General features: G+C 45.8%; 1 protein-coding gene across 1 annotated transcript; it reads right to left on the reverse strand.

Annotated features, from left to right (window-relative positions):
- Positions 1 to 10,157: 10,157 nt before the first annotated feature.
- On the reverse strand, positions 10,158 to 30,014 carry Cd83 (CD83 molecule). The gene is made up of 5 exons (XM_052728937.1): positions 29,558 to 30,014; positions 29,346 to 29,467; positions 15,307 to 15,499; positions 13,355 to 13,461; positions 10,158 to 11,725 (listed from the first exon to the last, which is right to left on the reverse strand). Exons 1-5 carry the CDS (start codon positions 29,592 to 29,594, stop codon positions 11,597 to 11,599), a joined length of 588 nt encoding a protein of 195 aa, XP_052584897.1. The 5' UTR covers positions 29,595 to 30,014; the 3' UTR covers positions 10,158 to 11,596.
- Between the last annotated feature and the right edge of the window lie 42,075 nt (positions 30,015 to 72,089).

Below are 72,089 nucleotides of genomic sequence, written 5' to 3' on the forward strand. Positions count from 1 at the left end.
ACCAGTGGTTCTCAACCTTCCTAATGCTGCGACCCTTTCATACAGTTCATCATGTTGTGATGACCCCAACCATAACATTGCTGTTTCTACTTCATAACTGTAATTTTGCTACTGTTATGAATCTTAATGTAAATATCTGATATGCAGGATATCTGATAGGTGCCCCCCGTGAAAGAGTCATTCCACCCCCAAAGAGGTCACGACCCACAGGTTGAGAATGGTTGCTCTGGGAAAGCTGAGAGAGAAAAGTCCTTCTGCCTTTGAAGTCTGCATGAGCATGGAAGCTTCCTGGAGCAGCAGGAACCTGGCTGGCCACCTCCATGGATTTTAGCTCATTGTTGAGGAACAAAGGGGTTTCTGAAAGCAGCACTGGGGTGGCAGAAAGGGGTTCCGTTCTCAAAATTCTCCAGAAATTAACTTATCACCAGGAGTTTCCATTGGCAAGATCCTCAGACTCAGTAGCAGCCAGAGCAGTGGTAGTCAGGCCTGGGTGGCCCAGGCAGAGACTGGGGAGCCACTCAAGGCAGCTCTTCTGAGGCTGGCATGAGGAGGATGTTCAGGGGCAGCCAGGGGCAGGAGAGAACCCACTAAGCATTAGGCAGATGTCTGGGATAAGGGAGGGGTGAGGAGAATGTAGTATAAAGAGTGTTTTTAACCAAGGTGGCTGCCCATATGCTCTGGCCCATGGAGAGTCTGGAGAAATAAAGTCACTCTAAAGACTTGTTGGTATCTGTTCAGGTTCTGAAAAGTTGACCAGAAGGTTCATAAAGATTCTTTGGGTCGGGTGGTGGTGGCGCACGCCTTTAATCCCAGCACTCGGGAGGCAGAGCCAGGCAGATCTCTGTGAGTTCCAGGCCAGCCTGGGCTGCAGAGTGAGTTCCAGGAAAAGCGCAAAGCTACACAGAGAAACCCTGTCTCAAAAAAAACAAAAAAACAACAAAAAAAAGATTCTTTGGATTTGGGTAAGCCAGAGTTAATGAATTTGACTGGGTTTTAGTGACTGGGTTCGAAGGTAAGATCCTCCCTCTAGTTCAGTTTAGGTCTAAAATGGGTGTAGATGGAAGTTTTCTTGTTTCCTACCTGGTCCTGGAGCTGCTCGGGTCCCACGTAAAGACACAAAGGCTTGTATTAATTACAAACTGTGTGGCCTATGGCTCAGGCTTCTTGCTCACTAGCTCTTTCACCTTAAATTAACCCATTTCTGTTCATCTATATGTTGCCATGTGCCGTGGAGTTACTGGTCTGCTGGCACCTTGTTGCTCTTTCCCAGGCAGGTTGGTGTCTCTCCTGACTCCAACCTTCTTCCTCTCTGTCTTCAGTTTGAATGTACTGCCTAACTTTATTCTGCCTCTCAGTTGACCAAACTGCTTTCTTTATCAACCAATGAGAGCAACACATATTCACAGCATACAGAAAGACATCCCACAGCAGATGGGCATATATATCTCAGTGGCAGCACATTTACCTGGTGTGTGAGAGACCCGCCATTCAAATGCAGACAGACAAACAAACAAATAAAATGGACCTGTGATGACTAGAAAGATGAACTGCCTCGTCTGATGCATGGGAGCAACGTCTGCTTCCTTTCTGTGTACTAATCAGCTCCCAGCCTGCCGAGAGGGCTCCACTGGCAAGCTGGGCTGCTGCTCCTCACAGTGGATTCCTCTGTTCTCTATAATGTGACCCTCCACGTTAGAAAGGAGAGGTAGAGAAAGATTCCCCTCCATGGCCCACTGCTGGTCAGCTACTAGGGAGCTGCGACTCTCTGTCCCAGTAGCTCTGGGGACTCAGGGAGGAAAGTAGGGAAGCTCCCAGGAGTGGGGCTCACTGAAGCCACATGGAGGAGGAAGTACCTTCTCTGTACTCTGTAGCTTGATAACAGACCCATCATGAAACTGCTTCCATTGGACGGCCTCCGGGCATCACTCCACTGCCACTCCAGAGGGCTTGTCCCCCCATCACGCATCTTCCATCCTCTAAGAGAAAGGACTACATGCAGAAGAAAGTGAGGCTGATAATTTAATGTAATTTTTGTACCAGCCTTTTACTTAAAATTCAAGCGTTGCTACTAACACCCATTTAACAAATGAGTCAATTGAGACACCAAGAGAATGACTATTGGTTTAATATGGTTGAGCTGAGTGAGTGATGGAGCCTAGATTCCAGTTCACGTCTGTCTGACTCCACCGCAATTTCTTTTTCAGACAGTGATGTATCCTGCCCATGTTGTATTGATTTATGTGTTACCCCTGCTGGGATTGCTTGTACTTTTAAAAGAAAGAGTCTGAAGAGAGGACGATGAAAGATGAATACAACAGATGACTTCCTGTCCTGAATGTCCACAACCTCACCCATGACAGAATAATGGCATTTCCAGAGTTTGGGTCTTCCTTGCAACAGATTATTTTTTTTTTCCCTTTGCTATCCTTGATCCAGCAGCAATGACTTCTGGGTACATATTTTGAGTTGTTTTTTTTTTTTTTTAAACGATGTCAACTTTTGGGATGAAGAAATGGAATGTATTGAAGGTGTTTACACAACTTCAAGTCAGCATACCAAAATAAGATTTTTAAAAACTGGGGCTGGAGAGATGTCCCAGTGGTTAGAATACTTGCTGCTCTTTTAAAGAATATTAGTTCTCTCTCCTAAACCCCACTTCTGATGGCTCACAGTCTCCTGTGATTCCAGCTCCAGGTAATTCCATTGCCTTCTTCTGGCCTCCCCAGACATCTACATACACATGCACACAGGGCATACACACACATAAATACAAATAAATCTTAAAGAGCGAAAAAAACTTCTGTGCAAGAACCAAGACCTGCCAAGCCAGAGGACTACTGTGATGTCGCTGTCACCGTTATGCATTATTACATTATAGTGCATTCCACCCACCCGTCCTCATCATCAGCTGGAGCATTATGATTAAAACAACCATTCATTTAAAAACACATTCCAGCCCAGTCCCTCCAGGGAACCTTTCCCTGGCTACTGGATAGTGAGATATGTTCTCACATGCTTGATGTTTTAATCACCTTAGATTTGAAAGCCTTATTTTGCTCATTCACTCCTTTCTGGAGCTTTCATAACAAAGTACCATGTGCTGGAGCCAGAAGTCTGATACGAGGTGCTGCAGAGCCGTGCTCCCTCTGTAGGCACTTGGGGAGGACTACCTCCAGGTTTCTCTCCTGCTTCCGGTGTCGCCAGCAATCTTCGGCATTTCCTGGCTTTGTGGGTGCATCACTTCCAATGCTACCTCTGACTTCACCAGGCCGTCTTTTGTCTGTGTGTCTATCTGTGCCTGTGTCCAAATTCCCCTCTTCTTATGTGGACATCAACCCAAGCCCCAGCACCTCATTGTACCTACATTTCCTTTCTCTTTCTTTCTTTCTTTCTTTCTTTCTTTCTTTCTTTCTTTCTTTCTTTCTTTCTTTCTTTCTTTCTTTCTTTCTCTCTCTCTCTCTCTCTCTCTCTCTCTCTCTCTCTCTCTCACTCTCTTTCTCTTCTTCTTCTCCTTCAACTTCTTTCAAAGATTTAATTTATTTATTATGTATACAGTTTTCTGCCAGCATGTATGCCTGCAGACCAGAAGAGGGTGCCAGATCTCATTATATATGGTTGTGAGCCACCATGTGGTTGCCGGGAATTAAACTCAGGACCTCTGGAAGAGCAGCTCAGATGCTCTTAACCAACTAAGCCATCTCTCCAGACCCCTAGTAAATACATTTTTAAAAACTTTGCTTCCAGAGTAGATCACAATCATAGGTACCAAAGGTTAAGACTTCAATAGATCTGTTTGGAGAATATAGTTAAATGCAACAACATACAAGACTAAGTACCAGTGTTCCACGTGGCAGTTATGACTGTATCTACAAGCCAATCAAAGCCAGCTGTTTGTTGTACAGCTGTTTTCTCTGAATTTGTACATTATTTCCTGGGATTGGGGGGAGGGAGGATTCATAAGATTCAGGAAACAAATTGACAAGATTCTGGAAGTTTGTGAAAATTACAAAAATCCATAAGTCCCTCCCCAAAATTATAACAGCAGGAAACAGTTGCTGGGAGACAGGACTCTCCAGTGAAGCTGACTGCAAATTGTGAGTCATCAGCCACAATGTAGTGGGCTTCTCTGTAATGGAGGTGCCTGGGAGTGAGACGTGCTACCAAGAGTAACCAAAATCAACTCATTGGGTGGACAAGCTAGACTTGTGTGGAATCATGTCTTTGGTCCTGTGGTGGGTGCCTGTCTAGGGCAAATAGATAACTGGTCACATCTTCCTAGGAGATTGCCACAAGACAGTCACTGTGTTTGCCGTCATGCCACTACAAAAAGCAGTTTGTAGTGACTGTCACCTTGGTATGTGGTAATAAGCCTCAGGAGAGACCATGCCACCATCCTTCAAGCCCTGGTGCTGGTGGCTCCCTCACATATGCATAAGCTGGCTCCTGCTGGGAAGTCACCAGCTCATTCCTTTGACTCAATGGGGCTGTACACCTGACCACACACACTCTTGGGCTCACAAGGAAATGTTCCCACTTCTTCTTCTGAGTCCACAATCCACAGGCATGTAACATGGCCTGTTTCCAGCTTCACTCCATGCCTACACGTCTCCTCCCACTACCCCCTGCCAATTGGAAATAGTGATACACAGCCATCTCACAGGGCTGCTGGGCAACTTAATTAATGTTTGTAAAGCACTCTGAGGTCTTCAGATAAAAACTGCTGTGTAAGTGCAAAATTATTATTAGTTCTCAGCCTCCTGTCCCTTGACTTCTGACATGGCCTTTGTTGTTCCTGATGGGCGTCGTTGACAGGCTGTCCAGCTGACTTTGGGGGAGACCTGGCAAGTACATACATACTTACAGATTGTTTTCTCCCCCTTTGAAAAAAAAAAAAAAACCTTCCAACTCTGTGGGGCGTCTCAAAGCTCTTCAGTGTGTGAATTTCTCCCTACTTGCCTCTGCTAAGTACTATAATCTGCGTCAATTGGAAGAAGCAGTCCCTCTTATAATGAAGCAAAAACAATATCCCTTTCAAATGCAGAATTCAAATGAACCACTAAGTGAAGTCCAGTTCCTCTGCCCAGAGGGATGCTGAACGTGATTACGCATGAAGAAGAGAAGAGAATGGAAGACTTGCTTTAGTACCCAAGTCCCACCTCCTTCCCTCACCCTGACTTCTCAGGAGCCATGGAAACAGACACACCCAGCCTAGATGATGTTTTCCTGGTAGTCCCCCGGGACCTAACTGTGCTCTGCCTGGAATCTCATGGGGAGAATGAAATCAAGAAGTGGAAAGGAGAAGAGAGATGTGCAAGTGAAATGCGTTGGCTCTGAAGGACAGGGGCTGGGTGTGATTTATGAAGGTCTGAAATGAGCGAGGCTGTACACTGTTTGCCTTTCTCCATCACACATTCATACTCATTCCCCAGAACAACCCATCACGCAGCCAAGAAGGTGTCACTGGGCTTATCATCCTACTAGTGTGTTTATTCTGATTTAGCTACTTTTAAAAATTAAGGAGTAATTGCATAACACAACGTCAGTTGGGCAGAAGTGAAAAGGTAGAGAACCAAGGAAGGAATCTGGTATCAGTTATGCGGTTGAAAACACACCAAAAAAAAAAAAAATGAACCAAAAGAACTCAGATGATGCATGCTGTGTTCTACAGGACAGCTGGTCAAGCATAGTAAATACCATGTTATATAAGGAGAGTGGACAGTAGGCATATCCTTCTAGGACAGAAAAGTGGAAGTGGAAGTAAAGAGGACTAAGGCCAGCTTGCAGCATGTCACCGATGGCAGGCTGGGAAACATGACATGTTCTGTGCCCTCACATGATTCAGCTGTGTACAGGTGAGAGGGGAGGGATGGAGTGCTTTCCCAGTCTGTCATGTTTTAAAAGAGAAAGGAGACTTTAATTTAAAAACACACAGAGACAGACAGACAGACACAATGCACATGTGTGCACGGGTACACACACACACACACACACACACACACACACACACACACACACACACACACATGTGCATACACACACACAGTTGCAATACCTAGGTCTCATATTGACACTCAAAACCGGAGAGACGGCTCAGTGGATAAAGGCACTTGTCACCAAGCCTTATGACATGAGCTCAAACCCCAGAATCCATTTGGTAGGAGGAGAGAACTAGTTCCTGCAACTGACCTCTGATCTCTGATCTCCACATGCATGCCAAGGCCTGTGCACGCAAACATACATACACAATGAATACATGATTTTTTTAAAAAAGGTCTCCATCTTTGCTCTGGACTTCCAGCCTGTGCTGTGGGATGTTCTGTATGGCAAATGTGTTACTGATTGGTCAATAAATAAAACACTGATTGGCCATTGGCTAGGCAGGAAGTATAGGCGGGACAAGGAGGAGAATAAAGCTGGGAAGTGGAAGGCTGAGTCAGAGAGACACTGCCAGCCGCCACCATGACAAGCAGCATGTGAAGATGCCGGTAAGCCACGAGCCATGTGGCAAGGTATAGATTAATGGAAATGGATTAATTTAAGCTGTAAGAACAGTTTGCAAGAAGCCTGCCACGGCCATACAGTTTGTAATCACTATAAGTCTCTGTGTTTACTTGGTCGGGTCTGACGGCTGTGGGACTGGCGGGTGAGAGAGATTTGTCCTGACTGTGGGCCAGGCAGGAAAACTCTAGCTACAAGCCTGCTTGGTGGTTTTGATGCCATACATCTCTCCCAGCTCCTTCGTTTACTCCTTCACCTTGTTTTTCTGGCTATTGTCCCCAAATGATTTGACAATGTGGTCCCACAGCTCTGGATCCATCAATACTGTACCACAGCTTTAAATGTCTGAGATAACGTGTGTGTCACTCACCTCTGCTTTCTCCTCGCTCCATCTGGAATGGGGATCCAGCCCTTAGCTTCCATAATTCTCAAGCCACCCTCAGCTCAAGCCTACTTTGTTAGACAGGTTCCTTTGTGTTCTCTCTTTTCCCACCATTCCTCAAAATCGTGCTTAGCTTTGAAGTTCTAGTTTAAATGGAGTCCGTCTGCATAGCTTCCCAAGATGGTCAGTCTTCATCGCTCCTGAGACTAGGTTTGGAATCATCTAGAATATGTCCTTCTTTCCCTCTGTGGCTTTACTAGTGAGGTCTGAGAAGAAGAAAGACCCCCCCACCCCCGAAGGAAGGCTGCACTGTACCATGGGCAGGGCTTCTCCTCTGAACAAAAAAGAAAAAGGAAAGCCAGCATTCCTCTGTTCCAGATCCATCCAAGCAGCCCCTGCTACCTTGCTCCCGTCCCCACCGCCCTGTGATGGACCATGTCTCGTCTTAAGCTGTGAGCCGAAATGAGGCCTTTTCCCCTAAGTTGCTTCTCTTGGGTCCCAGCAGTGAGAAAAGTAACCAGTACACCTTCCCCTTCCCAGGTGTTTCCCAGAAGAACTCGGACATCCCCACTCTTCCTGCTATGTTCATGTTTCTCCACAATGCTAAGTGAAACGAGTAACAGGTTCATGCACCGAGCTCATGTCTCCTCCCACCAGAAGGGACGCTCTTTGAAAGAAAAGATTGAGTCTGGCTTCAGTTCTTTCAAAAGTGTCTGTCTAGGGCTAACCCTCAGCCAATATACTTATGTTTAACTTTACCATCATTACACACACACTCATACACGCACATACGCGTGCACGCACGCGCGCGCACGCACACACACACATAGATATACACGCACACAGACACACACACTCACACACACACATACAGACACACACATATACACAGACACACACACATACACAAACACCAGCACAGAAAGGCAGAAGTTGAATTTTAATTTTTTATATGGTTCAAATGTGAAAATTCAAAGCCAAGTAAATCTAGGAAGGGGACAGTAAATATCAGTGACAGATTCTGGACAAAAAACTGACAGCTGCATCTCATCAACCAATCAGAATCAAGACTGGCTCTGCAGATTCAACGCTACCAGGGAAACTGGGGAAATGAAGCACACAGCTCTTGTCTCAGCCTCTGTAATATTTTTTAAAGACTTATGTTGTTTGCCTGCACGTATGTATGCACACCACATGCATGCAGTGCCCATGGAGGACAGGAGAGGGCAACTGATTTCCTGGAAGTGGAGTGGAGTCTGAGAGCAGAACTTGGGTCCTCTGCAAGAACACATGATCTCAACCACTGAGTCACTTCTCCAACCCCTCCTTGTGTGCTATTTTTACAAAGGAAACACGAACTGTTATTAATGGCCCCATCAACACAACCAATCAAAGCTACGGATGAAAGGACGGCTCAGTGTTCTGAGACTGTGCTGTGGGGCAAATATGGCCTCACTTGGCTGCCTGTGTGTGTGAGAGGCCACAACCCTGGCACACACGCAGGCACTGGTTGGGTTCCAGGACTGTAAGACAGGCTCATCTAGGCTGAGACCTGCTACGTAGTACTAGGAATACAAAAATCTGCAGACTGTCTTTTAGAACATGCAGCTGATGTGTTTATATTTGTGTCCTGGGACATCCCAAGGCAACATCAGTACGAGTGTAGATCTAATTCCATGGAAAAAGGAAAGTGTGAGAACAAAGCTCTCCCAAGCGGTGATGACAAAGTAAATGCAGTTGAAATAGGGGGTAGGATTCAACAGAGGCAGCAGAAAGCCAGTAAGTTCTCCATTCTCTCTCTCTCTCCTCTCTCTTTTCCTCCTCCCTTCCCTCCTTCTCCTGCCCCCTACCCTTTCTTGTTCCCTCTGTTTTTGCCATCTCCATCTTCTCTCTCTTCCTGTTCCCCTCTCTCCCTCTTTCCATCCCTTATCTCCCTCTCATTTTCTCTCCCTCTCTCCCTGTTTCTCCCGTGACCTCTCCCTCTTCCCTTTTCTACTTTCTTGCTCTTTCACTCTCCTCCCTCTCCACCTCCATCCCTCTTTCCTTCCTCCTCTCCCTCTCTTTATCTCTGACTGTATATCTGTGTGTGTGTATGACTCTCTGTATATATCTCTCTATGACTGTCTCTCAATGACTTTGTCTCTCTTTCTCCCCATCTGTCTGTCTGTCTGTCTGTCTGTTTCTCTCTCTCTCTCTCTCTCTCTCTCTCTCTCTCTCTCTCTCTCTCTCTCTCACATACACACACACACACACACACACACACACACACACACACACACACACACATACATACATGCATTTTTTAACACTAAGTATTAGGTGTGAAACATGCAGTCAACCTGCTATCAAATTTTAATAATGTTTCCAGTTAAGTCTATGTAAAGCAACAAGGACAACCCTCCTCCCTGGACTCCACACAATTGCTCTCATGCCTACAGAGTATTTCACTGTGTGTTAATTCTCAGAAGGTAACATGCAACACCCAACAAGCCTATTTATTCCTTTTAATAAAACAAGCTTGTCAAAACTTTGTGGGCACCGGCATGTTTTCTACTCCCCTTTCTCCTTTCTTGTTCTCCTAGCATCTAACACTGCGAGACACCTAGCTCTACCGTGGACTCCCTCAATTAATCGTCGGAACACATCTAGTAAACGAATAACAGTTCTTACTCTAAATCTCCTGACTGAGGCGGCACAACTTCACATGGATAAGAGGTCTGAGTTCCTCAACGTGACACTAAGTTATCTGGTGCATTTGTAAAGCATTTGACAATGGACTTGAATCCATTCAAAGTGATTCTGCAGCTTTGACAGGCACTCTGTAGGTATTCATCTTCACAAAGAGCCTCTCGTCCATGATGCTTTTTACAGCCACCACAAGCACTTTGTGTAGATCTTAGGGGTTAGGTATCTATTTGAAAACCTCAAATAAAACACTACGAATCCCAAGATCAGTGCCCCCAACTTCTCATATCATTTAGAAGCAGAGCCTCTCTTTCGGTGTGTCCCCACCCACCTCTGCCATGGTCACATAGGTGGGCAAGCTGACCATGTACTAGCTGCTAGGGATGCAGCTCCAGGATTTGGTAGACTTTGCAAGAAGGAATGCTATGTCACAGAAGTCTGTCAGCCATATGTGTCTGTCCCCCACCCCTGTCCCAGACTTAGGAAATCAGCCAGTCCTCTACTACTACCATTTCTACATTCTTATTCCCCAATCAGCATTCAAGCACTCATCCCAAAGTGTGAATTATTTTAAAGACATAGAAGAGAAACATTCTTCTTCACATGCACACCTTTAATAGCATGAAAGTGGTGACTAAGAGGTAAACACTGGGTCAGCTCAACATTGCTTTTACTCTCATGCTAGTGTGGGTGATGCACACACCATTAAAGAGACAAAATCTCTTTGGGAAGCAAATGAGGAAGGGGACAGGTTCATTAAAGAAATGCAACAATGTCACGTCAGTGCAACATCTGAGAACTCCCTCCTGCCATGGCCCAGTGGCTCCCATGGGTTCGTATCTTCAAGAACTAAACACTGAGCCAGTCTCCACATTTCTCAGAAGAGTTCACATGGAAGACCATGGTAAAGTCCTCTTTATAGCCTTCTTTGTTTGGATTGATGGGAAATGTGAGACATGACAGGCATTCTTTCAGGTCCAGAACTCTAGGATATCAACAAGAAAAACAACCCAGGGGGAGGTTGCCACTGTGAACAGTATCTTCAGCTTTTCCAAAGCATTTTCACATCCATTGTAGTCAACTCAAACCAAAACTCTCTGGTTTACAAGCCAGAAAGTGAAAGCCACAAGTGACTCATCCAGGACCATACAGACAGGTTTGGACAATGTGGCCAGACTTCAGGTGGCACAGTCCATGGTCTGCCCTCCCCAGCAGGACATTGTACAGTGCTTCTAGTTTGTTGTCCCTATTCTGAGGGACACTGTCCATATCCACTGGGGCTGATTGTCAGCTAGCACTGCTATCTAACTCGGCAATCAGTTTTTAAAAAGAAAAGAAGCACACTTCTTTGAAAAACATGAAAATTCTTCTTTGACAAGTACATGTAGATTAAAAAAATAAACGTGGCATCCCTCTGTACTGCCGCTTTATGGATGTCTTTTCCAGATGAAAAGGCCCTGCTGAGGAACAGTTCATTGACCTCTCATTTCTATGTACACATAATACCCCTTACTAATAGCAGGACCTTCACACTGGGAAATTATTTGCTAAATATTTCCCACTGGCTCACAGCTTGGCCTGTCAATTTCTGCCAGATGTGAGACATCTGGACTGGTGCAACAAAACAGGACAAATTCAAAGAGATGTATCCCAGATGTAGAAGAGGACAGCTGTCCTCAGGAGTCTGTCACAGGGCCAGCTCAGAGTGTTCAAATTTCCCGTGACGCTGCTCCACCTGCATCTCGCCATAGCTTTTACATGACTGAAATGCATTCAAGAGGTTGACCAGATAGCCGCATGAAACACTAAGCTGACAGCCACAGAGAAGTAGTGATGGCCCCATGCTTCATGATCGTGTGATGGTGCTCAAGACCCTGTGGCAGGGAGTAGTGTGGAACCCACTGTCAGGTGAAGGACTTCAAAGGAAGGTTGCCATCTGAGGGTGGGGCTCTTTCTTCTCCTGTCCAGGCAGCATTCAGGTACACCGATCTGATGTGCCCTTGGCTTTGTAAGAACCAGCAGAGACCCTACTCATACTGCTTCTGTCTTGGGAAGGGTCACTGGCCCCGAATGCTTGCTTGGGGAGGTGACTGGAAGAAAAGCTTGTTCCGTACCAGGTTTAGAGATATCTGGAAAAATACTCTGTAGTCGTGCAAATTTCTATAAAAAGCAAAATGAGAAGATTTCAGAAATGAGTTATTGGGGAAACTTGACGGTTGCCACAACCCCCCCACCTCGAGTTGTCTGGACACCTCATTTTGGAAGCACTTCTTATACACACCACCCCTCATTCTTTATAAGCTATAAGTACCACTTCCCTGATGTTTCCAAATCTCATCAGGAGACTCACTGATTCCCAACTGCAGTGCTCCCTAGCCCCCACTGTCACAAACCCCGGAAAGCCAGTACCTGTGGAAGCAGATATCTGCCGATAAGAAACCAAAGGCGGCCATCTTACATGTACTGTCTGATCATCCTAGCTGCCTTCTTATAAACAAACAACCCTGCTGACCCAACTGTGAGCTCCAGGACGCTGGGGACACAACAACCCTTTATTGCTGTCCCGTGCAGTGGCTGGCTTTGTATGCAGCAGATTCTCACAGAAGTCTTTTGCTTTATATTTGTATATATTTGCTTTTTATTTAAAAACTATTTTAAATAAAACCTTTATTTTATTTAAAGCCCATCTAGGAAAGGCTCTATATTTAATGAATAGCACCATCAAAAATACATTCACCTGAAGAGCCCTTTTCAGATCAATGGGTGTAATCATTCTTTGAGAAATTGATAACATCCAGAAAAATCTTAGTATATTACTCAACAATTCATTTCAAAGTTATGAGTATTGCAAAAATACACTTTTTCACCTTTGCCTGATTTTGAAACACCAATATTTCATTTTGTTCTGCTTTTTTTTTCTTTAACTAAACTAGCGACTTAAATTTTTATTCACATATAATAATTGTATATGGTTATGGGTTATGATGTGATGTCTGTTGATTTTTTAAAATAGAAATCAGCAACATGATTTAGACAGTAAGAGGGACAGACAGCTGAATATAAGGACATGGTAAGTGTTAAGAGCCAGCCCTGGGATGGCTCCAGGATGAGTCTATCCTGGTCCCTGGGTAGCCAGCCCTTCTGATGGCTTTGAGACATATGGAGAGGATTGCTTCCCAGTTTGTCGGAGGCTCAGATGGCCCTGCTCCCTGAGGGCCATGGTCAGTCCAGGTGAATAGCCAAAAATGGGCTTAAGGGCTTCCAGCTGAAGCCTATGACTAATAGCTGAAGGGTGTGTCAAGAATGCCCCAAGTACTGCCAGTCACCCTCTACTCTAGAGGACCTTTTGGGTGCCCCAGTGTTCTGACTTCTTAGGATCAAATCTTAAAAAGGATGGGAAATGCAGAAATATCGGTCGATCCGCTAAGAGAAAACAGGCCCAGGGCAGTGTGTTCAAAGGGGATGACAAAGCACTGCAAGCGTAAGGCCCCTGCAGGTGGTGGATGGTGACATTGTGACCACGAGTCCTTCAAGTCATCGTGGGATTCTTCAGACCTTCCTACACAACCCCACCTGTCTAACCCATAGGCGTTACATAATGCTCCAGGTGACTCACTAAACCAAAAGCGAGCTGGAGGAATCCCAGTGTGCTTCCTAGTGTGGAGGCCTCAAATGCCCAGCCTTCAGAGGGTAAGCTTTCAATGATCCACACTGTCTACAAAACCTACAGGAACCAGTGGGGCCCCGGGGACCACATCACAGCAGCAGATGTTCTGAGCAGATACTTACGCAGGTGAAAATGATTAGTGTCAGGTAGAAAACGACCAGAGAGAAGAGAAGCACGGCTTCAGCCCTGTACTTCCTGAAAGGTGACTCTGCAGCTTCCTTAGGGCATCCTGAAGAAAGGAAAGGAACCTATGAAGACATGTAAGGACTGTTCTACCCCACTCCACTCCTGCTTCCTCTGGTCCTAAGGTGCCCATCCCCACCCTAGTTCTGTCAGTCAGGAAAGACAGTCGTGGTGGCAGTGACAACAGTCCTAAGTGGTTGTTGTCACACTGCTCTGGCTATATGCCATGGGATGTGAGGGATGTTTGCTGAACTTCCAGGGCCGGAAACCACCTTAACTTCTTGTGACTAGGTGAACTCTTAGGTGAGTGATCTCAACTTAAGGACACTCAGACTAGAAACTGAGGCTGGGGATCTGCCTGTTCTTGTCCAAGAAATCTAGAGCTTTGTCTTCTTGAGACAGGGACTTATGTAGCCCTAGTTGGCCTTGAGTTCACCATGCAACAGAGATGACTCGGAACTTCTTGACCCCCCCCCCATGCCTCTACCTTCTGAGTGCCCAGATGATAGGCATGTGCTACCTTCCCTAGTTCCCTAAACCCAGGGTTTCCTGCACACTAGCTGAGCATTGTACCACCCCGTCCCCTCAACTACAGTTCTTAGAGAAGGCCAGCAGCACAGGATGGGAGGACCAGCTCCCCAGGGTGTTTGAGGCTGTGCCTGGGGCACTAGAGGATGGCAGAAGGGAGAACCCAGCCAGGAACAGCTTGGGAGAAGGATTGTGTCCCGTTCAGTTCAGACACGAGCTGATGTTTGGCTTGTACTGCAGTGAGATTGCCAATGGGCTTGGCTCACTGCCTGGGCAGGGGCAGGCAGCAGGCAGATGATTCCAAGAAATTGTTCCCTGGAGTCTTATGGATTTGAGATTGGATTCAAAACTGCAGTGCAGTGGTCTAGAAATAGATTCTCTCAAGGGTCTATAACTCAATGGAAAGGGTTGAGAGACATTGTCTTAGGGATCCCTAACAATGCCCGAGTGTTCCGTCTACCTCAGGCACCGTACATAGCATCCTAGTGTAATATCTCATTAAATTTAGCAACAAACAGCATACAGATGTGACTGGCCCCATTTGAAAGGTGAGGCTTAGCCTAAAATAGTGACATCATCAGCTACACACCAGTGTGTGTCAGTGTTTGAGACACATCTAAACAGTCATTCCAATCTGACCCTTGACTTGGAGGCAATACTGTGTTGGAGGAGAGATGGAAGGCAATCAGCTGTGCTCTTCACTTCCTCTCTGTCCTTCATAACTCTCCCTGGTCAGGCTATTCTCATTTCTTATCCATTTAGATATTTGTTGAGGGCCTACTGTGTGCTGAGAAAAGCCCAGAACAGAGAATTGCTTGAACCTGGGGAAGATTTGGATTTAGCTAATCATACATTGCATGGCAAGTGTACAATGTGTCACAAAGACAAACCAGAGCAGAGGGCTGGATATTGAAAGGGGTGTTAGGTTGTGTGTGTTCATGTGTGTGTGTGGGTGTGTGGGTGGGTGTGTGTGTGTGCGCGCGCGCGTGTGCGCGTGAGCAAAGTGCAGACACTGACTGGCCCTTTAAAAGGCAGTCATATTCTTGTGATCTGAAGATTATTATCTTAGTTCTAATAGCTTTCAGATATGTGACATGAGAAGAGTGTAACTGTTGTGTAAAACCAGGGCTTTATGGACAATATGTTTGCCATTTCTGGCCTTAGTCCCTGCAAATGTTGGGCAAAAGTCAACACATAGATTAAGCCACATAGAGAAAAAATCATGACGTTCTTCAGAGGAATTCACTTCCAGCCACAGATGTCTTCCTAAGCTGCAGAGTCAGGTTCCGGAAGAGGAGAGACCTTGGGGCCCACAGAAAGCACACCCCGGGCTGTGAGGAGAAAAGGAGCAAGGTGAGCTCACCTGTCACTTTCAAAATCACGGTGCCACTGTAGTTACGTCTCCCTCCAAGCTCCTGCAGAGCGCATCTGTAGGTGCCAGAGCTGCAGACTGTAGTGTTTTGGATTGTCAAGGAATACCTTGTCCTGGGCGCCTCGAAGGAGTTGTTTTGCCTGCTCTGGGGGAGTTCCAGCTTTTCATTGCCACCCTCTGAGAGCTGTGAAGAAGCAACAATGAGTCACACTTACTGACAGACTCACGGGAAGGTCTCACAACCTGTTTTCACAAATCCATCCGAAGTGCATGTTTTTAAAGCAAGATAGGGCGACTTTTTTTTTCATACCTGTGAATTCCAGGGGAGAAGAGGATCTACAAAAATCTCTCTTCTTGCTTTGAAACAAGATCAGAATATGCTTTCTGATGGGAGCACTAGTAACTCAACCTCTTACCCTGCAGGGGTGAGTAAGTCAGCTGGGGACAAGGGCCCAGTGTTCTTTTGGTTTTTGTTTTGTTTTGTTTCTGACACTAACTCATCCCCTAGCTGGTTCTTAATTTTGGATGCCAGTCTGTTTCTTGGAAACAGTCTGTTTCTTGGAAAACTTTCTAAATCTGTTTAAAAAAAAAAAAAAAACACTGCTAGACAATTCAACTAAACCCAAGGTGTAGATGAGCGATGGGCCCTTGTTCGCAAGCACCTTTGATGTTCAAGGTCACAAATGAGTAGTAACTGACCATGTTTCTCTCTCTTCTCAGGCAGGAAGATGCTGAGCAGAATGGTATGAGGTTTTATGAGTCATCTCAAACTATGTATGGAAGGACAATTACAGGCCGTCCTGATGGACTAGATGCCCAAGCTAGCCAAGCAATTTAATTTTTAAAAATTTATTAATAAATTATATATTTTTAATTTCTCTTGAGCTATCTTGGAGATGCAGTTGTGGGTTGTTCTCAGCATCTTCTACTTAAAAATGTGACATACACCACATTCATTATCTACTCTCTTTCCCATACATCTCTTAGTGTGTATGTGTTTGGGCATATGTACATGTACATGTTCGTGTGTGTGTGTGTGTGTGTGTGTGTGTGTGTGTGTGTGTGTAAGTCTGATGACAACCTCAGCTGTATTCTTCAAGTGAGATCCACTTTGTTTTTTGAGACAAGGTCTCTCACTGACCTGAAGCTTTCCATGTAGGCCAGCCTGGCTGGCCAGTGAGTCCCAGACCTGGCTACAGCACTGAGACCACAAGCATGCACCTCTGCATCTGGCTTTTTTTTTTTTTTTTTTTTTTTTTTTTTTTACTGTGGATTTCTGTGGACTGAACTCAGGTCCTCATTCCTGCAAGGCCTGAACATGTTTCTAATCTGCACTCACCAGATGGTTCCTCCACTTAAATGGCTTTAGGCACATCCAACCTTTTGACACCACAGCACACTGTTTACAAGGTTCACACTTAGAGAAATGTGCAATTAAAAAAAACACCAAAATTGTTTCATGATATTTTTAAAAAGTTTACATTTTTGTGTCGGGCCACGTTTATAGCTATTCTGAGGCGCGTGTGTCCTTCAGGCAACAGGTTGGACACACCTTAATTAAAAAGCTTGTAAAACAGATTTTCAGTAACAGTAAAGCAGAACATCGCTTTCAGAGCTAGCAGGAAGTCAGCATCCCCAACCAGCCTGGAACTGCCCTTTGCTGCTTGCCTGGGGACCAGTAGGAAGCCTTGAGACAAGTGACATCCCTCACCTATCCCTACTATCATAACAGCACCCAAGAGTCCCCTCAGAAAAAGGGACAAATTACCAGACTCTCCATGCCAGCAGCTGCAAATAGTGAATGGTGAGCACGCTGCAATTCTTCAACATGCAGGGGGACTCTGGGACGGAAATAGATAACTAAGGGGTTGGGGGGGGGGGTCACTCTGTGAAATAAAAGTGTACAAGCTCACTTATGTGTGTGTGCATGAACACACATACATACACACACACACACACACACACACACACACACACACACACACCTGGGACCAGTGGAAGCTGAGCAATGCACAGCAAGGCCACCCAGCTTCGGGCCCAACTTTCAGTGTGCTGACATTCCTGTGCCGTGGGCTAGAGAGACATCTGCTGGCAGATGGATGCTCACTCCCAGAACCAAGCTGAAAAGAGTGTTCTCCTCAGGCTGTCTTCGAACATAAATCCCATTTCTTGCTAGTCCTTCCCATTTTATAAAGTTTCTTATTAAGTAATCAAGAATCTCCAGGTGAAAGCTAAAATCTGGGGCCTCTGGAGGTTCAAAAATACAGCAACACTGGGACTGAGTGAGGACTTGGCTTGTTGCCCAAGCATGAGGACCCGAGTTCAATGCTCAGCCCTGATATAAAACAACTTGGTGTGGTGGGCACATGCCCATAATCCCAGTGCTGAACCAGTAGAGTCAGGAGCATCCCTGAGGCTTGAGCCAGGCACTGTAGTCAAACTGGGGAGCTCCAGGTTCAATGGAAGACCCTGTCTCAAAAACTAAGGCAGGGAGTGATTGAGTGACACCTAACACTGACTTCTGGTCTACACACACACACACACACACACACACACACACACACACACACACACGAGCATGCTCACACACGAAGCAGTGGAAGGAGATGGCTGAAGAGCTGTCGGAGAAACGGAGAGCCTCCAACTTGCTCTAGAGCCAGGTCCTTGTGGCCCCTGACTGTCCAGCGGCGCCTACCTGTGTCAGCTGCCACGTAAGACCTGTCTGAGATGATTAGGCCTCCTCAGTCTTGCACAGCCCTGCCCGATGTTCCAGTCATCTCTTTTCTTTTTTCTAAACCAACCCTCAATGGCAAATACGGCTGCAACAGGCAGTTAGCCATGACCCGCCTCTGCTTTCCTCCCGGGGAGCTCTTTTCCATCAAGAGGGCGCTCTCTGAGCTCAGAAAAGCCCATGAGAGTGTCAAGATCAAAATCCACAGCACTCCAGTACAGGAGCTGCCGTATAATGGACAATGCCTGTTTTGATAAAGCAGGCTGATGGTGGTGATCAGAGCTGCTTGGCAGGTGACCTTCTAGCTCCCTGCAAAGGAATTCATTTTGTAACAAGGCAGCTCCAACAGCAAGGAGTACACTTTGTGGTCAGATTTCTATGGGCTTCCCGAACAATTTTAGCTACTCCATTCCAGTCGTTAGTAGCAACGCAAAAGCCAGGCGAGACGGTGAGGGCAGAAGGGAGAAATGAAGGGAGAAAGGAAGAAATGAAGGGAGGTGCAGAACAAGGTTGTCGGCGCCATCGCTTGCCAAATCTTGCCTTGCTGAGCCATCACAACCATCGGTGGAATTACAGCCAAATACCTCCACTCTCACAGGTCTCCTCCAAAGACCCTTTCTTCCCAGTGCCAGAGAGCTAGCGTAACCCAAGAACTCTTGCCAAATGAGTGACAGCCCTCTGGTTGATAAGTAACCACAGTGGTGTTGTGTCTTATCCATGGGAATCTGCCCAAGACCTTTAGCGGGTGAAATCACAGGCGGAACTGAGCCTGACTATGGAAAGGCGCAATGCTTTTTTTTTCTGTACATACCTACTCAGGACAGTTCAGTTTCTAAACAGGTGCAGGGTTTCTGTGCACATTTTCTGCCCACCAAATTCATCTTTTCTATCTCACTGATGCATTTGTGGCACGCCGTGACCATGGCTTCTACAGTTTGAGGCACGACAATAGAATGAGTAAGCATTTCCTTTCCCTTCTTCAAAATATTGTGATAAAGGGTCCATTCTTACCACGGACCTCAGCAATCTCAGCATGAGGAGCTTGGATTTTCTTTTTTTTTTTTTTTTTTAGTAAGTCACCTGTTCTCTTAAAGGAAGCACTTTATGGTTTTTCTTTGGCATATCCAAACTGCTAGCATCACCATTCTCGTGCTTTGGGCCCATTAGTAAGTAAAATATGGGGGACTTGAATGCAAGCAAGCGTGTCTGATACTAAGTGTATCTGACAGCCACAACGTCTGCTTAGTAACTAGCGGAAGGTAGCCATACTGCGTGGCTAAGCTGAACAGAAGGGTGATTCACATCCCAGACAGGACAAGGTGTGAGGTGTTCGTCATGCTACTCGGAACAGCAAACAATGAAAACCTTGGGAATTGCTGATTTCTGGAATGTTCCATTTAAGATGTTTATACTACAGTTGGCCACAGGTCATTGAAATGGAAAAAGGCGACATCATGGATAAGAGGGACACAACAGTCAAACTCATACAGTGTGCCTGGAAATATTTCACAGCCGTCTCCTAGTTTCATGTTGGAGGTATATGTAACGTCTGTTACCCTTCCTTTTGTCATTTTAAGATATAACTGCATATACACCTGCAGGCAGTTGCAGGCCAGAAGAGGGCACCAGATCTCATTATTGATGGTTGTGGGCGACCAGGTGGTTGCTGGGAATTGAACTCAGTACCTCTGGAAGAACAGCCAGTGCTTTTAACCGCTGAGCCATCTCTCCAGCCCTTAAGATATACTATCCAAAGGCGGAGGGGTGGGGGGAGATAGACCTTTCTTTTCAGGTGACTCCACCTGAGAAATACTGGAAAACCCCTGCTGTAAAAGTAGCAACTATTTTTGTTTGTTTTACGTGCTCAAAACCAGATTGTAACACTATGATTATCCAGGAAACCCCTTATATAAAACTTCAAATGATTCTCAAAAGACCCGTGGCCAGGCACATGTCATCTTGTCACGTCAAGGGAACCAGCCATGGCTGAAGCAGCACTGGGAACTGAAGGAGATGTCCCAGAGGGAGAAGAGAGGGGGAAGGGCGGATGGACAGCCCCTCTTTGCTTTATTCTCTGAGTTCTTACGAGCGCGGGAGCTGGCGGGAAACCAACCACTGGCAAGAGCAGCTTTTTAAACATTCCAAGTCTAAAAGTGTTCTATTGCGTCTTTGCGAAAGCGTTTTAGGAAATAGTAATTTGTAACAAAAGGAACCCTCCGCTTCATTCATAGCCGAGCATAATTGACGGGAACTGTTTAATGCACACTCCGTGATGCTAATATCGCCATACAACGTCTGAAAGCACAACATAATTTGGGCAAATTAATTCCTCAAAACGCTCGTTCCAATGCTGTTTTAAATATCCACACTTGGTGGATTAACTTTTATGCTGACGACTGAACTTTTTTATTGAATTAGCAAAAAAAAATACAAGACATCTCATTTTCAGAAAACCTAAGGACTTTGATTTGTCTTTAGACCTCTAATTTGAATAAATGACCTAAACATCATAATCTTTCTCTGAGTCAGAGATTTGACCTTAAGGAAACCACAAGACCTAAATTAAACTGAGCTTTCCCTTTAATTTGCTGAACACAACATCAAGCAAACACAAGTACTAATTTTAAGAGCATGTGAATTAAATAGATTTTTTAAAAATATATAGACAAATGTATAGACAAATTTGAATGAGTATAAGCTAAATAAATAACACTGGAATGGAATCCATACTTCAACTAAGAACTATTGTGGCAAATGTTTTTTTAAAACAAATTTACATAATTTTACTCAAATATATGACAATTAGTCAGACCTGGTAGGGCAGCCTGTGATTGCAGCTACTCAGAGGGCTGAGACAGGAGGATTGCAAGTTCAAGGCCAGCTTAGCCAACTTTGAGAGACCTTGTCTCAAAAAGTATCCAGAGGGCTGGGAGGCTTGAGAAATGGCACAGTAGACAGAGAGCTTGCTGTGCAAGTGTGAGGTGATGAGTTCAGATCCTCACCACCCCACCCCACCCCCACCCCCACCCCCGTGCAGAAGCCAGGCATGCCTGTAACCCCAGTACTGAGAGTACAGAGACAGGTAAGCAAGCCCCAGGGTCTCACTGGCCAGCAGGTCTAGCAGAAATAGTGAGCCCCAGATTCAATAAAGAAAGCTTGTCACATGAAAATAAGGTGAAGAGTAAATAAGAAAAGCATCCTAACCCCAGCCTCTAGCCTCTGCAAGCATAGGCACAGACGCATGAGTATGTATACATAACACACACACACACACACACACACACACACACACACACACACACACACACATACAACACACACCATGTGAACTTCCTAGAATGACCAAATTTGATTGCTATGGCAACATTACTTACTATTCCTGTAGCAAACAGGGAGTTTTGATCACAAACTTGAGATCTGAGTTCATCAGATATTAGATCTGCTAAAAATGTGATCAAAGCTTGGTGAAAAGGTTTATTTTAAAAGGAAAAATAACACAGAATTTAGACGTTTCACTTACCAATTGATAAACCATATTGAAAGAGGGAGACGTCAAGTGTTTGAAGGTGTCGTTACACTAATCTCATGTATTCCAAGCATACTGGAACAGCTTTTTGTTAATTGCATTTCTTGTGCACTAACATTCATGTACTTTGGTTTTAACTCAATTAAAGTGCTAATATAATCTCCATTCATCATAAAAACAGCTCTTTATAATGTGCAAAATAGTTTGGCTCTGAGGTTGATGTCATAATGAGGATAAAATGTATGAGCATTAATGTCGAGTTTTTTCTGAGTGTGGTTTTATTAGAAAAATGATTTTCTGCTTTGAAATATACTGGGTCTAACAGACAGAGTTGGATTTATGGCTGCTAACGAGAGTAATGAGTATGGCAGAGGTGGCCTAATTAAGAGCGTTGGCTTTGGAGTGGGGTGGAGGGGGAGCCATTCCCAGCCCTACACCAGCCTTCTGCTCTTGGCTGACTGGCTGAGCAGCTCAAGGTTAGTTTGTACCCATTAGACCGAGGAGTGAGTGACCACAACTTAGAGAAGTGGTGTGAAGATATTTATGGTGCTGCATACATACCCTAAGTATGGTACCAATCATATGGAAAGCCCTAAAGATGTTACTTTTTTAAATACACATCCAAGGTTTCATTCAGCATGCTAAATAGTTCATTGCGCACAGGAAGGATTCAGAATATACATTTGAATAAGTGAATGAATCTGAGAAATAATGAGAACATGACAAGCACGTTGGCTTCCAAATCACAAAGCCTGAAGTCAAGCCCGAGCTTCTGCACTAGATAATTGGGTCATTTCCCGTCAGTCACTTCGTCTCTGCATTGCATTCCCTTGTCTAGCAGGAATAGATTATAAAGATCAAGTAAGAAACACTCGTGGGCTCGGTGGAGTTAGGAGAGCTGGAGTTAGAAGCTGTTGCTACAGTTGATTGTTTTCCACTCCAGCCACGGTCTGTCCTTCCTTCCAGCTCATCCTTCTTGGCTTCTTTCTGGTAAAATTATCCTAGAAGTCTCAATGCATTGCTCTAGGGAGAGATCTCATGTTAGTGTGTGTGTGTGTGTGTGTGTGTGTGTGTGTGTGTGTGTGTGTGTGTGAGAGAGAGAGTGAGAGAGAGAGAGAGAGAGAGAGAGAGAGAGAGAGAGAGAGAGAGAGAGAGAGAGAGAGAGAGAGAGAGAGGTGTATGGGGGTGACGTGGGGTGTGTGTTTCTGAGAGTGTGGTGTGTGGGGGTGTGGGTGTTCATGTGAGTGCATGTGCACATAAAGACCAGAAGACTGCCTCAGTTGCCCTTTCTTTTTGGGTACTATCCAATTTTGTTTTGTTTGTTTTTCAAGACTGAATCTTTTACTGGCCAGCAGCTCTTTTGATTGGCTAGGCTATCTAGCCAGTCAGCTCCAGGATGTACACCACCACACCCTACTTTTTCTCACTGGTTCTGGGGATCAGATCCAGGTCTTCATGCTTTTAAGCTTCTAACTTCACTAACTAAAGAATCTCTCCAGCCCTCTAAAAATAAATTTGTTAGTTGACCATGTCTCCACAACACCACAGCATTCTGATTCTCTCAAGTGTCATCTTTATAAAGTGGAAAAGTCTTTTAATTGGGGCCCGGATGGCAATGTTGGACCTTTTCATTATTGACATCATCAACCATCCTGAGGTTGTCATCTTGTGGTGCCTACTGGACTCTGAGTTCATGTCCTTCACAGAACCACAAGAACCTCTTGAGTCTAGAGGAAGTCTAGTTGACTCTGATCTGACTGACATCCCTCAGAAACTATCTGTGATTGGCATACAATGCAATCATAGCCACTTAAGAATATTCAGATACTTGTCCTATTAGAAGAAAAAACTTAATGAGAAAAATGTTGTTTGAGGGAAAATATGCAAGTGTGTTTATCAGCTACTATTTCCCTGCCAGGAAGAAGCTGGCAATAAAATCAATATAAAGATTGGGAAAGATGAGAAATGGAATGTCACCAAGCCTGGGGGATATTCACAAACCTCTAAGCCCAGCTTTTCTTGAAGAAAAGGAACCAGGTTGGCTTATATATGATGGGAATGTTTAAAAAATTAAATAAATCTAATACATCATGGATAATCCAACATAGTTCCTTTTCTTTAAGATAGAATTGCAATTTATTGTAACAGAAAGTCTTAATTGCTGGGATGCACACGCACACAGACACACAGGCCACTACATAAGGGTGGCATATGGGGAACGCTGCCCATGTGGCCCCAGCTTCTGGATCATTCCTACTCATGTGCCTCCTCTCCTCAAACCTTGTACAATCTGTGCGCGCGCACACACACACACACACACACACACACACACACACACACACACTCTCGCTCACACATTTAGAATCATTGCTGAAGTAGCCAGAAAGAGATTATGGAAACAGTTTTAGCCAGAGAAACCCCTTTTTAGGTAATGAATTTGATTTTTGTCTTGTCTTACATAAAATGTCTACGTCACTAAGATCTCCTGCAAACTTCTCCTTTTTCCATGCTGTGACACCACTAAGAACAAACCCAGGAAACGCAGTCCTCACGTGATTCAGGTTCCCCCTTGTATACGTGGAAAGCACGTGGTTTTTTGTTGGTGTTTCTCTTCAACTCTCAGCAGCCCTCTTCCTATCCTCCAAAAGATATGAACAATGCCATGTTCAGCCATGTTCAGCCATGTCCAAGACCTCAACAAGCCACCATTCTAATCCGACTGAGACTTCCTCCATCCCCTCTGAGGTAGCCTCATCCTTCCTTGACCACACAGACAGAAATGGTGATAGAGAAAATCCAGGGAAGCAAAGATGTGCTCTAGCCTTTGATGAGCTAAGCTTATGGGAATTTCAGTGCAGTAAAAGAATATAGGCTCCCAAAGGTTTACCTTCTCAGATGAGTTACGTTCTTCCCATCACCATGAGAAATGTGCTCTTTCCTTAGATTTGTATGACATCATTTTCTGTGCTGAAACTCCTTCAATGGCTCATTACAGCTGAGATAGTATGCCCTGGACTCATTGTCACTGGACATTCAAGTCCTTCACATTCTGTCTCTGTCCTGTGTCCCAGCATCGTCCCTGGGTTTACCTGCTATACCATTTTCCTTTCTGGATCTCTAGTTTCCTCACTTGCACCAAAGATGCTTTGTGGTACATTTCTATGCCCTTGCTTAAGATGCTACTCTGGAAATGTTTGCTTTGTCTCTGAGTGTGGGTATGGGTGTGTACATGTGTGTAGACATCAGATGTCTTCCTCTATCACCCTCCTCCTTGTCTGTCAAGGCAGGGTCTCTCAAAGAACTCATGGATTTGACTAGGTTGCCTGGCCAGTGAACTTCAGGGATCCGCCCATCTCTGGTCATCTGCACTGGTGTTACAGACCCTAGCCATCAAAGCTGCTTTTTTTTTTTTTTTTTTAAACCTGTGTGATGGGGCTCTAAAGTTAGACACTTTACTGACTGAGACGTTTTCTCCATGTTGATTTTGGGAGAACTATTACCAGGTCCAGGACTTGATACACCCTTGTGTTACAATAATGGTGTAAATATGAAAGACATCCAAAAACCAACTTCATGTTTTTCACAGTTTGAGCTAAAAGTGATTTCTCCAAGGCAAGGAAGGCACATGCCTATGGGGACAATAGTATTTTTCTTTGATTCTAATGTACATACAGTTTTCATATTTCAGATTTTCAGTCCTTCTAAATTTAATATGGGAATGTTTCCTTTTCTCCCAAAAACATGTTGTTAGATTGCCTCTGAGAATCAAGGAAACTCAACATGGGCAGGCCCCTGGGGACGGCTTCACCTCTGACCCCTCTGCTCTTTTCAGGGGCCTTGCCCTCCGAGCTCAGCATCACATACTGGTAGAGGCAGGAAATACTCACCAACAGTGACCAACATCCAGAGGAGACCCCATCCTAATGAGTTAAGGTCAATACACTGGTGTGGTGCCTGGCTTGAGCTGTCAGATGGCCTGCTTTCCGGCAATGCCCTCACATGAGTGTCAGAACCAGAACCCAGCACTGGACCAGACCACCCACGATCTCCCCTAGCCAAGGCTTTTCTAACCCCTAGAGTCAAGTGTGACCCATTCTCTGAAATCACTGTCTCACTTCCCCTTTCTCCCTCCCTTTGACAGTCATCTAAATAGAGCTGTCTTGTGACGCAGGGCTGTCCCCACCCCCGCAGTATCACCCAAAGGCCACATCAGATATCCCCTTTCATTTTGCCTCACTGTAGGTTGTCAGAGCTCCTAGCATGACCCAGGACGGCGCTGTATCTGCAGAGAAAATGACTCCTCCTCGTTAGCAGAGAAGGACACTGACCATAGCCAAAGCACTCTATCTGGAGCTGTGTTCTCTCTTCAGACCTACTGCAGTTTCATGGACACAATCAGAGACACACTGACACTCCGTGAAGTACAGACACAGCCCCTCACACAGAGCCTTGTATTCAGCTCTGTCCTCTGAAACCACAATGCAAACACACACCATGGTCAACAACAAAAGCATGACGGATCAAAGCATATTTGCCTGTGTTCTCAAACTACCTCCTCCTACCCAAGCTGTAACCTATCAGAGCTTTCAAAACTAAACTGAGTTACAGTCCCAACGGAGATAACGTATAGATTTTTCTATTTCTTCTCCATCATCCATTCTACCTTAAAAGGTAGGGAGAGAAGACGTCTTTGGGGGTCCCAGTTAGGAGGGCACTGGCCCACAGAAGGAAGAGCTGTGCTCGAGGACACTGGGTTGGTGCTGTCTGCATTTGGCCTTTGATCTTCTGTGTTATCACTGCTGAATCCCGCCGGCCTCCCCATCACCACGTCTTAGAAACAAAGAGTAAAGTTGGACGCGGCCCAATCCACCAGTGTTTAGACTGGCACTAACTGAATTCCAACCGCTTGGAGTTTTCAGTAAAAGGCAAATGCTGTGTTTAAGGTATGGCTCGCGGGAGTCCTTTCTTAGCCATCAGTCACTGGCTAGCGGCAGGATGCTCCATGGGACCCAAGGACTAATGGTAAGTAGGATTTTAAGGCGTGTGTCGTTGCGACCACCGTTGTGACAGGCAGAAGGCCTGTAAGAGTGTGATTCAGCGTGACAGACAGTGAAACTTCACTTCAAGGGGCTCTGCTCTCCTTGCACTAATCCTACACACAGTTTTATAATGCCAGGACAGAGACCAGGAAGGGAGGTGAGAGTTGGGCTGGCCTTTGGTTCTGAGTTTAAATCCCCTACCTCACAGTTCCCCCAGAACATTTTACAAGAAAACCATGAAGAAAAAAAAAAAAAACCAAGACACTCATCCATAAAATGACCTTATTTCTAGAACTCTCTATCCATTTTTGTCATACAAGCAACAACAATGCAAATTTTTTAATTTGGGGGCTGAAAAATAACAACTTCCAAAAGTCCTGGAAGAAATAATACATACCGATTTCAAGGTACTTGGCTAGTGAGTTGGCATTGTACCTACCGTTCCTCCAGCCACGAAGCCCGTGGGGAGGGGATGGACTAGACAGACACCTTCCCTTTTATCATCAGAGCTCCATTCATGTTAAGCAAGCACTCTACCACCCCCTCTTGTTGTTTTGGTTTTTTTTTTTCCAGAAAGAATTTTTAAGAGACCTTCAGGCTAGACCTTGCAAGAACTATGTCTAATAAACAAGCACATACATTACAGAGTTACATCATCTGCCGACATCCAAGAAGAGGTCAAAGGCTAATTGCTATGATTTACTGAACCATTCCAAACGACCCTGCGCGAGGAGATTTAACTTGACAACTGTTTGAACTTCACAGTCTGAAATTTCATCTGCTTGTTTCATGAGTACTTTTTAATTACTCCCCTGGGGATATTAATGATGCTTTCTTTTTTTAATTACAGTCTGGGAGGGATCATGGTTTCCTGTTTGCTCCCTCCTTGAGATGGCTAAGTCCACTGTCTGGCTCAGGGACACTTTGCTTTTCTTTACCCAAAGTAATTAAAGTAGAAAATCAAGATATCAAGATAGTCTAACAAGCCAAGATCTGGAATCTGACAGCTTGGGTCAAAGCCCACTTATTTCGCTCCCCCGGGCTCTGTCTCTTCATCAGGAAGTGGGAATAGGCATATTTCTGGCCTGGTAAGCCCACACTGTTCCAGAAGACAGAGGTAGATAATATATGTAAATATTTATTCCCACAGTCTGGCATATGGTGAGCCCTCAGATATTGTTTTTACAATATTTTTAAAGCACTATTGTTTTGACCACAATTCTGGACTCCTGTTCTCTGAGCTCACAGTGAAGAGAAGAGAAACAAAAACACAATAGGAACCCCCACCACTCATCCACCCCACCCCACCCACTCATCCACCCCACCACTCATCCACCCCACCCCACCCATTCATCCACCCCACCACTCATCCACCCCACCCCACCCACTCATCCACCCCACCACTCATCCACCCCACCCCACCCCACACACACTTTCCTAGAATGTTCTACACAGCAGTGTCCTGAGGTCTCCATGGTGCCACCTCCCTCACGGTCCCGCTTAGATCCGGTAACAGGATAGACACCGGGTGCTGGACATAAAGCAGGAGGCACTGGTGCCGTCGTCCTTGGGGAATTGACAATCCATTTGATTGACTGGTTTGGGTTTTGCTTTGAGGCTTGGGGTTTCAAACCCAGGACCTTCTGCATGCTAAGCAAGCACTGTACCACTGAGCTACCATCCTCCAGCCCAGACAATTGGCTAAAGTAGTTAAACACCACACACACACACACACACACACACACACACACACACACACACACACACACACACACGTCCCCTCTGTGCTGCCTTGCATGTTTAAACTCCCATCCATACTGCAAGCTCTCATCAAATCTAGCATATTGGGAAGAAGACAGCCCTGCGTTTTGTGGAAACTGAGAACAGACAGAGGCTTCCTCAGAGGTAAGTCAGCAAATCAGAGAGCCACCCCTGGGGATTTAATTCATTTACCTTAAAATGGAGGTGGCCTGGCTCCGAACCTCACTTAAAGAAGGGAGCAAAGGCCAGCTCTATTAAATTACAGCAGCTGGACTTTAACATACCACAGGAATTACAATTTTGGAGTCTTGAGATCTCACTGAAAGGGAACCTTTCAAATGCCTTGCCTTGTGCAACTCAATTTCCCACCACAGGGGCAGAGATTCATTCTCTCTCCTGTTTGGGCCTCCGGCTCCAGCACATTCCTATGGAAGTCCTCATTCATGGCGGGACCCCTCAGGGACTGCCGGAGAAAGCAGAAGCGAGGTAGGAGACGAGCCGATTGACATGCCTTGGCTGAAAAGAGATGACCACTCCTCACTACCTCCTGTGGCCAGCCTAAGTCACTTGAGACCCTTTTTAATACCTCCCTCTCAAGTGTTCCTCCCTTCTGTATTTTGAAAGTGTCATGGTCACAAGGCACAAGAAATAGGAGTCTGGGGACATGCTTCCTATCCCATGTCCAAATCTAGGCCCACGTTGCTTTCCCTGTAGCCTCCACAGGTGCCCTGCGGCACGGATCCAATGCCGTGCAAACCTCTAGGGGGATCATTCACGCCAAGCCGCCTTTGATCATGATCTGCCAGGAACTAACATAAGGGGGCTTGCGCTCTGGATGCAGGTGCAGATGAAGCCCGGTGGGAGAAAGTGGGTATCAGAACAGCTGGAGTCCCCAACCCGGGAGTCCCAGTCCCTTGGCTGGCTGCTTCCGCTGTCCCTGCAAGAAACCCGCTCAGGCACCGACCTCGCTTACCTTGGCCCAGGACACCTCGTAGGAGAGCTGCGGGTCCCAGGGCGCTGTGCACGGCAGGTCAGCCGTCTCGGAGCAAGCCACCGTCACCTCCCGCACCGCCACCGCGGGCGCCAGGCTGCAGGCTGCAAGAGAGAGGAAGAGACAGAGCGGCATAAGCCAGGCCACCGAGGCGGGGTCGCAGGCAGCGTGGGGCGACGGGCTGAGGGCCGTACCGCAGCCGAGGAGCAGGAGCTGGAGGCCTCGCGACATGGCTGGAGCGCTGCGCCACGGTCCGGGCCGCCCTCCTGGGCGCGCGCCGCGTTCTTGTACCCGCGCTCGGGACTTCCCCGCGCGCCGGCCCCGGGGACTCCCCAGCGGGAGGAGGCGGGTGGCCGGGTCCCCGCCCCGCGCACGCGTCCCCAAGTCCGCGTCGCTGCTGCGGCTGGTCAGCGGCGACAAGCAGTTCCGCGGAACGGCCCCGCGCCCTGCGGCTTCGGAAGCGGCGATGGCACGCGCGACACCGGCTCGATGACCCTCAAACCCAAGCCGGGAACCAGGCCATCGAGCCGGTCATGCAGGTTCAGAGAGGGCGGGCAGCTTCCTCTAAAGCCCAGGACTGTGGCGCCGTTGCTCCTCTCCAGATTTTGTGATAGGGGCAGACACACTATAGACTTCCAGAGAAGTAGCATACGTACGCCTGCAGTCCTTGGCTCCCTGCCTTCTTTCCGGGTTATCATTTGGCCTTGTTTACATTGTTTGAACAAAGGAGATCTTTTTATACTAAAGCATTAATTACATGCATGCGCGTAAGTATTTTAGAATACAATGTCTACGCGAAGATTGAGTCCATCTCCGTAGCACCCGCTCTCCAAGGCTCAGGGACTATGGGGAAATGAGGGGGGGGTGGGGAGCAGAAAGATTTTAAGAGCCAGAGGTCTGGAAGGATCAGAGCGACACAGTGTCTTCAGGACATGACACATGACTCTTGAATTCACAGCAGCAATGATGATCTGCACAAGACCAAGGTGATCAACCTTTCAGCATGGCAGGGGGAAGGAATCACAAGCTCCCACCCCTAACTGAGGAACCATGGACAGCTGACGGCTTCTGGGGAAGGGAGAATGTGTTTTCCTTAAGGTATCCACTCTCTCCCTTCAGGTCAACCACTCTCCAGTGGATACCCACATCCAGAAGATATGGACACCACAATTAGGTTATTTTAAAAAACAGTCTCCTCTAACCCATCCAGAGGCAACCCCCTTAACACTTTGGTGTACTGACTTCCTTGCCTAAGTACAGGTTTCAATGGCTTACCTTTCTTACCCTTCCCACTATCTTTCTGTCTTGTGTAAGCTTCGATTATGAGCAGTTTCACAATATTAAAAATAATTCCAGAAACTGCTTAGTGGCTGTACCGTATTCCATTGGGCCACAATTTAGAACCCATTAGATAGTATTGGGCACTTGGTGGCTTTTTTATTTTATTATTTTTTCCTTCATACATGAACACATTTTGTTTTTGTCAAGTCTACCTCCCACTCCCCAACTCCAACTTGTCCCAGGACCCTCCCTCCATTCCCCTGCCAACTTCATGTTCTCTCTGTACATCTCCTCATGGTCTCTGGCTCTCTCAACTTCACTCTCATCTCACTCTCTTACTCTCTATATGTATGTATGTATGTATGTATGCATGTATGTATGTGTATGTATGTGTGTATGTATATATGTATATATGTATGTATACATGGACATATATATACACACTTTCCATATGTGTGTGTGTGTCTCTGTGTGTGTATAAAAACCTACTGAGTCCAATTAGTGCTGCCCACGAGCATGTGGGTGTAGGTCTGTGCACTGTAGCATGACAACCTACCAGGAGCCCCACTTCTGAAAAAAACTATAGGCATGCCCACCTATGCCCAGGTATAAGATAGTAGAAAGGAGATTCTCCCTAAAAGTTTGCTTCAAAGGCACAATTGGCCTTCCTGGACATGCATCCCAAACCATTTCAGGCAGAATCAGCCTCCCCACTCTCCTACTGGACATAACTAGAGCATGACTGAACAAAACCTAAGTTTGAGGGACCTTAAGGGAAGATAAACTTCCTGCAAAGCTCTGAGTTAGGTGTGTGTACAGCTTGATGTGGGGTCCTAGGCTGCTGACGGGCTGTTTGGGGGAGGTGAGGTATGCACAGTAGTGTGGGTAAAGATCTCGGGCTGCCAGGTGCATTATTAGAAGAGGGTGGGTGCATAGCCCAAACTAAGTAGAGGCAAGGTGGCTACTCCCTCTGCTTGCCTGCCGCAGAGAATCATGGGATCGAGCACACCAGTGTACAATTAATTCCAAGAAATGAAACATCCCTGATATGTTTGAGATCCTCTGTGTACCACGCACTAGAACCCATGTCCAGCTATGATTTCTACCTTCTGATTCTCACTCATTAAACACAGGACGATAGGGAGCAGAGGATGTTCTAAGCCTGTGGCTGAGCAGCCGCTGCTCTCTCGCATGATAGAGGTTGACCAACCTTTTCACAGGGATCGCCTAAAACCATCAAAAAATACAGATATTGACACTACAATTTATAAAGCAAAATGACAGTTATGAAGTAGCAGTGAAAATAACTTTATGGTTGGGGGTCACCACAACATGAGGAACTGTGTTAAAGGTTGGAGCATTGGGAAGCTTGAGAACTGCTGCTCTAGGTAGTGCTTGGCACAGCCCCTCAGCAGACTTTTTCTACCTAGTGAGTGTGAGCTCCTGAGTCCCCTCTGCCTGAATCCGCCCCCCTTGTTCCTGTGTTAACCTTATGAAGCTGTTCCATGTCCCCTTTCAGGAGTGCCCATTCCTACCCTGTAAATTCTGGGCCATCCCTCCCTGGTTAGGAAATTCCTTCTCCAAGTTTAAGATTTATGTTTCTTCCTTACGACATCTTGCATGTACAAAGAGGTTTTTGAAAGCGTTTTAACATACTCAAATGTATCATCTTTATTTATGGTTTGGTTTTGGTGTGGGGTTAAACAACTCTTTTCTTACTCTGAGATCCTAAAAGCATTCTCCTCCATTTCCTTCCAACACTTTTCAGGATACACACTTTTCTATCTAGCTCTAACCCATTTTAACACCACTTGATGTGGACACCTAGCTGGTTTTTTTTCCTCACTGACAGTGGGACAGCGGTTCCTTACAATGCTGCTCCCCCAGGCCCCGTTCTGCTTTTTGAGACAAGAGCTCACGAAGTAAACTGTGCTGACCTTGAACTCACAATCCTCTCAAGTGCTGGGATTATAGATCTGCACCACTGTGCCCACCCTTGATCTAATGTTGTTTCTAAAAGTCCCTTTTCCTTCCCTGACTTGAAATGTCTGTGCTCCACACATACTTTCAGAAATGAGTGAACCTGCTTCTGGAATCTTCTCTGTTTCTCCCTGGACTAATATCACACATGCTCCTGACTGCAGATGATCTAGGCTCACACAGTGCAGGAGTTGAGCCCCAGGCATTAAACTTCCTCTCCAAAGCTGTCCCAGGGTTATTGGTTCCTTGATAAGAAACCATTCAAACCATACACTGCATAAAATTAAGAAATTTAGAACTCAGATCCACAAGTCCACCAAAATTGTGTTATCTCTCCATTTATTGAGGACTTCAAGAATGGTTTAAGTTTCACACAAAAGCATTTCTCACATCATCAGAGGAATGTATTCCAAGGCACCTTCACATTTTTGGATAGCTATTTTAATGTGTTTCCTAAACTGTATTTTTCCAAGAGTCCTTAACCAGTGACTAGAACTTGACGTACTTGTTAATAGTGTATTCTCAGAATGGCATTTAAATTCCCATATTATGGCATTAAATTCCCATTATGGCATTTCTTGACTCATCAGTTGTTTTAAAGATTTAATTTTTTTCCAAGTAGATTTCACTGTCACTACAGGTGTCTACCAGTGGGGGATGTTCCAGAACATCGTCTGCTAGAATCTTTGCAGCATCTGGAAAATTGTTTTGTGGGCTGCTGTGTGATCTGTCAGTGAGAGTCAGCACACTCCAGGGAGCCCCTGCCTCTGCCTTCCCAGGCTGGAATTACAGACAGTCACCACACCCACGTGGCATTTATATGGGTTTTTGGGGATCGGATCTCTAGTCCTCACCGTGTAGGCAAGTGCTCAGCCACTGAACCATCTCCTAAACCCTGAAGCATATTCTTTACAGAGGTTAGAGGTCTTTCTCTAAAAATCGTGTTTGCTTACTGTGACGATCAGGTCTTTTATGACCTTTCTTTTTGTTTTTAGCACTCTCAAATTACTGAAAGAGATGTGTTAAATTCTTGCTCTGTAACTGTGGAATTGTCCATTGACCTTTGAAATTCTGTCCATATTTTGCTTTGTGTAATTTTGTAACTTACAGAGATCTGCCTCCTAAGTGCTGGGAGCATACATACATACATACATACATACATACATACATACATACTTGCACAAAGGCATCACCTATCCCTAGGTTAGCCTCAAACTCACCTCTGAGAACAACCCTTAAATACTGATCCTCCTGCCTCCACCTCCTCTGAGAACTGAGATTACAGGAGTCATTTCAGTGCAAGAGTATTATTGCTTTTAGATAATTGCCTTCATCACATGTTTTAATAAGCAGGACTGCTTTCATAAATTCTAAAACCAATAGCTGTTACCATCCTGCTCTATACTCCCCCAGAGTGCCTGCAATCTGTCCCATCTCACATACTGTGTGCCTGCAATGGCTGGCTTGTCTTCCTCTCCATGCCCAGGACTCCTCTTGGGCCCCTGCTGGTTATCGAGGCTGAGGCTCCCAGATCCTCAGCCCTGGCAACTGCTCTCGCCCATCTTGTGCCAGCAGCCCACAGTCAGCTCAGACTAGAACCTAATTCTTCCCTCATTTTCAGCCCTCACACATCACTTTCTTGCTGAACAACTGTGTGTGTGAGAAAGACTTTATTCAGCATTTCTAGAAACTTCCAAAACGTATCTGTCATGATTCACAGTGTTGACAAGAAAAGTACCTGCTCCATGTGACTTCACAGCAATTCCCTCCCACCCCCAGATGCACCAAGGTATACGTTTGCACCCCCAGATGCACCAAGGTATACGTTTTCACTTCTCTTACTCTTTCTGCCTCTAAATAGCCCCACATCCCGAATATGAAGCTGTTTCTAAGGAAGGCAGTTCCACGTGAAGCATTTCCAGGGTACCTTGGGGCCACATGAAAACATAGAGAGCATTTCCCTGGATGTTTCTGGAGTGGGGAAGCCCCTGCTCCACACACCAGAGGAGAGTTCATGGGTGGATCCTTGCTCTCCCAGGAAGGAACAGGAAAAGTGAACACACGATTTCTTGCCCTTTGGACCCCACTAGCTGTCATCTTCACGTCTTCCTACTTTGTTACGAAGAAAAACATCGTCAGCAAGCCACTGTGGTGCCACCTTCAAGAGCAGAGGCTCATTAACCTTGGGTAAAACCCCGGGCTAGCCTGTTCCCTTCACTGCCTATGCTGAAACTCTGGGGGGTTTTGTTTGTTTTGTTTTGTTTTTCTCTCAGAAAGCATACCACGGAGGCCTGTTTAAAATCTTACTAAGTTTTTAAGGCTGCTGTTTCAGGATCTGGTCAGTTTGGAGGTCAGGAGAGAAAATTCTAGAACATAAGAAATTCTCACCCACCCTTCTCAACCCTCCTCATGGTGCTGAGGGGTTGGACGTGGAAAGGAGACCATTTCAGTTCAGTTAAGGCTTTGCTCAGTATCACGGAAGGAGCCCTGGGGCACAGTAGAAGCTTTCTAGTGTGGATAAGGCTTGTTCCCAATTCGCAGTTTCTCTCCTGAGCGCTGAAGAAGCGGGCTGGTGGGCAGCTCTACAAAAAAAAGAAAATCAGTAAGCCATGGTTTGGGGGAGTAGGGAAAGAATCAGGAGAAAAAGGAACTGAGAGTAAGGTTTGCCCTTTAAGCAAAAGTCCAGCAGGAAGGGAGAGCGTGTGGGTGGTCGTCAGATGCTGAGCTCATCACAAACATGTAACTGGGCTTGAGGCTGCCAGGGAGCAGCTTCTCCAAGAGCTGCTGCTGGTCTACTGCAGGGGGAACCCCCGAGGGTTAATCCCCTGAGATCTTGACCCTCCTTTCCCTAGTCTCAAGGATGAGGAAGTCTTACAAAAGAGAGGTTCCCTTTCGCCCCAAGTTTGCCTCCTGAGGCTGCTCCTCCGAGATAGGAAGAATACTGAAGTCAGCCCAGCCAACAAAAGTACCAGAGCAGCTTCCACAGGCCAAGGACCTCCACAAATGCTCCACCACTCACACTGCTCAGTAGCTCTAACCCCCGGATGTCCACGGGCCTTGAGAAGAGGAGGCTGAAAGGGAAGCCGGAGTGTGGGCATGTAAGCCACGGCTTTTAGCCAAATTTCCCCACTAGGTTTTTCCCTCAGAGCTAATTCTTAGTCACCCTGTACTTTCCAACAAGGGGCTTATTTATCAACTGATTGGGCCAAATAAATGAATAGAAATAACTTTTATTTTCAGTATCTTTCTTTCTCTTTTCCTAAGAAACTAATAACATTTTAAAAACACTGCTGGCCATTGTCTGAGGAGGAAAGTAGTGCTGGGATGATTCCAGGCTTGGATATGTGGTCATCCTCATGATCCCACCGGGCCAGCCACACACAAACTCAAGGCAGAGAAACTGGTCCCAGGCCCGACTCCAGGCCTGAGGGATGGAAAGCTTGCCCTTGTTTAACTTCTCTACCAACTCACACAGTCCTCTAAAATCAGGGGAAGAAACCCTTCACTGGGTGAGTATTTGTGAATGCTCACCCTGTGCTGGGACCCCTGCTCACATGCTCATTGAACTTGCTTGCCCCTCTCTCTCGAATTTTCTGGGCCTGAATCACAGCCCCAGCTTCCTCTTTCACTCAAGTCTGTTCAAATGCCACTTTCCCAGAAGTGTCTTTTAAAAAGAAAAGATTTATTTTAGTATGGGGGAAGGGGGTAGGGGGTGGGGGGGGTAGGGGAGGGCAGAGGGCGTGCCTTCAGAGGTTTCAGAAGGTGGAGCTACACTGACTCCCTGGAGCTGGTGTTACAGGTAACTGTGCACCTGGTGATGTGGGTCCCCTGGAAGCACTCTTGACTGCTGAGCTGTCTCTCCAGCCCCAGAAGTGACTTCCATAAGTGAGATGTGAAGCGAGGTGCATTGGACCCCTCAGTTCTCATCTCTCACACGTTAGTCTGCTTGTGTGTACTCTGTCTCCACCAGCATTCACAGCTTCTTTCTCACTTCGCCCGGTTTCAGACCCTAGAACAGCACCAGGCACACGGAGAATGCTCAAGGACGGTAGAAAGTGAGCAAAGCAGCCTGTGAGATGCTGTTGGAGCCGTCCACAGTCTCATATCCATCCTTCCGTGTTTCCACACTGTTAATGTCACCTGAAAAGTTGGGGGGCAATCGACGGAACATCCAATCACATTTGAGAAGGTGCCTTAAACCCAGCCCCGTGCTGGCTAATTCACTGATAGGACTCCCAGAAGGCACTGAAGACTGTTGTAGTTATGGTTCTAGTTTCTCAGGATGAAGGGCTACGGATTAAAGGGCACGTGGAAGGAAGGTTGAATAGTACAGAGTCCGGGGGAAGAGAGAACATGGAACTCCGAGTATCCTCTACCTGTGGAGCCATGGGTGACATTGTCCCTCCTAGCCATGAGGTGTGACAATATGTCTAAAATATCACCAACCAGAGAAACACTCAAACCTTGGAATTCCATATTTTGATGGGGGTTAAATCACATCCTGCTCACTTATTGACCTTAGTTTTAAGTCTCTTCAAAAATGTAACCAATACTACCATCCTACCAAAATCTTTCATCAAAACCAAATTGTTACTCTGTCCAGTGGCCGAATCTCCAGACAGACACTTCTACCCACCATGAGATTCCAAGGATCTACTAATCATCAGCAGGTACACAAAGGCCAAGGCAAGCCTCTCTCCACTGTACACATGCCTTCTAGTTTCCCAGTGCCCAGCAGTTGTGGGCGGAAATGTTCTCCCTGTGCCTGACCTCGGGTTTGGTCATATGACTTGTTGATCATAGAAGCAGGCAGAAATCAACGTGTGCTGACTCTGCTTTCTCTCTTGGAATGCTGCCATCGCCGTGGGAAGTATATTCTGTGTAGATCTCACTAGTCCAGGAAGAACAGGAGAAGCCTGGGAAGACAGTCACTCAGCCCCACCCCAAGCTGAGCCCAGCCTATAGCTGACCTTTAGTCATGAACTGAGCGCCCGAGTTAAATAAATGCCTTCTTCTGTCGAGTGCTAAGATCTGTGGATGGTTGCTAAGGTGCATTGTGTAGGGATAATTAACTGATAAAGGTAGCAACCCAACCTCTTGCGTATCAGAAGAGCTTATAGTCTTCTGTGAGTGTGTACTTTCGGTCATCCTTGAAGAAATGAACACAAATTGACTAGGTATGTTTGGAAGTGGGTGCTGTGGTTTAGACATGGGTTGAGGGTGTCTCCAGAGTGCTCCTGTGCTCACAGCTTGGTCCCCGGTATGGGGTCTAGTGGGAAGTGATTGGTTGACTGAAGACACTTTCCCAAGAAGAAACGAATGTGATGTTTCTAGGACCCTGAGTAATTCATTCTCAGGAGAGTTGTAAAGATGCATGTCTAGAGCAGGGCAGGATAGCTCATGCCTGTAAATCCTAATACTTGGGAGATTGAGACAGAAGGAGTCTAAGGCCAAGCTGGGCCTTGCAAACAAAGTAAAGAAAGCCAGACAACAAAGACAACAAAAAAGATGTGCCCAGGTCCCAGGATCAACCCCATATCCTGCTGCTTGCTTCATGATTTCACTTTCACAAGTGCTTCTGCCAGGATGTCACCTGTAGCAGAGTATTCTAAGGGGTGCTGCTTTTGTTTATGTTACATTTGTTGAACTCTGTGAAGCTGTGTTACTGTGCCTGTCTAAACAGTTGATGGTCTAATGAACTGGCCAATAGTGAGGCAGGAGAAAGGATAGGCGGGGCTGGCAGGCAGAGAGAACATATAGAGGGAGAAATCTGGAAAGGGGGAAAAGCAGCAGCCAGAGAAGGAGGAGGACTCCAGGGGCCAGCCACCCAACTCACACAGCAAGCCACGGAGTAAGAGTAAGATACGGAAGAGAACGGGAAAAGCCCAGAGGCAAAAGGTAGACAGGGTAAGTTAAGTTAAGGAAAGCTGGCTAGAAACTAATCCAAGCTAAGGGTGGGCATTCATAATTACGAATAAGCCTTCGTGTGTGATTTACTTGGGAGCTGAATGGCATCTCCCAACTCCACAAAGAGTAAAAACCCCCAACAACAATCACCTGTCATGTGGTGACCCAGCCAAAGGAGCCTGGACCAGAGGCCAAATCAAGGGGATTTCCCTAATCTTGGACTTTCTTGGTCTACAAAACTGTGAGTTTCAATAAACCTTTGCCCCCTTAACTAGCCTCAGTTGTTTCGTTACAGCAGTGGAAATGTGCCAACAAGACCAGGAAGGTATTATGAGCAAATAATGAAATTCAGCTGACAAGAAATGTGGCCTATGTAAGAAAAGAACAGTAGAAAGGATGGGGACCATGGGGAAGTAGAAGCCACGGCCACTGACAGGAACTGAACTCTAGCCAAGGGCAGGTAGCGTCTTCGTTAATGTCTGAATTAAAATGAGGACATGACTGCTCCTAGGTATGGCTGAGGAGATTTTATTGTAAGTATGAGGGAGAGAACAGCCAGAGGCCTCTAGAAGGGTCCAGACTGAAATGGCTCACCAGAGGAGAGAGAGGGGAGAGAATGAGAAAGGAAGAGAAGAGGAGACAAGCAGACCGAGAGAGGAAGCTGTGGACCAAGAGGCCAAGAGTAAGCTCATAGATCAAGAGGGTGTGTAGCCAAAATGGCTGTTATATAGGGATCCGAAGCTGAGAGAAGGGAAGCCCAGCTCCTGGGCTGGAGAGGTTTAGGGTAGGGGGCAGGGTCAGAGGTGCTGGGAGGAGCCACAGGTACTGAGTGATGCTGGGAAATTCGGCCAGCGTCTGCTTTGATGTATTAGTAGGCGCCTCAGTTTGCCATTTGTCCCAGGTTTCTTAGAAATTGAACAGCTGCCAGATCTTCCAAAGGTTTGTTAGGAGCAGCGGAAATTACAGATGTTTCTGTGAAAAATCTTAAACACGGCACTAGACAAGCACCCAAGCCTGTCAGTGAGCAACCTTTCCTTCATGTCATGATGTGCAAAATAGGATGACACGCAGCGTCTGTGGGATGAGAAGGAAAGCGTCCTCAGTGGCTCAGAACAGCCACGGCCTCATGTGGGGCTTTGCGTGAGCTTCATTTGAAAGTGAAAATGAGACTACGAGGAAATGGGCCATAATAAATGCATGCCAAAGAGATTTCCTCAGCTCTTGGCCCATGGCCATCTCCATCACGGCTTCATTGAGACACTTAAGGATTAGGAAATGACTCATTAACATTTTCCTTCCTTGAAATGTAGCATTCATGAAAATCCAGCACAGCACAAAAGCACCTGTCGTCATCATTTACAGACATCACTCTCAGTGGGATGGGGATGCTTCTGGAACGCCATAGTTCCCCAAGAACCTCACGGGAGGATGGCACTTAGCTAGGACAAAGTAAGACATGCTACCACTGCCCCACAGATCTCTCCCCACTAGAACGCAACCTCAGAGGCTGACCCTCTTCATGTTTGTGTGGTAACAAAGCTGGGTCTTGATGTGTGTGTGTGCAGGTGTGTGTGCATACAGGTGCATTATATACAGGTGTGTGTGTTTAGAGGTGTTTGGCACAGATGTGCGTGTGTGTGCATGTGTGTGTGTGTGTGTGTGTGTGCAGATGTGCATGTATGTGTGTTTATAGGTGTGTGTACATGTGTGTATATACAGGCTGTGTATGTGAGTGTGTGTGTGTATGTGAGTGTGTGTGTGTATGTGTGTGTATAGGGGTATGTGTGTGTGTACAGGGGTGTATGTGTGTGTGTGTGTAGGTGTGTGTAGGTGTGTGTGTCTGCATGTATGTGTATGGAAGTGTGTATATGTGCATGTGCAGATGTGTGTGGAACCTGGAGGTCTATGTCAGGTGTCTTTAATCACTCTCCACACTATCATCATCATCATCATCATCATCATAATTGCCATCATCATTATTATTAATTATTTGAGAGCATACTTCTTACCAACCTGGAACTCAGGGATTCAGACAGACTTCCTGGCCAGGGAGACCTGGGAATCCTCCTGGCTCTACCTTCCCAACACTGTGTAACAGATACACACTACCATGCCTAACTGCTTACCTGATGCTGGGGAACCAAACTCAGGTCCTCATCTTGGCATGGTGAGCACTCTACTAACTGAGGCATCTCCCCAGTCCCCAGAATTTGGTCTTTGAAACAGCAGTGACAGTAGCTTCCTGTCTGTAGATTTCGAAAAGTGTATCACCATCAGCGCCTTCTCTGTTTCCCTGAGCAGGCACAGCAGAGCTGGCAGTGAGTCCAAGGACCATCTTTTAGGCGTGTGTTTTCCAGTGTCTGGTCCTGATGTTAACTTTCCTCTTCTCTACACGTTCAAGAATCCTCGTGAGGTGAGGGAGTTTGTTCAGTGCCAGGTGTTTCTGGTCCCTCCTGTTCCTGATGCACGCAACCCTGAAGAGGCCATGTGTGTGATGGATGATGCAGAGAAAAGCCAGGAAGGCCTCCCCCGTTGTAGCATACCTGAGAGCACCAGTTGCCTGGAGGGACCACGAGGAGAGAAGGTTTGTCACTGATTCTGATAGCAGCGAGGCTGTCTTGGGCACAAAAATGCTTAAAGTCACTTAAGAGCCTCTTTTCAGGAATGTATCAACAGTGCCACGGACAGCACATTCTTCTAGGGCCAGAAAGAGGAGAGAAACCAGCATCACCTAAGACTCACCAAGCATGCACATCACACCATTCCATCCTCAGGATACCTCCAGTGGGATGTGTTACAGTGTCCACTTTCCAGTGCAAAGAAAGACATTAATGCTCAGATGTGCCTGACCTGGGAGAAAACATTAGATAAGGGTCATTAGTCTTGGTGAGTGAGTTCCCTGGTGGGACCTCACTTGGTCACTACACTAACAAGAAGATCCATGTCACTTAACTGTTGGGAGCATAGCATGAAGGTCCTTGTGCCCACAGATCTCCAGAGAAACTAGGAATGTTAAACACACAAGATTGTCTTTCCAACAGGAAAGGTGAAAAACCTGTTCTTTCCTTCAGAAAGCTGAAAACTGGAGATTAACAGCCTGGTGATCTGTATTAGCTGTTGAGCCAGGCCATATCAAGCTCCTACCACCAAAACAGTAGGTGGCTGGTAGTCTAAATGGTTCTTATGGCCAGAGGCTCCCCCAAGCTCCAACAACCAGGACCAGAGTGCCTAATAGCCCAAATGACCTCTACACCAGCCAGGTCAGACCCTTAGGCACTTAAGCTAGTACAAGTAGCCTGTCTCTAGAGCCCATCTTCTCGGATGAAATGACAGGTAGCCTGAGCTGAGTTTCAGTGTAATTATGCTTCTTTGTGCACCGGAGATTGTATTCCACCAGGAAACTTTTTTTCCCAAATTATACTGGCCTTAAATGCATTTGGAATAAATCGCCTGTCATTAGACTCCCTGAAGTCTGATGAAGTCAATCTGCCCTCACTCAGCTTCCTTAATTCCTTACACTATTGCTCGTGGTGTGTATGTATTTACACATGTTCATGGGAGGAGTCCTCGGGTGCATGTGTGTACAGTGTGGAAGACAACTTCAGGTATCATTCCTCGGGTCCTGCTCACCTTTTATTTGACACAGGATCTCTGGTCGGCTTGGATCTTTGATAAGCAGGCTAGACCAGCTGGCCAGTGAGCCCCCAGGGATCCACTTGTCTCCACCTCCCACCTCACGGGCACTGGGATCACAGGATCACACCACCACACTTGGTTTTTAACATAAGCTCTCAGGTCCAAACGCTAATCATCATGCGTATAAGGCAGGTGCTTTACCAATTGAGGCAGCTCATCAGAGCCCGACAAAACTTCTGTAGAACATTCTACAGATGTTCTTCAAGTAGCACACGTGAAAATCAACCAACTGAGAGGAAAGCCTTCAACTTTGTCTGTGGCCGCTCACACAATGGCTAAAACTCGTTGAGAAGATCAGCCCTGTCACTAAGTTAAAGACTGCCTTCCTGCAGCTGATGATGTAGCAGACTGTCCCTGAAGATCCAAACACCGTAGTGCGGTCAACTATCTACTTCTCCCAAGGTGGGATTGTGTGGGAACCCGAGTCCAGAAAGTTTATCTGTGGTGGCAGTCAGCCAGCTGGGAAAAAGAAACGGCAATCTGGGTGTACAACCAAGGTCACAGTGGCCCAAGCACCGTCAGCTGGCACAAGCTGGAATGGGTCAGCCAAGAAGTAGGGGAAGGAGGGCTGGGAGGCCAATGACCGGCCCCCGAGGCTCTGATGGTATCTAAGACTTGGGCAGAACAATCTTTGTGGTAGACAGTTTTCCTTCACTGCAGCAAATACCTCAAACAACCAACTTACAAAGAGGGAAGGTTTGTTTGGACACAGTTTTAGAGGACCTAATTCATGACCTGTTGAGCCCGATTCTTTGGAGTAGCACATCATCACAGGAGCACACGGCAGGCAGACAAAAGGCAGTGGCGTACTTCACAGGCAGGAAATAAGAGCAATGCAGCAGGCTCCCACATTTTCCTTCTGTCTCCAACAAGGACATGCACCCAACGGCTTGAAGACCTACCATTGAGGCCCATCTCTTAAAGGTTCCACCATCACTCAAGCTGAAGACCAACACACGGGCTATTGAGGGACACTCTGGGTACAAATTATAGCAGTCATGCTGTGGAAGGAAGCAAGGTCCTTCCGGGAGGAGCCCTCTAGAAAACTAGATCATGTTCAAGCAGGACCAGACTGGTCTTGCAGGGCCAGAGCCCTGCCCACCAGCATTCTCTGGGTCTCACTTGTGGCCAGGCTCACCTCCTGAGACCCTTAAGCTGGTTTTGAGAGGTCTTATTTGTCACAGAGCACCCTCAATGACCCATATCTTTTTAATTAACTTTGGTGTGGGTTTAAAATATGTGCTCTCTGTGACGTGGTCCTTCTTATTTGAGAACTCATGTTATCAAGCAATTCCCCAGCTGCTGCCTGTGTCTGAATGGAGACAAACTACATGACCAGTGTTTTCCATCCAAGGACCAACCCAGATGGTAGTGAGTGGTGGATGGACATGTGGCCTGTGGTGTGTTTCTGTACCTCTGTGTTGCTAGGAGACCTGGGCGTCTCTTGTAGGTGGGGATTCAGAGCTGGAGAGCCGCAAGCATCATCTCTCTTTCTTTACCAGAGGAACCTAGATCGTGAATGCTTCCTATCTCACCTCTGACACCAACTCCAATCCTAGCCCCATAGGCCTGTTTGTCCATCTTGGAAGCCAGTCCTAACAGTGAAAGCTGGTGGGACCTGCTCCTCCTCCACAGGATGGTCTCTTGGACATAATTTGGAACCAAGAAGGGCTTCCCTGTTTCCCACTCTCCTCATTAGTCAGTGTGAGGATGGTTGATGTGCCTTGAAAGGATGGATGTTACCTTCCAAATTACAGTTCTGCTGTGACTAACTAGCTTAACTGACCAAAGACTACAATCTTTAATTAATTACTAAATTACTTTTGAGGCAGGATCTTACTATGTGGCTCAGGCCAGCTTTGAAATCATGCCACACCTTTATATTTCTGGGATTATAGACACACATCACCATTTCTAGTCATAACCTCCATTTCTTAACAAGGACTTTAAGCTCCATGAAGGACACCTGTCGCTGCATACTGGGCCCATAAATCCATTCATTGCCCCATCCCCAGGATGCTCCAGTTTCCCTTGGGGTAAGTTTTATCCTTTCTTGCCTACAGTGCCCCTGGTGAGGTCGGACTCAGTTCAGAACCAAAGCCCCATTGAAGTCACTGATTCGGCCAGGTGCCATTCATCTGGTATCAGAGAGGCTTCAGCCTTTCATGGAGTAGACCACGTGGTGGACTGGCTCCATGGAAGCTGTAGTATGCAGTCAATTAGTCACAATAGGAAGCAGATGGAGCTGGGCCTGGGCTATGCCTTCAAGGCCTGCCCTCAGCGACCTATAGCTGCTAGTCAGGCCCCACCTTCTACCCGTGGCACACAGCCTTTCCAAATAGGAGCATTTCATTCAAATATTAAGCATTCAATTATTAACTGCTGGGGGGACATTGCAGATTCAAAACAAAATACCAGGCATCAGCATAGGGATGATTATTGAGAAAATGTAAGAACTGGGAAACATGAAATGGAATTACCATCTCTTTAAAAAAGTCACACCCGTGTTAAACATTCTACAAGGCTGATTAGAACTTCAGTGTTTGTGGAGAGTTGGAATGTTGCAAGTCCAGAACTAAATTATCTTGGGCTATCTCAGCCCCTTAAATAGCCATTCCTTACTCACTTCTGTGTGTGACTTACCATCCTTGTGACTAGCAGGTAAAAGTCCTTTTTGGATTGTATAGACAGAACCCTAAATGCTACCAACACAAAGGTTAAGAATGTTGTCAGGGCTAGAGTTCTGGCTCAGTAGAACACTAGCTGTTCTTCTAGAGGGCCCTCATGCTGGTTCACAACTATCCATAACTTCAGTTCCAGGGCCTTCAAAGGCCTTTTCAGACCTCTGCAAACACCAGGCACACACATGATGTCCATACATGCAGGTTGGCAAGATCGTTCATACACATAAAGTAAATTAATCTGAAAATAAGAATGTGGCCATCGGCTAGCATCTGAAGCAGAGACAACCCCCACCTCCCATTACTGTAACCGGCCAACGAACTTGAAAAGTGCCTTGATTTTTCTCTTTCTGCTTCTGTAGTAAACTCATGAAACTGCTACCACCTTGGAACACAGAGTTTGGGGTAAACTGAATCCATGTTTCCCAGGCCAATGTCACTAACATTTCGCTCTTGAATAAACTCCTTTTTCCTTTAAGGTGCGAACTGCACTTTTACATCGACAGAATTCACTCACATAGGAGCAAGACCCAAGGAGTCTCAAACACGAGCGTAATCCTGACTCCCACGCTGTGACAGGAGTGATGCCAGCATTTCCAGGACTCAGACAAGTGACACCTGGGAAAGACCTCTGTGAGCCAGGGTCCTTCCACCAGAGTAGACTGGGGCCTGGGGAGCAGACCATGGGCCCAGAACTGGACTGTTCTAATTGACCACCCCAGGGGTTTATTAGACAAATTAGATAGTGTTTGCTGTTGGAATGGCACACACAGAGGTCCAGAATCCTGTTTCAAAATGAAATTGGAGATCACCTGGCTGCCTCCTGTGACACCTCTGTCTGCTTCCTCCAGGTGTAGTGGGCTAACATGCCCTGTAGCTTCCCATAGTTCGTCCCCAGCAGCACAGCTGAAACCCGGCCATGGGTCCCAGTGGCCAATGGCATCTCGTGTACCATGTCCTAGTTGTGCATCCTGTGTCTTCCTAAGCAGGAGGCTTGGGCACAGTTAGCTGCAATGCCCCGTCATACCTGTCCCTACTACTGGCATTGTTAAGAACAAAGCAAGGTAGGCTTGGCCACCTCTCCCCAGAATGCCAATTACAGAGACGCGTGATAGTGAAAGGCAGAGGAAGTGTGTGTGTGTGTGTGGGGGGGGGGGGGGGGGGGTATTCAGTGTGACCACAGTGGCAAGAGGAAACAAATGGAGGTTGGTTGGTTTTTATTTTTTGTTTATTTTAAGGGGGGGCAAGGTCTCACTATGTAGCTCTGGTGGGTCTGGAACTCACTATGTAGACCAGGCTGGCTATGAATTCACAGAGATCTGCCTGGCCCCAATTCCCAAGTGCTAGTACTAAAGAAAGGTGTGCACCAGCACGTCCTGTCCACCTTGGAATGGCTTTACTCCTAGCAGCGTGACTATGGCTCCCCCTTCTCATGCTGGCTTCAGCCTCACTCAGGGCAGATGGCCCTCTGGAGCCTTTGGGTCTATAGACACACCTGTAAACAGAAATCCTACATGAGCTCACGGATTAGAAAGAGGAAATGCACCAGGACCAGAAAAGCGGTTGGTGGATGGAAATGAAACCCGAAGGCGGCCTCTCTGTAAGCACACCGCCTGTGAGGGGGAGGAGCTAAAGGAGAGTGGCCGGAACCAGGGGCAGAAAGAGACAGTGGCAGAGACAAAAATCCCACCCGCTGGGGATTGTGGGAGAACTACCGACCCTGATGGCTTAAGCCCAAGTTCAGGGTCAAGACTGAGCTTCCTGGTGCTGCCCAGACTGGCTATTTCAGGACAGGAAAAGAGGCAGACCTTTACAAAGGCTGGTGACGTCCTGGTGAATTTCCATGTAGAACCCACAAGAGACCAGGTTTTGTCTTAAAATACTATGGGGAAGTTCCCTCGAACCTTTCCCTTGAACAGAGGAAATACAAGTTCTCGGTAACTCTAGCAAAAAGGCTATCAAGCACATGTAAATCACCCCCCCACACACACACACACACATGCACACGCACACACACACCTGGATCATTCAGTGTCGCTCATTACACAGCCCATCCCACACCAACACCTTGTTTCCAAACTCAGTCAATATACAGGTCTTATGAAGCACACGCTTCCCGTGCCATAACTTACAGTCATACTCCTTACACTCACTCTCTGCCTGTGACTGGGAGGTCAGTGGCAGGCCTGAGCTGATGTGGACAGTGGGTGTCCACTGACAACATGGATTAACCTTAGATGAGTTCATTTATTCCACAAGTGTTCATTTATTGAGGATAGACAGCTAGCAACCCATTATTCTGAACACTGTGGGATCCAAGCAATGACTAAAACTCTGCCTTCTCCCTGGAGCAAGCCTCTGGCTAGATGGGCCTGGAGTTGGTCTGTGGTGGGGGTGGGGGTGAGGCTGGGGTTGGTCTGTGGTGGGGGTGGGGGTGGGGGTAGGAATACCTGTGAACCTGCCTGCCCCCTTAGGCAGGGAGGTGGACATTCCTACCAGGAAACATCTTTGTAAGGATTTGTACCAGGCTTCCTTAGCTGGGAGCATCCAAGGGAGTTTTGTCTTTTAAATCAGACCCCAATCTGTTCCTGGCAGCAGAAAGGCTAGCAGCGTCTATAGAATAGGAAACTGAATTTAAAAATAAAAATAAAAATAAAAATAATAATAATAATCAGAGCTGAGAAGACAGCCCAGTCAGTACAGTGCTTGCTACACAGGCATAAGGGGCTGAATTTGGTCCCCAGAACCCACATTTTAAAACAAAACACATGAAAAGGTAGAGTGGGCTACACTTCTAATTCCCGAAAGCCCCAGATCCCGGTGAGAGACCCTTTCTCAAAGAGCAAGGTGAGTGACTCCTAAGGAAGTGACCCCAAGGTTGAGCCATGGTCTCCACATGCCTGTGTACTGTGCACGTGAACCTGCACACACGTGCCCCCGCACACACGTGCCCCCGCACACACGTGCCCCTGCACACACCACACACACAAGTAATGTACTCGGATACTTACGATGCATGAGGTGTTTGCTTTCTCTAGGCTATCACTTATTAAATGTTGCCTGCTAGATATTGGTGGTAGTTATGGGTGGGTGGGTGGGTAGTTTTTGTTTTGTCCTTTTTGAGTTGTTATTTTATTACAAATTATTCTATTACAAAATAAAACATAGAAGGAAAAATAAATTTGAATAAGAATGCCATTTACGTTGGCCAAATAGTAAATTCTACTGAGTGTTAGTGGATTGAAAATACAATCTGATGCTTGTCATCTCATTCAGTTCCCAAAATAAAACAAAATAAAATTTAAGAGAAAGGGGAGGAGAGAAAGGGAAGGCCTGTCATGGAAGCTGCAGTGTGACACAGTGAGTCACGCAGTAAAACCCTTTATCCACATATTTTTTACATGCAGGCATTTATTGAAAAGAATCATTGGTCTGGTTTGAGGCCCCTGATCTCTGCTACACTGTCAACACTGGGCCCTCACTGGGACTCTTCCTGGACATTCCATTGCTGCCCTGTGTCATGGAGATCCCACAGCCCTACGTCCGCAGGACTGACACCTCCCCACCCACCAGCCACCACCCACCCCGCTGCTCCAGCAGGTCACAGATGGGTGTGGATGTTCGGGTGGGCCAACACATAACCCTGGTTCTGGGCCTGCATGGTTGTAGGGTTAGTCAGGCCGCCAGCTCTCCCCTGTCTTCACCACCAGGGTGGGTGAGCTCTCCAGCATTGCCCTGACTAGTTCACCCCTTGAATCTGTGAGCAAGGGGCGGGGCCAGTTCTCTGGCTTTCACATCCTCAGGGTTGGTTCTCCCACACCTCCACCTTCAGGGCCAGCTCTACTGTGTTGCCCAGGTGAAGTGTAGAGGCCACTCTTCTGAGTGCCGCAGCTGATGCAGGGCAGGAGCAGCACTCCTACTCTTACGACCTCAGGGCCAGCTCTCCCACCTGCCTCAGGTGTGATGGAGTGAGGGGCATCTCTCTCTCTGTGCCACTTCAAGACAGATGAGGAGTGGGGACAGCTCTCCCATGCTTACCACCTTGAGGCTGGCAGTGGGTAGTATTTTTAAGACAAGGTCTATGTAGCTAAGGTTGGCTTCTAACATGATTTCCCTGCCTCAGCCTCCCAAGTGCTAGGATTACAGGGTTGTACTCCCACACCTAATTTATATGTTTTCTTACTCAATCTATTTGGACAGTAGATTATCTGGTATCCTTCTCACTGTATGTGGAAGCCACTGAGTTTAGGTGATGCATGACTTCACCTAAGAACCCAGGTAACTTCTGAAGGTGCTGTGATCTGTGTGGTAAGGTGTTTGTTTGTTTGTTTGTTTGTTTGTTTGTTTGTTTGTTTGTTTTGGAGACAGGGTCTCACAATGTGTGAAGTGCTGGTTGTCCTTCCTGGAACTCACTGTGTGGAAAAGGCTGGCCTCAAACACCTGGAGCTCTGCCTACCACTGTGTTATGATTAAAGGCCTGTACACCACACACTAGGCATCTGGTATCTCTTGACAAAGTACTCTGCAGCCCAGGCACGCTGCCAGGTGTGTGGATCAGGCTTCCATGGCTGGTCTTAGTGACGACAACCCCAACTCAGGCTGAGTTCCAGCCTCCTTCCACTCATCAGCCACCTGCCAGAGGGACCAAAAGAACTTTCCGAGGCCGTCATGGGTCGTCACATGCAGCGCTGTGATGCTTAGCCACTGAGGGCGGTTTGGGGGAAGGAAGTAGCCCTGACATCATAGAAACACAGAAGTGAGAACGACTTGGGGTGTTCTCTTGACGGAACCCCTTGACTGGGCACCTCACAGGGTTGGGAGACTGCTCTGTCCTTCCAAGTCTCATTCATTACCAATCCAGAGACCGGTGTGCCCCTTCTTACCTAGTTCTTGACCAAGGCTCTGCCTTCTAAATAAAACTTCCTTCCAACGTTTGATCTCACTAGGCAGCAGTCTGTCAGCACTGCCTTCATACAGGCCAGCTAGTGCTAGTCCTCTCGAACTTTCTAACTCTTGAGAACATCACATGACTGTTAGTCATTTTACTTCAGCCCAACAACAACAACAACAAGAACAAAAGCCCAGCTACCCACACCTGTGTTCTCCCACCTTGACTCATGCACTAGAAGTGTTTCTGATCTACCCTACTGCAATTTCCCCACTGCATCATCATCATCACCACTATTATTATAATATACAGAGTTCCTTACGGCCTCAGTTGGCCTGCAATTCACTGTGTAGATGAACATAGCCTTAACCCTCTTCTCTTCCTGCCTCCACCTCCCCGGTGCCAGGATTGCAAGTGTGTACTGCCACATCCAGTTTATTTGACAGTGGGGAGCAAATTCGGTGCTTTGTGCATGCTAGGCAAGTGCTGTATCAACTAAACTACCTCCACAGCCCCTGTCTACCACCCTCAATACCAACCATGTAACTGTGGTCGCCTGGATTATTTCCTATTCTTGACCCCCTCCTTGCTTCAGAATGATCAATCCCTCCATGGCTCTCATCACAGGACTTTGCAGTAGCTCTCAATGAGTCCATGATGTTTTCCTCCATCTGGCTGATGTTTGACTTGCCCATAGAACTCACTTTGAACGACAGATGTGAATGTAATGTACCAGAAGCTTTAAATGTGCTTCCATGGTGAGACTTAACCGCTTCTGTTTCTGCCATCCCCGCAAGAAGGCGTGCCCCAGGTGGTGCCAATTCCTGAAGGAAATCCAGGAAGCAAGCCCAAAGTAGACTTGTAGCTAGGAGCCTTGCCCAGAGGAGCTGAGCCAAGAGCAGCTGAACCCCAGCCAATCCTCAGACATACGAATAAGAAAAATAAATGTTTGTGAGGTAAGCCGCCAGGATTGTGGAGGTTTTTGTTATACAACATTTTTGTAGGAATAGATGACTAGTAAAATTGCCAAAACACAGCCCAATCCAGGCAGTAGTCAGGTTAATAGCGAGTCTTATGCACCTTTAGGTTCTCACATGAAAATGTCTTTCCTTGCCTCGGCCCCTTTATAACTCAACCGCCCAAACCCTTCTCTACTGTGTCCTGTATTTTAGCACCTGTTCATATTTAATATAATGCTTCCTAGAACTCAGCTGGATCTGTTAAATGCTCGTATATTCAAAACCTTACCTAGAAAACTTAAAGTCATTGAGAACAAGAACCATGCACGTTCAGAATGAGCAAGAATTACAAATACAGTTTCACTCTCATTGTCAGAATACGTCTTCTAACACTTAGGTGGATAGGCTGTCACTGCATCCCACACAAGCACAAGCTCACAGGATGCATAAGATGCATTAAATGCTTGGGGAACATCCACTAGAGAGGCAAATTTCAGGGGACTGGGAACTGGTGGGTAAAGCATTTGCCTTATAAACCTGGCGGCTGGGAGTGGGTCCCAGAAGCCAGGTAAAAACCTAAACACAGTATCATACACATCTGTAATCCCAGCATCTTTCTGCAGGGAGACAGGAGAAACCACAGAGGTTTGTGAGAAGGTGAGCATCCCCCCCCAGCCCCCGAGGTTGTCCTCTGTCCACCACATGTATACAATGATAATGTGCAGCCCACATTCTTTCTCACACACAAAAGGCAGATTTTACTGACTTATCATGTAATGTCTGTTATATTTAATTTCATATGCTTTGTCTTTTTTATTAAGAAAATGTTGAATTATCAATTAATTCCATTAGATAGTAAATATAAAAAAATTCCTTTTTCTATATTAGCTGTATCAATACAATAGGTAAGTGGTAGTGCATCTATTTAAAAGGCCTATGAGAAAAAAAAGCATGTGTACACAAATGTTCACCCCCAATTTGGCAGTTTTGTGCCCTTTATTTTTTATTAATAAAACACACATTTGTGTATGACTGCCAATTATCTTTGATTTTCCTAGGCTATATTAACACCCAGAGAAAAATTCTTCAGAATCACATTTCTTTTTTTTCCCAGTCTAGTTTCGAAGGCAGTGCAGTTCCCCTTTTTATTTTTGTAAGCTGAAAAGTTGTTTTATATTAAAGTACTCAATGAACTATGTTTTTTTTTCTTTTAAAGACACACTTTTCATATACGGGAAGTTTCCAGATGACTGGTCAAATCACTTCATCCACACGCTACACTGACCTGGAGTTTAAACAGGAAAAGAACAAAGAATAAGCCAGCCTTGTCTCTATTTGTGGACAAAACATCAAAACACCCACTTAATTTTCTGAGTTGCTGGAATCAATGCACCAGAATGGATCTATTACCCAACAAGGCACATATCCATTTATATTCCAAGGAACTGCTGGTACAGTAGATGAGCTATTTTTTGTGGATTTGTTTTGGTTTTGGTTTTCAAGACAAGATCTTTCTATGGGGCCTGAAGAGATGGATCAATGGTTAAGAGCACTTCCTGCTCTTGCAGAAGTTAGGTCCAGCACCTACACTGAGTCTCTCACAATTCCCTGTAACTCCAGCTCCAGGGACATCTGATGCCTCTGGCCTCCACAGGCAACTGCATTGATGTGCACATACCCATCCATTGATAAAACATGCATACACATAGTTATAACCGGTAAAAGTAAATCATTTCTAAAAATATCTTCCTCTGTAGCCACAGTTGGCCTGTTACTTGCTACATACATACATACATGTCTCCCAGGATAGCTGTGAACTTGTGGCAATTCTCCTGTCTCAGCCTCCCAAGTACTGAGATTACAGGTATATGCAATCATGCCCAACTTAAAACTCTTAACACACCTTCATCCATTTGCAAAATATTGCCAAAGAAGCAGCAAATCTTTGGTTTTGGAGAATGAATGTAACACGAGAAACAGCAAAGATCATTTGGAAGCCAAGTTCAGTGAAAAAGCAGGAGCACCTAGCTGAGCAGCACGAAAAAGAAACAACAGTTTCCTGTGTCTCAGAACCCAGTGGGAACTGACAGAAACACCCTGGCGTACTTTCTTCCAGCGGCTTTCTATGTACAAACTTTCTTACAAATGAGATGACGCCATATGCGCAGCGTGGGCTTTCTCTTTTGTGTCTTGAGTCGGTATCTGAATCATTTCCATATTATGAGGCTGAGAGGAGCTAGGGACAGTCAAGGTCAGCTAAGGTCCTATCAGCCACCTTGTCTCCCTGTGCAGAAACTGGAAAACGGTGAGAGTCAGACAAAAAGCACCCTTGCCCTGTCATGTTCTCTGCTCCTTGGTGATAACGCCTCAAATGAATACTATTGGGTCACACACCACAGTGCTTGACAAGCGGGAGAGAAAACCATGCCGTCTGAGGGAGTGAGATGCCTTACCCAGTTCAGTCACATATGTAGACAAGTGGGGTGTGTGCCTGTGTGTGTGTGTGTGTGTGTGCATGCGTGCGCGCGCGCGCACACACACACACATGGCTTTCATTATGAGTCATGAGACTTGATTTTTCCTGTGCTCAACAGTGGGATAGAAGCTCTGTAATTGGAAGAAGTGCAATCTAAGGCAGGGTGGATAGAGGAGATGAAAATGTCTACACTTCACAGGTCTTTTCAAAACAACAGGGATTATGTTATGTTTGAGCATGTTCTCATAATACACATGGAATGAAGTTCTCAACACCTGAGCATTAGAGAAATCTTGAATTGCCAGGTTGGTTCTAGAATGTGCCCCAGAGGCCCATAATCTAAAGGTTTGGCTATCAGCTTATGCTGCTGATGGGAGATGGTGAAACCGTTAAGGAGTTTATGGGTTTGGGGGATAACTCAGTGATGGAGCACTTGCCTAACATGCACAGTGCCCTAGATTTCCTCTCCAGCATGTGAAATAACCAAAACAACGCAAAAATAGGTGGGGCTAGTGGAAGGAAGTCAGGCCACTGTGGGGATGCTGTGTCCATCTTCTGCCTCCTGCTGGACTGCCCAGACAGTAAACAGAGCTCCATCCTGGCAGGATGCACTAGTCTTCTTTGGGCCCAGAGCAATCGTGGGACAAGTGACCAGGGACTGAGTCTATGAAGCTGACCCAAACCAACATTTCCTCTTTCTAAGTCGATTCTTGCAAGCATTTTGTCCCCGTGTTTTGTTCTATAGACAAAGAAATAAGAACTGAAAATCCCCAGTCATTGCCTTACCCCATCACCCAAGGCCACCTCTCCACTATCTACCAGGAAATCCCGAGTTAGAAATCCAGCGCGGGCTGGTTCCACCCAACTTCTCTTCATAATGCTATTTAAGACGCCAACAGGTCCCTATTACAAGCTGAAAGCTTGCATCTCTACCTCCACCCCCAAATTATTATGCTGCTTCTTCTTAGGTGGTAGAGCCTTGGGGGGATGAGAGTGGAGCCCTCAGGGGTGGGATTAGCATCCATTTATGAGAGGGGCCCAGAGAGTTCTCTGGCCACCTGCTCCCTGTGAGGACACAGTAAGAAAGCGAAGTTGGAATCAGGAGTGGCCCTCACTGAAGAGCAAATCCAGAACAGTGTGAAACAAATGTTCATAAGATATGTAGTCTGTGGTCCTTTTGTTATATCGAAGGCCAAAAGACTGACAGAGTGCCCTCTTTCCACTGTCTGCTTAAAATTTATTTTTGGCAGATCCATTAACTGAGCGAGGAAGGGTGGTTCCTGTATGTGATAACATCCTGCTTTCTCCACTTCTTATCTTCGTCAACTGTAGATTGTGATTTCATCCACCTCAAAAGGAATTCTCACCTATAATAAAGGTGAAGGGACTAGACCATAAAACTTGCGTATACAATACATTTGGAGGATTCTAGAAAAGTCAAGTCACCTCAACTAAGAGAAGCCAGGTTACAACGAATGTAAGAGTCGTCACTGCAGCGGGCTTCCAAAGGGGCCTCTGCCTCCTGTCCCTCCTCACCCGACACCGGTCCAAGCCTATGGGAGTAAAAGGGCCGTAGAAACTCAAATAGCTTTGAAGATTCGTGAGCATGGATAATACCTTCAAAGCCCACCAAACTGGAAAGTTCCTTGAGTTGAGCATGGTGGGAAACGAAACAGTGGAATCTGAAAGGGGAACTGGATATTTACCAGGCTATAAGAAAGACAAAGTGCCCGAGATGATCCAAAGGACCTCGTTAGGACAAGGTGGCAGTGATACCCGTGTTGGCAGCGGGGATCAGGAGGGACAAGACACACAGGGGCACACCAGCATTCCACCATACCCGTTCCACCACCACACCACTCCAGGGACACAGCTTTGGCTTTTACAGGCCTGTGGAGTAAAGCAGTAGCCAAAACTGAAATTTCAATTAATTATAGTCATTGCATTTTTTTCTTTTTTTTGCAAACTGTTTTTTTTTGTTGTTGTTGTTGTTGTTGTTTTCAAAATGAGTACCGGTGACTCAGTTGTGTGAGTACTGTGATATGGTAGTTGGCAATAAATCCCCACCATGACCATGGTGACTACTCACTCCTTACATTTCTGCCCTCTTCAGAGATGTTAAAGCTCCAAAGTTGAAGGATGACATAAGTGCAGATCATTCCTAGCATATTAAAAGTCAGAAAATGATTTTTTTTTCTGAAAACAACCTAGACATCCCCATTTTCAATTTCTCCCCACTTGGAGTAGATTCTATTATCCTCCAGTTAGTATTCATGTTCCTGGTCCATAACCCCAAATAGTGTGGATTTCCCTACCCCCTGGCTTTAGACTTGGCCATGTGATACACCTTGACCAATGAGATGTGACTACATGGAATCACACAAAGCCAAGATGAGATAATTCAGTATCCTGTTATCCTCTATGACAGATGCCCAAAATGACCATGGCTCCTCCAACCATGTCTATGAAAGCCACATGAGGTGATTAATTTATCCAGTTTTGGGAGTCCAGTGGGGCCTCCAAAGTTCAGGCAGAATGCAACTGAGTCACAGCTGACCTACAGGATGATGTTTGTTTTCAGAAGCCATTAAATGTGGGATTGCTTGTTGCTTCACCAAAATCTGTCCAATACTCCACCAAATGTGCCTTTAGCATCTCAGAGTAAAGAAAGGCAGAGGCAGAAACAAGCAGCTGAAACGAGGCTGGGGTACACCTGGAAGAAAAGAGGTGAGCTGAGGAGATGCTAAGTCAGTAAAGCGCTAGCCATGCAGGTGTGAGGACCTGGGTTTGAGCTCTGCAATCCATGTAGAAAAGCTGGGTGTAAAGGGGTAGTATTCGAACTGAGGAGGTGGAGACCAGGGGATCCCTGTGGCTCACTAGCCAGTCAGCCCAGCCAAAGTGGTGAGCACTAGGTTCAGTGACAGAGCTGGTGAAGAGCAAGTGAGGAAGATACGTGATGTTAACCTCAGGCTTCCAACCAACGAAACACACACACATACATACATACATACATACATACATACATACATACATACACACATACATACATATATACATACATACACACACACACGCACACGCACACACACGCACACATACATATGCACACCTGTGTATATGCACACACACAAAGGACAGAGGACAAGTTTAGGAACTTTGGTGTGACCATGGCAGAACAAGACAAAACTGCAGCATAACCAGTGACACACGGAGCCAGGGAGGAAACAGAAAGTTCTAGAGATTTCTGTGAGCCTTAAATACTCTGAAGAGGGTGATGTTAGGGAAACAAGGTTTCTCCCACTTTCCAACTCTTTGCTCTAATTCTCTGCAGGAAACAGTGCCACCTCCGTGTTTCAGAGCTTAACTCCCCTGAGCTTTGAAGTTGGTAGTGAACTCCCACCACAGTCCCCCCTCCTTCTGTCCAAGATGCAATAGGATGTGCATTTGATATTGATCCAGGTTGAAACTCTGAATCGTTTTCATGTAGCTGCTTGTTACAGAACAGATGTTTTCCCCATGTGTCATTTGAGATGGGTTGAGCATGCCTGGGAGGGCTGCCTGATATAGGCGTCTCTCACTGAGCAGACCGACTGGTTATAAATCGCTCCATGATTTTCCCTAACCCTGTAATGACTAAAGCCAATCTTAGCAACTGAGCAGCTAGCCCGTTTATTTTATTTGAGTTTGACTTCCATTAAGCTCTCATGATTTATTTAGAGGTTCTGAAATATCAAATTGAAATGTGACACGTTGGGCATAAAGGGGGATTAAGAACCAAAATGTGAATAGAATAAAATTCATTTTGCAAATCTCCAGACGTGTCCAATAAATTGCTCAGGGATCCTACAGAGAATTAGTCCTGAAGTGGCTACGAGGATCAGTGTTGACATCTGAGTTTCATAAAACCCAAGCTTCAACGACAATGTGCTTCTTCCTTAGGTTTGTATTTCAAGTATTCCATGTGAGAGCATCGAGCGGGGTCACATCAACAGAAAGGGGCCTTAACTTCACCTTTACTCTAGAGGCAAAGTGTCTACTCAGTTACTCAGAAGTAGATTCAAAATTCATTACAGCAAAAACCTAATTCTATCAAATCCCCAATTCTAAGCCTGCTATTTGATGGGGAGCATACATTACCTGTATTATTCATGATCAAAGAGTAAACAAGTGTGTGCACCCATCCAGATTCTCCTACCTGAGGAGGGATAGAAATGTGTACAGTCCCCAGTAAAATGGTGAATTTGGATCTCTTAATCCTTAAGTTACATGAAGCTCTAGATTTTATCAGCATCTCAATGTCCTGATTCTTCAACATCTCCAACACACTCTCCCCAAGCTATGTGAAAGAATTAGGAGGGTTCAACACATAGTTCAGGATAGAAAAATTGTCTGAAACCAAGACAACTTAGAACCCAAGTATCCCTTGCTAGGCAAGAAAAGAAATCGATGGTCTTACCCAGCTCTGGACCCTGCATGCTGTGACACCAGTCTGCCAGGCCACTGGTGTGATAATGTCGCAACTGTTTCGGGTAACCCTCTACTCCCTGGTTGGATCTGAGGCCTGCTCCACAGGAGGGAATCTCACGCCTGATACTATCATCCTGGCCAAAAGAAAGCCCATGACTGGGGAAGTCATAGTCCCTAGGGCAAAACCTGTTATTGTTATTTTGCTAAATGGTCATGCTGGAAAATTGCCCTCTAAATATTTATGCTTATACCCACGGACCCAGACGGCTGTCAACCTTGATCAGAGAGGCCTTTTTACAATGGCAGCCATCCATGCAGAGATGCATAACTGGTCAGTGTGCTGAGGAAAAGGGACTGAGTGCTCAGCCCTAAATGGGACATGTGTATCAATTCTCCCACCCAAACCAAATCTCAGAGAACTCACAGAAGAGGAGGTAAAACACATAGAAGAGCCAGAGGATGGAGAAAAGTGTTATGAAATCCTGGTTTCTGGACCCAGGGTGGTTATCACACTCATGAACCCACAGGAGCTGTAGTTATCTACACAACACCGACACAAGGTCCTGCCAGCTAAATTCTGTCATCGAAAAGAGTCCACCCTGAAGCAATAATCAGTAAGAAAGCAGATAATTCAGAGACACAATGACGTGGCCAAAGACACCAAACAGCCTGCGTATGCTTGAACCTGCGTATGCTTGAACCTGCGTACGGTGTTTCAGAGCCTGAGCCGTGTTTCTCTTCTTGGCCCCAATGGGGACCACAGCAGGGTAGGCAACATTACTTTAGGGAATGCTATGGAAACTGGAATTGAGAACCAAATGGCTGGGGATGCTTGTTGCTTTATCATTTGTGGAATGTTCAATGGGCAGTGATAAAAACAAGTCTATTGCGTTCCTATCAATGCTGCCAATTTAAATTTAGTGCCACAGGTTTCCCACAAGTTGTTTAGTTTCATCTTTTTTAAGCAGATGAACTTGCTTCCCAATAACGAGCATAACTATCTATCTGCACATATACAGGCGTGCATATTTCAGATGGGTTATATCAACATTATCTACCATAAACATGGCTCACAAACAACAATAAATGCAACTTTAAATTTGCTTAGAGTTGCTTGACCCCTTAAGTCTCCACCTCTAGTGATAAGTATTTGAATTAGTATGTGCTAAAGTCCATGAAAAGTCCCTTTCCACATGGTTGGCCTGTCTACACCACTCCTAACAATTTAGTTTATTTTACTTTGCTTTCTATTTCTTTTCAGCCCCCAAGGAGCCAGATAAACTTTTGTCAATTCAAGGATTTCTCTCTGTTTTGATCTACTTCCCTTCTGTAATCGTACAAAGCATTTCCATGGGTCCAAAGTCAAGCAACCAAATGAAAACTTACAACATCTGGCTTCTGTCGCCACCTCTTCCATCTGTCCCTCCCTCCTTGGTTTACTCTTCCTTTTCCCTACCATATGCAAACAAAGCAAATAGGGCTGTGTGTTTGTTCCCCTTTCCCTATCTATTTAGTGTGTTACCGAGAAACCCTTCCCTTTCTCATTAACATATCCTAGAGATGACCCTATATAGAAAACTGAAATTAAAGGTACTGCCTTTAAAAGCAACCTTCATCATCAAACATGAAATGTTTTCTCATCACAGCAGCTCCAAAGTCAACAGGAAGATGGACTGCCCCATCAATATCGGAGGTTTTTCATAAGCAAAAAGCCCTCCAGATCAAACGACATTGGGCAACTTCCTAAAGCTTTCTGCACTTTCCAATGGGTGGTGTGGGTGAGTTTCTGAATTCTGAGACTGTCAGCAGCAACAGCAGCTCATTGACTGGCACTGTAGTGTGCGAGTGCCACAGCAGGATCTATGGGAAGGTGCTGGAGGGAGAGGCGGGGCTGGACTCTGGCCTAGCATCATGACTTCCGAGCAGTGTGACCTTGAAGAAGGGGTGAGTTAATTTCTTCCACAAAGGGCTCATGTGAGAAAAAAATTAGATGAAGTTTGCTTAGTGCCAAGGACAGAGTCTGGCAGACAGCAGGTACTTAAATTGTGACAGTTATCATTGTTACTTATGAACACATACATCACAAGCAGCAGCAGCAGCAGCAGCACCATCAACATCAACATCTTCTGGCGTAAGTCTCAGAGTATCATAGTTTACTATCATCATTTAGTTTTAGGTTGAACTATGACCCAGTAGATCTGTATGCTTTCATGCTACACTTAGGTAATAGAAAGTGAGGTGCCTCTTCTGGGGTGTGGTGATGCATGCCTTTACTCTCAGTGTTAGGGAGGTAGAGAGAGCAGGATTCATGAAGTGCGGCCAGCCGGGTCTAATAGCGAGTTCCAGGCCATGTAGGACTGCACGGAGGCTCTATCTAAAAAATAATAATAATTACATAAGTCTTGTTATATAATTCACATGTCCAATAAGTTGTGCCCAGGCTCTAAGCTTGACTACGGTTTTATGATACAAAATAAGGAGACTTTAGCCAGAGAGTAGCTACTTTTCTGACAGCCAGCCATTTGTATCTCTGATTAATTTATGTCACACTCGGTCCTTAGTCTAGAATCAAGCAACAATCCGAGGAGGATCCCCCTAGGAACGTCCGATGCCATTGGTGGCAATCCATTTAAATTGCGGCACGGGAGCTGTGGGGGAAGTGGAGCCCAGAGCTCATTTATAAATTAGACCTTGGCTTTTCCTCCAGCCGTTCTTCTTACCTGGATCATCCCAGGACTCAGAAGACATTTTCTTTTGAGATATTCTCCCTGTAACCTTTTACACAATAAGAGATAAGTCATCAAATGGTATTTTTATTGAACAGGCACATATCAAGAAATTAAATCCAGCATGCACGTGTGTTTATGGATGGGTGTGTGTGTGTGTGTGTGTGTGTGTGTGTGTGTGTGTGTGTGCACTTGTATTTCTTTTCTTGGTATATTTCCTTCAGCCTGGAGCTTTTCAAATTCATCTGCATGTGAGACACTTGGAGGAAAGAGAATTTAAAGACTGATGTCCAGACTGTGCCTCTGACCAATGAAATGAAACTCCTCCCCGCCCCCCCAGGAAGGAAGAGCAATTTCCTGGCTCCATCCTGATTGATTCAACTGTTTAAGTAGACTTAAGAATTTGTTTAAGGAAGGAAGATGGATAGGGAAAGTACCACGGGATAATGAATATGAGCAGAGCTGTGTGGTTAGACCTGGTCCCCAGCACCCCCCCATAGGAGACAAACCCTAGAGAATGGCATCAAGAATGCCCACTGGCCGGGTGTGGTGGCACCCACCTTTAATCCCAGCACTTGGGAGGCAGAGGCAGGCTGATCTCTGAGTTCCGGGCCAGCCTGGTCTACAGAGTAAGTTACAGACCAGCCCAGAGCTACATAACAAAATAAAAACAAAAGAGATAGACCAAAAACCAAACAAGCAAAAAAATCACCTCACTCGACTAGCTGATCTTTCTTGGAGTTCTTGGTTGCAGACTTGGTTGTCAAGTCCTGGGAATGCAAGGCTGTCTTAGTCTAAGACCTTAAAGCCCTGGCTCTCTGTGTGAAATAGTGTCAAATTCGATTATTTGGCCTTAAGCCATATCAGAACAAGCATACAGTGAACTATAAACTAACTTAATATGTAAACTTGCAACCTAACTTGAGAGGATGCTTTTGTATGAGTACTAGGGTCTCAGTCCAGCACAGGTTTCAGACTGCCAAACCATGTCTAGATATGGCGCATGGTCAGATTGTTTCTATACGGGGTTTCCCAGGTTCGTGAACTTTTTTGTTTCTTTTTTCTGTTTGACTAACCTCTGCTAAAGTTATCTTGTCTACAGTTTTTCCTTTAATGAATGTCTGGCCCCATTGTTCTTCCTTGGCCTCGATTTTCAATCTCATATAAGACAGTTTGAGAGAGTTTGCAGGGAAGAAGCCATGGGGACCCCTCCCACCTGGAATCATCATTATTTGTGCACTAGCATCCCAGGGAAGACTCAGATGATCCACACACATTAGCCCACCTTGACACCTATTAATGTCCTCACAGTAGAAGAGATCTCAAAGATGCACCCTCACCCCACTTCCCCAAGCTCCCACCTCCCTCTGAAGCAAGGAAGACATAGTTTTCTTAGGATTACAGGGGTGAATCACTATACCCAGTGGTGTGTGGTTCTTGAGATTTATGTTATATATTTTTATTTTTTTAATTTTGTGTGTGTTAGCATGTGTGTGAAATTGCTCCTGCCATGGTATGTCTAGGGAGGTCAGAGGACAACTTGCAGGAGTCTGTTCTTTCATTCTCCCACATGGGTTCCATGTCTCGAACTCAGGTCCACAGGCTTTCATAGGCTTTATAGGCTAAACCATCTCATCAGCCCTGGGCTGTGTGTTTTGTTGTTGTTACAGCACACAGTTTAGAAGGAGGAGCCAGAGTCTGTCCTTCATGTACTTATACCAACAAAGACACAGACCTACAGATGACACACTATTTTGTTGAGTGAATGAATGATGAGAACAGCCACTGCCATGTTCATAGCCATTAACCCATGCTGGGAGCTATTCCAAGTGACTAGCCCTCTCAGTAGCCTAGGATGATGACTATCTTTGCTGTGCAGAAGAAAGAAAAGAATAAGGTGGTGAATATCTTCTCTTGGGTCACCCACTTGGCAATTGACTTATATACTTTTGGGTTAGCTGTGGAATTAATGGGGCAGGCCATAATTCAGGCTCAATGTGACTAGAAATGAGACAGAACATAGTCCACATCTAGCCAGAAAGAAAGAGTCCAGCCAGGGCATATTCTTTTGGTTGGTGCAGCATCAAGAAACGCATTTGGAACAGATGCTTTTCCCTGCCTCCTGTGTGTGCTCACTGTCAATAGAACCCATGCCTGGCAAATCTACCCTGGAAAAGAACTCAGTTTGAAGATTTATTTTGGTACATTCAAAGTTCTGCTATTATTTAACTCCAAAACATCTACATCACACCCAAAAGAAACCCCACAGCCAATCACAGCTATGCTCCAGTCCCCTCCCCCCAGCAACCAGTTCTATTTACAGAAATGGAAAGATATTGAATGGGGTAGAGGAGCCGTCCTTTCTGACTTCTCTAAATGCCTCATATTTCCCCTGCTTCTTCTCGGGTCACTTTGCCGTAGTGCAATCATCACGGTGACAATATACTAACCTATATTCAAGGAGAGTGGCTCCTCTGCTTGACTTGGTTCTCCCCCAGCCCAGGACTTTGGCATCTGAGCTCAGGTGCAAGGTTGAAACTCAGCCAAGAAGAGCAAGAGCTCTGAATCACAGATGGTGGAATCCCTAGGCAGGGCTCTGGGGACAGAGCTGGGAATGCCTGCCTTGGCTAGAGGGCAAGCTGGAAGCTGTCCTGGAGGCAGGAGGATGACCTCCATCCCAGGCTGGGTACCTGCTAGTTTTTCCACTGATCTCTGAATCAGAAGTGTTAATGCTCTAAATCCAAACTCAAGGTCTGAGGCACAGGCCAGAACAATCAGAACCATTCACCAAAATACACGAGAAGAGATGCCCCCATGACAGTCAAGCATCCATCCCAGCATCAGCTCAGGTTTACCTCCAGGCCTCGCACCAAAAGCAATTATGGGGGAATTTTGATTAAAATAAAGACATTCAATTTTCACCTCCATGCTTGTGTGTATGTGTAGTGTGTGTGCATGTGCGTGTGCATGTGGTGTGTGTGTGTGTGTGTGTGTGTGTGTGTGTGTGTGTGTGTGTGTGTGTGTGTGTTGTTAGAGAGTGAGCAAGTGAGTGCTGGTGATTCAACCCAGGGTCTATTCTAACCCAGAACTACAATCCCAGTCTGGAGGCAACTTGAATTACTGACATTTCGGGGTGGGGGGGTGTCTTCATATTCCCAGGCTACCTTCAAATATGTGGACTCGAGTAATCTTCTTGCTTCAGTCTCCCAAGGAGCTGGGATTTCAAACGTGTACCGCTGCACTCAGCCTCAGTGCCTTTTTCCTGTGTGTGCTAAATCCAGGACCTGCGGGGAATAGCACTCCACCACTGAGTTCTATCCCCAGCCCTTTTTATACTTTCTCCCTCCCTCCCTCCCTCCCTCCCTCCCTCCCTCTCTCCCTCCCTTCTTCCCTCGCTTGCTCACTCGCTTGCTTGCTTGCTTGTGTTCAGACAGTGTCTCATAAAGTCACTCAGCCTTGCAATCCTCCTGCCCCAGTGCCCTGGTAACTGGGATTACACATGGGCCACTATACTCAGCCTTTGATGCATTTTTAGAAACAAACCTATTTGAGAATAATTTCAGATTTGTAGGAGAATTACAAAGATAATGTAGAGACCTCTGTTGTACCCCTCACCACTGGCTTCCCCCAAGATTACTTGCATGACATTTTCTCAAAAAAAGAAAGGAAGGAAGAAAGAAGTTGCCCCTGAAGCTGTGTTATCAGCTGAACTCACAGTACTTAGATGTCACCAGCTTTTCCATGAATGTTTGTTACGGTTTGAATGTGTCTCCCCTAGGCTTGTGTATCTGACATTGAGTACCAGCTGGTGACACTATTTTAGGAGGCCGTGAAATCTTTGGGACTAGGGCCTAGGTGGCTGAAGGGGGGGGGGGGGGCACTAGGGAGGGGCTGGAGTCATCTCTGACCAGTATCAGGTGAGAATCTACCCTTGAACATTCCTGATGCCACAGTTACAATGTCTTCTCCATCATAATGGATGTCAGCCCCCTACACACATACACACACACATACAAACACACACACACACAAACACACACACACACACATACACACATACACACACACATGCAAACACACACACAACACACACACATACACAAACACATACACACACATAAACATATATGCACACACATACACACACACATACATCCAGGACCCCAAGTTAGCCAGCCCTTCCTCCCTTAAGTAGCTTCCATCAGGTATTTGGTCACAGCAACAAGAACATTCCTACGGAAGTCCTGATGAACTGGGAACACAAGAAACACCTGCTTAGATAAGTTAGGGGAGATATGGACAGATATCACTCGCTCCCCAAATAAAAATACAGATCTAAAATAGAGTCAGGGACATGTGCTGGGTCATCCATTTTCAGATGTAAATTAGAATATAACATCGTGGAACTTCTAAGTCACCAAAAGTCTTCTTGGTACAGGACCTCATGAGGGGACTTTACATGCGTGCACTTCATGAGGTCCTGTAGTGAGCACACACACATTGAGAGTGTCCTGTGGTGAGCACACACACACATTGAGCGTGTCCTTCCTCACCAGTGTTGACATTGTCAGGTTGCAAAGCACCCTGGTAATATGTACTCATTTACACAAAGTATTTTCACTCCACACTTTAGTCATGTAGTTCTTTTTTTTTTTAACTTTTTTTTTTTATTTTGCAATACAATTCAGTTCTACATATCAGCCACGGATTCCCTTGTTCTCCCCACTCCCATCCCCCTCACCATCCCCCCAGCCCCCCCCCATTCCCACCTCCTCCAGGGCAAAGCCTCCCCTGCGGACTGAGATCAACCTGGTAGACTCAGTCCAGGTAGGTCCAGTCCCCTCCTCCCAGGCCGAGCCAAGCAATCCTGCATAGGCCCCAGATTTCAAACAGCCAACTCATGCAATGAGCACAGGACCTGGTCCCACTGCCTGGATGCCTCCCAAACAGATCAAGCCAATCAACTGTCTCACCCATTCAGAGGGCCTGATCCAGTGGGGACCCCTCAGCCATTGGTTCATAGTTCATGTGTTTCCATTCATTTGGCTATTTGTCCCTGTGCTTTATCCAACCTTGGTCTCAACAATTCTCGCTCATATAAACCCTCCTCATTCTTGCTAATTGGACTCCCAGAGATCCACCCAGGGCCTAGTCATGGATCTCTGCATCCAGATCCCTCAGTAGTTGGATGAGGTTTCTAGCACAACAATTAGGGTGTTTGGCCATCCCATCACCAGAGTAGGTCAGTTCGGGCTGTCTCTCGACATTGCCAGCAGTCTGTTGTGTGGGTATCTTTGTGGATTTCTGTGGGCCTCTCTAGCACTTTGCTTCTTCCTATTCTCATGTGGTCTTCATTTACCATGGTCTCCTATTCCTTGTTCTCCCTCTCTGTTGTTGATCCAGCTGGGATCTCCCGCTCCCCCAAGCTCTCTTTCCCTCGACCCTCGCCTTTCACTACCCCGACTCATGTCCAGGCTGTTCATGTAGATCTCATTCCATTTCTCTGTCATTGGGCGATCCCTGTGTCTTTCTTGGGGTCCTGTTTTCCAGGTAGCCTCCCTGGTGATGTGAGTAGCAGTCCAGTCATCCTTGTTTCATGTCTAGTATCCTGCTATGAGTGAGTACATACCATGTTTGTCTTTCTGAGTCTGGGTTACCTCACTCAGGATGATTTTTTTCTAGATCCATCCATTTGTCTACAAACCTCATAGTCATGTAGTTCTTAAGAGCTCATCCTTAATCTGAAATAAAAGAAATACTTCAAATTAGCAAGAAAGGGCATGGAATAACCTGTTAAAAGAATATAAACGATAGTAAAGGCACAATGTCTTCATACTTGCATGACAACATTTAAGTACATACAGAAACTGAGAGTGAGCTTACCAAACTGAAATGCTTAAGGCAGAGATTATACACCCTTCCCTCTGAGTTATTTATTCCACCCATAGTTATTTTGTCATCTATCATCTTAAAAAATAAATACTCTAATAAAATGCAGAGGTCTGTCCATCAAGCCAAGACCCACTCTCTACAGGAACACAATGGCTTATATTAATATATGAGCATGAGTCTCAGTTAGTAAATGTCCAATTTGTGAATACAATGAGGCTGTGTACTTTAGAAACAGCATCATTTTGGCTTTTCTGTGTAACAGAGATGCAATTAGGGAAATGAAAAGGAGTGTCTACATTATATTGAGAATTCTTCTAAAGAACCATTGGGGTAACTAGCTTTTTAAACTTCTAAATGAAGGCTGGGGAGAAATCTCAGTGGTTAAGAGCACTGGCTACTCTTCCAAAGGTCTCAGGTTCAAGTCTCAACCCTACATGGCGGCTCACAAGTGGAGACTGTAACTCCAGTTCCTGAGGATCTGACTCCCTCTTCTGGCCACCATGCATATGTTTGGTGTACAGACTTACATGTGGGCAAAACACCCATACAAATTCATATAAAAATAACATAAAAAATAATTTTAAAAAATGTTAAGTATTTTGACAGGCCACACCTGCCAGAAAACCAGATAGGCTGCCCACAGATTTCTCCTCTCTCTTTCTGTTCCTCCAGACCCAATCCCTCAGTCTTGTCCTCAGTGCTGTAACAGAACACCAGCTGCAGCCTTCCCTCACCCCTGCCCACATCTCCTGGGGATCCCACAAAGCATCCCTTCCTAACCCCCCCCCCCCCCACGCCAACCTGTTGCTTTGTCCCAGATCTGAACTCCAGCAGCTATCCCCTGCTAACCGGAGGTGGCTCCTCCCAGGGCAACAAGTAGACTGAAGGCAGACCACACCTCTCTGACTGCTCCTGAGATCCAATGTCCCAAGTCTCACCCCCATCTCTGTACCTGGAAACCTGCTGTGGTCTCCTTTTCCTCTCTGACCTCATCCCCAATGGATCACAAACACCTTCTCCTCAAGCCTTCTCTCCCCCAACCAACCCCACTATCCCATCCTCCAACACCAGCAGCATTCCCTGTGAACACACCAGCTGAACAGGCCAGGAAAACAGGCAACACACAGCCATCACATTCTCTGAATATCCAGAGAGGAAACAGAAACCAAGGAACAAAACACAACCCAACAAAGACAAAGCCAGAAATCAGCACCTAGACCTATGATCATCCCAAACCCAGATGCCAAGACACCAGTGAAGAACCCAATCAACAACAGCCAGGGCCATGTGTCTCCACAAGGGCCCAGCTCTCCTAGCACAGCAGGCCCTGAATATTCCAGCATAGCTGAAGCACAAGAAAAAGACCTCAAAACCGTTTGTATGACTATGATAGAGATCCTTATAGAGGAAATTAATAAATCCCTTAAAGAAATCCAGGAAAACACCAACAGTGTAAAGGGGAAAATACTGTTCAAGACCTGAAATTGGAAATTGAATCAATTAAAAAAAATCCAAACTGAGGGAATTCTGGAGATGAAAAATCTAGGAATTCAAACAGGAGCTATAGAGGCAAGCTTCACCAAAGGAATACAAGAGACAGAAGAGAAAATCTCAGACACTGAAGATACGACAGGAGAAATGGATACAACAGTCAAAGAAACTACTAAATCTAAAAAACTCCTGACACAAAACATCCAGAAAATCTGGAACACTATGAAAAGACCAAACCTAAGAATAAGAGGAATAGAAGGAGGAGAAGAAACCCAGGGCAAAGGCACAGAAAACATTTTCAGCAAAACCTTAGAAGAAAATTTTCCCAACCTAAAGAAGGAGGCGTCTGCCAAGGTACAAGAAGTACATAGTACACCAAATAGACTGGACCAGAAAAGAAATTCCCATATAACAGTCATAGTAAAAGTAACATAATAATCAAGACACTAAACATACAGAACAAAGAAAGAATATTAAAAGCCGCAAGGGAAAAAGATCAAGTAACACATAAAGGCAGACCTATTAGAATAACACCTGACTTCTCAATGGAGACTCTGAAAGCCAGAAGGACCTGACAGGTGTGTTGCAGACACTAAGAGACCACAGATGCCAGCCCAGACTACTATGCCCAGCAAAATTTTCAATGACCATAGATGGAGGAATTAAGATATTCCATGATAAAGTTGAATTTAAACAATATCTATCTACAAATCCAGTCCTACAGAAGGTGCTAGAAGAAAAACTCCAACCTAAAGAAGTTAAATTCAAACATGAAAACACAAGAAATAATCTCACAACAGCAAAATCAAAATAAGGGAAACACACACACACACACACACACACACACACACACACACACACACACACACACACACATACATACACACACCACTACCACCACCACCACCACCACAACAACAACAAAATAAGAGGAATCAATGATCATTGGTGATTGATATCTCTCAATATCAGTGGATTCAATGGGTTCAATCCAAGAAACACACGACATTATCTCAGAGTAAAGGATTAGAAAAAGATATTCCAAGCAAATGGACTTAAGAAACAAGCTGGTATAGCCATTTTAATATCTAACAAAATAGACTTCAAACCAAAATTAACCCAAAGAGGTAGGGAAGGACACTACATACTCACCAAAGGAAAAAGCCACCAAGATGACATCTCAATTCTTAGCATCTCTACCTCAAACACAAGGATGCCCAAGTTTGTTAACATTACTACAGCTTAAATCACATATTGACCCTCACACACTGATAGTGGGAGACTTCAATACCCCACTCTCACCAATGAACAGGCCATTCAGACAAAAACTAAACAGAGAAATACTGAAGCTAGCAGCTGTTATAAACCAAATGGACCTTACAGATACTTACAGAACATTTCACCCAGACACAAAAGAATATACCTTCTATCCTGTACCCCCATTGCTGCTGGGAGTACAAACTTGTACAGCCACTATGGAAATCAGTGTGGCTGTTCCTCAAAAAGTTGGGAATCAATCTTCCTCAAGACCCAACTATACTACTGTTGGGCATATACCCAAAGGACACTCCATCCTACCACAAAAACACTAGCTCAACCATATTCATTGTGCTTTATTCATAATAGCCAGAAACTGGAAACAACTTAGATGTCCCTCAACTGAAGAATGGATAAAGAAAATGTGGTACATTTACACAATGGAATATTACTTAGCTGTTTAAAAAAATGACATCATGAAACTTGCAGGCAAATGGGTGGAACTAGAAAAAAATTATCCTAAGTGAGGTAACCCAGACCCAGAAAGATAAATATGGGATGTATTTGCTTAAAAGAGGATATTAGCCATTAAGTCGGTGATAGCCAAGCTACAATCAGTAGATCCAGAGAAGTTAGATAAAGAGGAGAGGTCTAGGGAGGGAACGTAGGGATCTACCTGGGAAGGGGAAATAGAATAGATCTTATGGGCAGACTGGGGGCAGGTAGGGACAGGAGTAGAGGGCTAAGGTTGCGGGGCATGGGGTGGAGGGAGAGAGTGCAGGGAGAGACAGCTGGAATTGGGGGCCACTTGAGGGATGGTATGGAAACCTAGTGCAGTGAAAACTTCTTGGAATCTATGAAGGTGATCCTAAGGAGGACTCCTAATAATGAGGAATACAGAGTTTCATCTGGGTATCTCCTGTAGGCAGGCAAAGCTTCCAGTGGTGGGACAGGATTGAATTCAATTGAGTTGTTGTCCAAGGAGTCCCATGGAAATCCCCAAACAACCCAAGTTGTTCCTAAGACAAAAGGTTGCTGTCTTCAAGCTGACAGTGGGACCCCATTGCCAAAGATGACCCACACACAACTCACTGAACATGAGACGTCAAGCCGGTGCCTACATGGAGCCTTCACACCTATGTTCTAGGCTCTTTGGTACAGGAAGGTACTCTGCAGGCTACAGAAAAAGAAGCGTAGACACCAACCCAGCCACAAAACCTTGACCTACAATCTGCTAGGGTAATAATAACCCAGAACTTGAGGGAGCAGCCAATGTCTGATTTGACTTAAGGCCCACTCCACTAGAAGCAACACACACTTGACACTGCTTGGGTAACCAAGAACTAGAGACTAGAGAGCCCAGAAACCTAGGGTAAATCAGACACTACTGGTCAAAAAAAAAAAATCAATGAAATGATTCCTAATGATGTTCTGCTATACTCATAGATCAGTGCCTAGTTCAGTCATCACCAAAGAGGCTTCCTATGATAGAAGCAGATGCAGAGACCCACAACCAGACATTATGAGGAGAGAGAGTCTAAATTGGAGGTTTCCATCAAATCCCTCCCCTCAGAGCTCAGGGAATCCTGAGGAAGAGGAGGTAGAAAGAGTAAGAGCCAGAGGGAATGGAGGACACCAGGAGAGCAAGGCCCTCTGAATCAACTGAGCCAGGCACATATGAGTTCACAGAGACCAAAGCAGCAAGCACAGGGCCTACACGGGTCTGCACCAGGCCTTCTGTGTATCTATTATAGCTATTAGCTTAGTATTTTTATGGAACTGCTGAGTGTGTGAAGGAATGGGTCTCTGACTCACATGCCTGCTCTTGGGACTCTTTTCCTCCTGTTGGGTTATAGCGTCCACCTTCAATATGATAGTTTTTGCTTCATCTCATTACATTTTATTTTGTCATGTTTGGTTGTTACCTCTTAGAAGACTATTCTTTTTCTATGAGAGATGGAAAGGAAGTGGATCCAGAGGGGAAGGGGGGTAGGGAGGAGTAGAGGGAGGGGAAACTGTAATCACGATATATAAGAAAAGTTATCTATTTTCCATAAAAGAAAAAATTTAAAGTATTTAAAAGAAATTCTAAATGAGGGTCTGTAGAGACGGCTCAGAAGTTAGAGCACTTGCTCTTTCTGAGGACTAGAGTTCAGGTCCCAGCACCTACTTGGTGGCTCATAACTGTCTGTAACACCAGTTCGATGGAATCCAGCACCCTCTTCTGGTTTCCACTGGTACTCCATGTACCTAGTGTACTCAAAACATAACTGCCCGAAAACACTACACCCAGGAAATAAAACAGGTGCTCTCCCCTCCCATCACCACCTGCGGACTACTGCAAGTCTTGCCTTACAGCCCCACCTCATTCCATCTAGGCCTGGCTTTAGAGGGTCAAAGAAAGTGGGACAGCTTTCTGAGCTGGCTTGCAGCAGAAGGAGGCTGCCTTCCTCCTGTTGGCTCTCACCTCAGTGTCCATCAGTATCACAGCCTGCTGCATAAAAGCTCCTAGACATCCATCCCCAGTGGACACCAAGCCTATGTGTATGAGTGGTCTTCCATGAGCCCAAATCCTTACATGTTGAATACATGCCAATAACACTATTAACTAAGAGGCAGGAAAGCATCTAAACAAAGCGACCTGGGACATTTTATTTTATGATTAGAATGTATAATTAAAACATCTCCTGGATGCTGTGATTACACACAGGCCCAAAGGAGCAGCATTAAAATATTCCCTCCAAAATTGCTGACTGGGTTTCCTTAACAAGGTGAAGGGATATTTTGAAGCCTCAGCCCTTAGCTTAGACACTGGAAATGTTCAAGAATATGTGTTCCCCATTTACTAAGATATCCCTAATAAGATTTGACAACCTTCCAACTACATCCCTCTCCCTTTCATTTTAGTTTTTAACTCTGCTTATGGAAGGACTCCTTTGGCTTACAGGAGAAATCCATTGCTTCGCTACAATACATAGATCATTGGGCTTATGATTATATGCAGGAATCCAAGAAAGGAAAACTG

Source organism: Peromyscus californicus, unplaced genomic scaffold (assembly GCF_007827085.1).
Source record: "Peromyscus californicus insignis strain IS unplaced genomic scaffold, ASM782708v3 Scaffold_8__1_contigs__length_139910024, whole genome shotgun sequence".
NCBI lineage: Eukaryota > Metazoa > Chordata > Mammalia > Rodentia > Cricetidae > Peromyscus > Peromyscus californicus.

Coding starts and splice junctions, on each gene's coding strand:
- Cd83 (XM_052728937.1), bottom strand. CDS start 29,594: ATGTCGCGAGGCCTCCAGCTCCTGCTCCTCGGCTGCG. Junction 15,500..29,345: donor ACGAGGTGTCCTGGGCCAAG/GTAAGCGAGGTC, acceptor GCTTCTTCACAG/CTCTCAGAGGGTGGCAATGA. Junction 11,726..13,354: donor CACTAATCATTTTCACCTGC/GTAAGTATCTGC, acceptor TGCTTTTTATAG/AAATTTGCACGACTACAGAG.